Here is a 72,089-nt window from a genome sequence, read left to right as displayed (position 1 = left end):
ATCCGGGAGTTGCATAATCTCATAGTCGAAGGAATAAGTACTTGACATGAAGAAAGCAATAGCAACAAATTAAACGATCGTTATGCTAAGCTAACGGATGGGTCTTGTCTACCACATCATTCTCCTAATGATGTGATCCCGTTATCAAATGACAACTCATGTCTATGGTTAGCAAACCTTAACCATCTTTGATCAACGAGCTAGTCTAGTAGAGGCTCACTAGGGACACAATATTTGTTTATGTACCCACACATGTATTTAAGTTTCCGGTCAATACAATTCTAGCATGAATAATAAACCTTTATCATGAATAAGGAAATATAAAATAACAACTTTATTATTGCCTATAGGGCATATTTCCTTCACCCTTGATTGATGTGAAGCACCTGACACTAAATCTCGCAATCGTGCACGCATTATGAAAAATCCTAACATCGCTGCGCTATGAAGACGGTAGGAATCTACACTGGAGCTTCATCCAAACAGATAAAATACTAGGAGGATTAGAACCTTGAAGACGGACTTGAAGAAGAAGTGCCACCATCCACCCAAGTTCAAAATGATTGTTAGAGCATCTGTAACCCTTCCCTCAAACTTCTTGAACTCCTCCAAATATTCTCTTTTAGTGATTTATACCCTAGCTAACTTTTTCTCTATGCATAGCTATAAATCCTTAAAAATCCTCAAAAGTTTCCCTTCGAGAGCAAATTTGAACAGCCCACCCATTTCTCCCTAAACCTCCTCTTTCCTCACTCACTCCAAATAAATGGACAGCCGATGCACAGCCCGATTCACCCTGCAGCCGCTATAAATCCATCAACACCAACCTCGGACACTAACCATAACCATCTGCCATGCATTTCCCAAAAATCACCGTGTGTCGATGATGTCTACTACACAACCTTCTTCTTGTAGACGTTGTTGGGCCTCCAAGTGCAGAGGTTTGTAGGACAGTAGCAAATTTCCCTCAAGTGGATGACCTAAGGTTTATCAATCCGTGGGAGGCGTAGGATGAAGATGGTCTCTCTCAAGCAACCCTGCAACCAAATAACAAAGAGTCTCTTGTGTCCCGAACAAACCCAATACAATGGTAAATTGTATAGGTGCACTAGTTCGGCGAAGAGATGGTGATACAAGTGCAATATGGATGGTAGATATAGGTTTTTGTAATCTTAAAATATAAAAACAGCAAGGTAGCAAGTGGTAAAAGTGAGCGTAAATGGTATTGCAATGCTAGGAAACAAGGCCTAGGGTTCATACTTTCACTAGTGCAAGTTCTCTCAACAAGGATAACATAATTGGATCATATAACTATCCCTCAACATGCAACAAAGAGTCACTCCAAAGTCACTAATAGCGGAGAACAAACGAAGAGATTATTGTAGGGTACGAAACCACCTCAAAGTTATTATTTCCGATCAATCCATTGGGCTATTCCTATAAGTGTCACAAACAGCCCTAGAGTTCGTAGTAAAATAACACCTTAAGACACATATCAACCAAAACCCTAATGTCACCTAGATACTGCAATGTCACCTCAAGTATCCGTGAGTATGATTATACGATATGCATCACACAATCTCAGATTCATCTATTCAACCAACACAAAGAACTTCAAAGAGTGCCCCAAAGTTTCTACCAGAGAGTCAAGACGAAAACGTGTGACAACCCCTATGCATAAATTCCCAAGGTCACGGAACCCGCAAGTTGATCACCAAAACATACATCAAGTGAATCAATAGAATACCCCATTGTCACCACGATATCCCACGCAAGACATACATCAAGTGTTCTCAAATCCTTAAAGACTCAATCCGATAGGATAACTTCGAAGGAAAAACTCAATCCATTACAAGAGAGTAGAGGGGGAGAAACATCATAAGATCCAACTATAATAGCAAAGCTCGTGGTACATCAAGATCGTGCCATATCAAGAACACGAGAGAGAGAGATCAAACACATAGCTACTGGTACATACCCTCAGCCCCGAGGGTGAACTACTCCCTCCTCGTCATGGAGAGCATTGGGATGATGAAGATGGCCACCGGTGAAGGATCCCCCCTCCGGCAGGGTGCCAGAACAGGGTCCCGATTGGTTTTTGGTGGCTACAGAGGCTTGCAGCGGCGAAACTCCCGACCTAGGTTTCTTTCTGGGGGTTTCTGTATTTATAGGAATTTTTGGCGTCGGTCCCACGTTAAGGGGGTCTTCGAGTCATCCACGAGGCAGGGGGCGCTCCCAGGGGGTAGGGCGCGCCCTCCACCCTCGTGGATGGCTCGGGACTCTTCTGGCCCAACTCTTTTACTCCGGGGGCTTCTTTTGGTCCATAAAAAATCATCAAAAATTGGCACGTCAATTGGACTCCGTTTGGTATTCCTTTTCTGTAAAACTCAAAAACAAGGAAAAAACATAAACTCGCACTGGGCTCTAGGTTAATAGGTTAGTCCTAAAAATCATATAAAACAGCATATAAATGCATATAAAACATCCAAGTTGGATAATATAATAGCATGGAACAATCAAAAATTATAGATACGTTGGAGACGTATCAGTCGATGCCCTAAATCTTCATTACCACCACTCGATTCATCCATGGCTCGCAATCTACTCGTGGCTGAGGTGGGTGTGGCCGCAAACGACATCGTGTCGTCGACTCCTTGTCGTCTGATGGCAGCAACGAGATCGAGGAGGCATAGCTCGCGTCGGTCATTGAGGAGTCATGGGAGGAGGCTGGCACGAGGGAAGACGAGAAGCAGGAGCCCGACAACACGGGAGCGATAGGAAATGAATGAGGCGGCGATGTTGGTGAAATCCGCATCTTCTGGTGGGAGGAGGCGCGGAGAGAGTACGACGGCACTCGCTGAGGAGGAGGAGCACCGAGCGGCGGAGGGGCGGCTCGTGGTGGAGTGGACCGACACCGAGCGATGTGGGAGCACCTCTCGCGTTTGAGAGGTCCATCGACGATCAAAGCGAGGTGGCTGAGAACTTCTATGCTTTGGCCATTGAGGAGCAATAACGGGGGAGGGGCGCTCTTCGCCAAGCTTGCCGCGATAACTCCAGTGATGCACTACTGCCATGGCAGGGTACCCACAACGCTGAGGCGTCGGGCTTCTGCAAAGCGTTGGTGATCTACCTCTCCTCCGACGAGGACTAGCAAGTTTTTATCTCATTTTAGCTCTTTATCTGTGTTACTTATGTTGTAGTTAGTTTAATTGAAGTATCTCGATATTTAATGTAGCAATGTTATAATTAAGCACAAAATGGTGTTAATGCGGCATTGTTATACATAATTAAGCACTAAAGTATATTAATGTGGCATTGTTTAGTCTAAATTGAGTGGATAGTTGCATTTGAATTTACTAGTTTGGGCACCTTTTGTTTTTTTGTGGTGTGGGGTGATGTCTACTACGCAACTTTATTCTTGTAGACACGTGTTGGGCCTCCAAGCGCAGAGTTTTGTAGGACAGTAGCAATTTTCCCTCAAGTGGATGACCTAAGGTTTATTGATCTGTGAGAGGTGTAGGATGAAGATGGTCTCTCTCAAACGACCCTGCAGCCGAATACAAGAAATCCCTTGTGTCCCCAACACACCCAATACAATGGAAAATTGTATAGGTGCACTAGTTCGCCGAATAGATGGTGATAAAAGTGTAATATGGATGGTAGAAATATATTTTTATAATCTGATAAATAAAAACAGCAAGGTAACAAATAGTAAACGGACACAAAAACGGTATTGCAATCCTTGAAAATGAGGCCTAGGGTCTGTACTTTCGCTAGTGCAATCTCTCAACAGTGCTAATATAACTGGATCATATAACCATCCCTCATAGTGCAATGAAGAATCACTCCAAAGTTCCTATCTAGCGGAGAACATAAGAATAAATTATTTGTAGGGTACGAAACCACCCCAAAGCTATTCTTTTCGTTCGATCTATTCAAGAGTTCGTAATAAAATAACATAAAGCTATTATTTCCGTTCAATCTATCCTAGAGTTCATACTGAAATAACACCAAAGCAAATTCATATTCATCAATCCACCACAAAGAACTTCAAAGAGTGCCCCAAGATTTCTACCGGAGAAACAAAGACAAGAACGTGCATCAACCCCTATGCATAGATTACCCCAATGTCACCTCGGGAATCCGCGAGTTGGGTGCCAAAACATGTATCAAGTGAATCAATATGATACCCCATTGTCACCACGAGTATTCAATTGCAAGACATATATCAAGTGTTCTCAAATCCATAAAAGTATTCAATCTGATAACAACGAAATCTGAAAGGGAAAAACTCAATTCATCACAACAAAATAGACAGGGAAAAACACCATATGATCCGACTATATTAACAAAGCCCGCGATACATCAAGATCGTGGCATCTCAAGAACACGAGACAGAGAGAGATTAAACACATAGCTACTGTACAAACCCTCAGCCCCGAGGGTGGACTACTCCCTCCTCATCCTGGTGGCCGCCGGGATGACGAAGATGGCCGCCGGGATGATTCCCCCCTCCGGCAGGGTGCCGAAACGGGGTCTAGATTGGTTTTCGGTGGCTACAGAGGCCTGCGGCGGCGGAACTTCTGATCTAGGTTAACCCCGAAGGTTTTCCGAATATTTGGGAATTTATAGTGCAAAGAAGGGGTCCGGGAGGCCACCGAGGTGGGCACAACCCACCTGGGCGCGCCAGGGGGCTGGCGCGCCCTGGTGGGTTGTGCCCCCCTCGAGGCATCCCCCAGGTGCTGCTTTGGCCCATCGGGAGTCTTCTGGTCCATAAAAAAATCTCCATGGAGTTTCGTGGTGTTTGGACTCCGTTTGATATTGATTTCCTGCGATGTAAAAAACAAGCAAAAAACAGCAACTGGCACTGGGCACTGGGTCAATAGGTTTGTCCCAAAAAATGATATAAAGTTGCTATAAAATGATTGTAAAACATCCAAGAATGATAAAATAACAGCATGAATACTTCATAAATTATAGATACGTTGGAGACGTATCATGGGGGGTAATTTTTGAGAAAGGGCCTAGGTCCACACTTTTTTTAACTCTTCATATTTTATGAGTTAAAGTTTGGGAAGATACTTAGGGTCTCTTTTATTCACATGATTCTGAGAATGCATGAATAAAGTGGCATGCCCTCTTCTATCCTACAGGATTGCCAAACTGCGGGAAGCTGGATGAAAGAGTGTTTGATAGCACATAAAAAAGCAAAAGGAATTCTACCAAATGAGTTGAGTGGATGGAGATCTTCTTTATGAAAGATGTAGTGCAAATGAATATTGCGAAGAAAAAAACTAAGGATTTCACTCGTGGAAATCAATCGGCAATCGTAGATTTTTTTTTTCCAAATGATCTAAATCCTTCAAAATCCTAAGAAATTTCCTTGAATCAAATGAGCCTTAAAGGTTTTATAAAACAAGCAAAATGTTGAGATGCCATTGGTGGTTTCGTTTGCACAACTCAAAAATTTAGGATGGGAATGGACCGGCCCTCTTCGACGCGGTCCTCGTCCCTGCCAACCCCTCTGTTTTGTTCACGGACTTAGAGCGGGCCTGGTGGTCCAATACCAAGTGGCCTCATGTACCAGTGGGCAACATGGTCCAATCAATTTTAATATTAGATTGCACAAGAACAAGGAGCATTTACACCATTCAGCATGATTGGCGAGCTATCTAAAACAAGCATTTACATGAGAACGTTATTTTTTTCTACTAGCTTCATTTAGAAATAGGGATTTTTAGTAAGTGAAGATATTTAGAATTTATTTTATTGAAAGAAAAAAGGACATATGCAAGTCCATTTCAGTTGTACCATGAATCGTTTACATCATAAGATATGCAACTCCGAAACAAAAGCAGTCTTGGGTCAATATTATGAGAGCTTCATATAAGCACACTTGGATAATCGCCTTTCAAACACATGTGCAAACTTCATATAATCTACTAATTTTGGGTTGACCCGCTTGTCCAGTTGGGTCGACGGTGACCGGCTCCGATGACACAATTTTCTTGTTAAGCTAACCCGAAAGATCATTAACCTTGAAATTATTGGCCAGACCAATGTCCTAATCACTTAGCAATAAAGATTGTTAGCAAGTGAATATATTTAGAATTTATTTTATTGGAAGAAAAAAGGATATGCAAGTCCATTTCAATTGTACCATGAATCGTTTACATCATAAGATATGCAACTATAGTAAAGAACCGCTCGTCCCGAAAAGAGGGGATCGCCTGCACAGGCGGAAAGGACGTGAGCAGGGCTGCCCTTTGCGTGCCGCCGGCGGTGCCGCAGGTTCCCTCACTATCCGCCGGCCGCTCCAGCGGCGGGAGGGAGAGGGAACCTTGGATCTGTGCATGGGGTGGGTTCGCAGTAGGGTTAGGGTTGAGGGAGATGCTGCCGAGACTGTTGCGGCGGCGTTGCATCTGAATAAGTTTCCCCGGGCTCCGTTCACGGTCAGGTGAAGCTCTTGTCTTCGTCTAGGGGCCAGCGGGGTGGAGGGTCCCCGGATCTCGTCGAGGTCGCGGGTTATGGGTGTCTAGAGGTCGACCGGCACTGGCTGGTTGGGTCCTCGGATGGGAGGTGGTTGTGTGCAAATGGAGATTCTTCTTCCTCCTCATCGGTACGATTTCGCTGTTGTTCCTCCTCTTACTTTGTGCTGCTGCTGGAGGGATGTCCTGCTTTGCCAGGACGATTGGCCCGGCCGCGGCGCCAGAACCGGATCTTAGTTCTCTTCCATCTGGAAGGGACACATATAGCAATACTCAAGGCCACATATGGCAAAGGCTGGTGCAGGCGTGCTGGATGCACATCTGTGTCCTTGTCATTTCGGTGCCGTGTAAAGGAAGGGGGAGCAACGCGGCGGTGATTTTGCCATGGTTGAAGATGATCACCTGCTTGGGTCTGTTTGCAGATTTTTGTATTGCAAGCATCTTCTCGCAAGGTTTAGGAATGATGACACTGAGCTCCGGAGATCTCATTCTTTACTGGTTGTTTTAGGGCGCTTTCAGTTTTTCTGGTTCTTTGTGCGTGTGTTAGGGTGGTTTGTCTTTGTATTATTTCGTGATTTGAATGCAAGCATACTTTCTCAAAAAGATATGCAACTCCGAAACAAAAGCAGCCTTGGGTCAATATTATGAAAACCTCATATAAGCACACTAGGATAACCACCTTGCAAACACAGGTGCAAACTTCATATAATCTACTAATTTTGGGTCGACCGGCTTGTCCCATTGGGCCGACGGTGACCGGCTCCGCTGACACAATTTTCTTGTTAAGCTAACTCAAAAGATCATTAACCTTGAAATTTTGGCCAGACCAATGTCCCAATTAGTAACGTCAGCTCATTGCCATCGTGATCGAATTTTTCTTTTTTTTAGAAAAGAAGGATGACCCCCGGCCTCTGCATCGTGATCGAAAATAATAGACCTGGAGTTGTATTAAGGACGTTTTTCGTTGAAAATAACTTTTTTTAGCTCCACAGTTGTACTGGTGGATGATCCCAGTCGGTTGTTGGGGCGACGCGAGCACGGCCGACACGGGCATTAATTCCCGTTCGTCCATATAAAGACCGAAGGGACGGACGCAAGAAATGACTAAACACGAGCGCATCGTTCGGCTTTGGCTCACCTGACCTGGGACTTGACGAACAAGCGCGGAATCACATGATTCTTCCCAGGAAACAAGCATCGGAGACCAGGAGAGACGATGGTCTAGACAACTTCATTTCATGTCAAAATCCATCATAATAAGACCCAGAGAAGCGTCGCCACAATCGATGGAGGGTCCAAGGAGATTGTACTTGTACACAACCACAAACCACAAACCACCACAAACCACAAACCACCACAAACCAGGGGCGGAAGGATGGAAGGATACCGTCGTACCATACCACACCAGTACCACTATACTTGACGTAGATCCTGCGCGGAGATCGCCGTCTCGCGAAAAGGGCAAACAGCTGCTCGAGCCATCGAGGACGACGACATGATCCTGCGCGGTGGCGGTGCAGCCGTGCAGGCCATGGGAAAGCAACGCCGCCGGTGGATGAATGTCTCGTCCCGTCAATAGTTACTCCCGTCTGGCTCCACACGTACGTACTCATCCGAGTGCAGTACCTTGCTGTTGCTGCTAAGATACATAGATCCATCAGGATCCAGCGCCCCCCTGTATCCAACTGGATCCGTCGCATCCGTGCCGACCGCGACGGCCGAAAGCTCCCGCCGGCGCCGCGCAAGTGGTCCGTCGTCTCTCGGGAAGAAAAATCGACCGATCGGTACGTGGAGTCCGTGGACGCGCAGCGGCACCGGTGCATGCGGCTCGTGTGGGCGCATGGGGCGGCACTGTCGACGAAAGGGCGGCAGGTCGTGGATGGATGGATCACACTAGCTAGCAGTGTTCATCAGTTGCGCCATTGACATTGTTAGCCTGACGGGCGCTGGCTAGCTGCCGCACGTACGGGTCTCTCTGCACACCTTTGAGTTGTTAGCAGTATCGCTCCTCTCTGCGGTCCGAGTCACTCGCGGTCTGGGAACATGAGACGTCGGCGTCGCCCTACGATCCGAGATTTCCGTGCAGTGCATCTGCCGTCGGGTACCGGTCCCTCCGGCCAGTGTTCGTTTGGCATGGCAACAGGTCCACGTATACCTCAGTACACCCGGGTACTGCAGGCCTGCCCGTGTGGTCGACGTACTCCACACTGTGGTGGCGAGTAACACATACAAATGGATCATGGATGGATCATGGATGATCATAGATACTACGTGCAAACATACTACGTGCAAACACATACAAATGGGATGGGATATTTGTTCTTTTTGAGAAAAAAAATGAGATGGGACATGCCATATATCGGATGCTATGTCGAAGAGTTCAGCTTGGGGCGCGTGGGACAAAAAGATGGGGACATTTTCCTATTGCGCGATACGGCGAAAGATCTCAACTGTACCCTTTTTGGGTTTTTTTCAGAGAGAGACTCTCTGCCGTACTGTACACCAATGAGGACAGTATATTATTCATTGTCCCAAGATACTCCTATACATGCCACAGTGAAGGGTGCTAATTAGATAGGACTGCACTGTTACGCACAAAATATATGCAAAAATATTCTTATGAAAAGTGCAGCAACAAGTACGCTACGTGTATGAATACTGCACGCAAAAATACACTCCTATACAGCAGATACAAAGGTTAAGGCATGCAGGGAGAACACTGTGTTGACACTTAGATCAGTATTACGGCTCAATCGACGTGCAAAGACAAAAACATCATGATATCTGCTTCTCCCTCTGTTCGAGAATACTTGTCATCATAATGGATAAAAATGAATGTATCTAGAACTAAAATACATTTAGATACATGCCCTCTTATTTATTTTGATGACAAGTATTTCCAGATGGGGAGCACGTACCATCCCATCCCTTCAATCACAAGATACTACGTAGGGTGTGGCTAATTAGTATGGGACAAGAGAGGAACAACAGTAGCGACGGACGACGTGTCATTTGCTACACGGTCCATCCACCCGCGTGCAATTGCTTTTTTAACGGCCTATGCAAATCATGTACTCCCTTCGTATCACAATCAAGTGATCTTCTATACGTTGAAGTTTGAAAACCATACGCATAGATCTATCTAAAAATATATTTGAGAATCTTATTGTTTTCCTGGTTCTTATAGTTGTATAAAGAAATTAGTGGTCAAAGTTTCATATTTTTAGATACATCTATGCGTATGGTTTTCAAACTTCCGAACAAAACAAGTTTTTCAACAAAGAGTAAAATATAAATACCAAGATGATACCAATTGCGTCTGGCCTCTGTGCTGACAAAATATCAACACCAAATCGAGACATCAAATATGCACGCATCCAAAAAGATTAAAGAGAATAAGAAGGAAAAATAAAGAGAGCCGACGTCGGTCAACCATCGGTGGATCCAACCAGTGAGAGTCAGATATTGGGTTTTCATCACAAAAGGCATGGATGGGCATACTTCAAAGCAATGTCTTCAGCAAGGATACAAGGTGTAAATGTCGTCATTGCTTGATGCAACCATCAAAGGTCAGACCTAGGGTTTTAACCTGGTGTGGACAGAACCATGCGCCACCAAGCCAACCTTTCTTCGAAAAGACAATGCCGCATGGAGGGCACACGCTCACCATGATCAGTAATTTTTGAAATCTGAAACGTTCGATGTCATACATGCCCAGAGTATAAGCTAAACGGGGGGGGGGGGCAGAAGTTACAAGAGCTCAAGATATACTCGTATAATCTGATAGGGGCGCACTGTTACGCACAAAATATATGCAATGAAACGTGCAGCAAAACGTACGCTGCGTGTATGAATACTGCACGCAAAAATACACTCCGATACAGCAGATACAAAGGTTAAGGCGTGCAGGGAGAACACTGTGTTGACACTTAAATCAGTACTGGATCTGGCGACTCGCTGGATCTGGCGCGGGCGGATCGCGGTAGTTGTTGGCGGCGTGCTGGAGGCGGGGCGCGCCGGCGCGGGCTTGGGGGCGACGGCAGGGCTCACGCTTGTGGTTTCCCCTGGTGTGCGTGGGAGTCCACTCGGGGTGCGCGGCGGCGGCCCTCGGCAAGCGGTGGCGGGCGCTGGGCTCTCGGCGGCGCTCCGGCGTGTGCAGGCGGCGGTGGTCCCTGTGCGTGGTCGGCGGCCCCGTCTCTGACCCGGACGCCGCGGGGATGGCGGCGGCCCGGCGTGGCCGGCGATCTAGATGTAGTGGTGCCGGCGGCTCGCTAATCTGCTGGTACTCCAGGGTTCTGCCTGGTGGTGCTGGTGGTGACGGCGGCCCGTGCACGAGAGTTGGATCCCTTCGAACTGATCTGGGTGAAACTTGCCTTCGGCATCTGCTAAGGCCGGCGGTGGCGGCGCTATCCACGCCATTCCCTTCTAGGCATCGCCGTGGAGAAATTTAAGGCCACTCTCTGCTACCTCCGGGGGAAACCCTAGATCGGATGATCGGATGACAGCGGCTGTCGTGGAATTGTCACGACAGATGTCCTCGAGCTAGGACTTAGTCGTGGAGCCATCGCAGCTAGGAAGCTTGAAGGGGTTAAGTGGGACAAGGAACACGAGGGTTTATACTGGTTCGGCCCCTTACTGTGAAGGTAAAAGCCTACGTCTAGTTTGAGGTGGTATTGATTAGGGTTTCGATCACCAGGGAGCTTAACTGCTATGCTTGGCTCTCGATGAAATCTTTCTTGTCCCTAAACCGCTGCCGGGTCGTCCCTTTATATAGGGAGGCTGACGCCCAGCAGCTCTCAGAGTCCCGGCCGGCTCATAAGAGTGTCCGGCTCGGACTCTCAGCTATTCTTACCTTGCACTACAAGTTCTACCATGATAATGATTGTAACTACGGGCTTTAAGCCATATCCGGGACTTAAGCCCATCTCTGGCCCACCGTCTTCAAGCTTGGCGCCGGGCTTCTGGCGATGACCATTATGAGTAACCCGGCCCCTTCTGGCGGGTGACTCTAAGGTCTATATCCTCAACATTAGGCCCCAGATTGATTTGAGCCGGCTCATGTCAATCTTCAATCTTTTCGACAGAAAATCTCCGGCTTACAATTATGTGAAGGCCATAACCCGGCGTGACGTCATCCTCTGGACTCCGGGTAATCCGCCGTGACGTCATCTTCCATTAAGCCCGTTTTTACTCCACCAGATCCGCAACGGATCTTATCTTTACTGCCATCCCGAAAATCGAGGCGTTTCATGGGGAGATAACCACGTCGTGGTCTCCTCGTTTCTCGCGCCCACTTATGAGCTCGCCCTTATAAATAGCCCGGCCCAACGGGCCTTCAGCCACTTCTCTCTTCTTCGTCTTCTTCCTCGCGCCACTGCTCCCCTGCTCGAGCTCTGCTGCTGCCGCCGCCGCGGGTCTTCTCGTCGTCACCAACTCAGGCCGCTGCATCACCCTGATTTGACCAGAGAAACGCGACGACCTCCGCGACTCACCAGCCTCTTGTAAGTTTCTTCTGCCCTGTAGAACAGATCTGCAGTAGGGTTCGTCCTGTTCGTCCGTGTTCTTCGCCGTCGCCCACGAGCTCCGGTAGTTTTCATTTTCACTGCCCGTTTTTGATCTTAGCCTTGTATAGAACCACTGCGATAACCGTTTAGCACCCATTTCACATACAAGTAGCCCTCTTTTTACTGCATAAGAGCCTTGTTCGAGCTCAAGAACTCCCTCGCTTCTGTTTCTAGGTCTAGAAACTTTTCTTTTGCCCGACCATTTTGATCCAACATATTTACCGCAATGTGTGAAACATGTTTTCACCATACTTAGTAAAAAACTGCCCTCATTGAGTCATGGCGGTTTACATTTCCGGCTTAAAGAAAACACGCGCCGTAGAACCTTCCGACTTAAAGGAGACCACGCACCATAGAATTTTCCGGCTCATCTGTGATAAGACCGTAGATAATCGAATTACTCTCAATACCTTGGGCGGCTTAAATAACCTGGTGCACTTAGATATATGTCATTAGTCCCCTCCGTAAGCCGCCACTTTAACATCGAACTATAACTTTCCTCCGGCTTATACTTAAACCGGACGTTTCCTTTTATCATAGGCTGCCGACTTTCACCATGCCTCCCAAAGCTCCTAAAGCCTCCATCACTTGCAATTGGATGAGGTCCAATGTCACCAACGAAACATTAGCAGATTTTGTCAAGTCAGGCTACCTGCCTAAGAAGGACGTCATGTCCTACCGTGCCCCCGACCCATCAGAGGAGAGACCACAGCCAAGGGACGGGGAGGTGGTCATTTTTGCGGATCACATGAGCCGGGGCTTCGCACCGCCCGGCTCAAAGTTTTTTAGAGACGTGCTGAACTTCTTTGACCTGCGGCCACAAGATATTGGACCCAACTCAGTGTCCAACATCTGCAATTTCCAAGTGTTCTGCGAGGTTTACCTTGGAGAAGAGCCCAGTCTGCTGCTCTTCAGAGAGATTTTCTATTTAAACCGCCAGAACGAGTGCGCCAACGGGCCAAGTTTGGAGCTAGGCGGCATCTCCATTCAGCGGTGGAGGGACTGCCTTTTCCCTTACGCAGAGCCGCCGAGCCACCCCAAAGTCTGGAATCTGACGTGGTTTTACTGCCAAGACACGTCGCCGGCTGATGAGAGTCCGTTGCCCGGCTTTCGCCCCTCGCGTCTGGAGCCGACTCACCCACTGTCAGACAAGCTGACTCAAGCGGAGCGCCAACCTTTGCTTCCCACCATCAACAAGATCAAGGCCCTCCTGGGCAATGGTCTCAACGGAATCGATCTGGTCCAGGTCTGGATCTCCTGGCGGGTGATCCCATTGAGCCGCCGCCCCGGCTTAATGTGCGAGTACACAGGCCGAAAGGATGACCCTCAGAGACACAGCCGCAACGATCTTCCTGAAGATGTTGCAGAGGATATGACCAAGGCTCTTTTGAACGAGAGCCTGGCAGACTGCGGGAGGACTGGGTTAGCCCCCTTATGCAAGACCAACCCAGCCCCAGCGGTAAGCCGCTGATCTGAACATTTTATCTTCTTCTGTATATAACTTTCATCTGAATCATTTTAAGAAATCATCATGGTATTTTTCAGGCTGATGACAAGTTCTGGCGGGTCAAATATGACCATGAGGCGGCCAAGAAGGCCAGAAAGGCGAAGAAAGCCGCCAAGAAAGCCGCTCCCCGTAAGAAGGGAAGTAGGCCAACTGCTTCAGAGCTGATGCAATTAAGCGACAGCTCCGAGTCAGAGGTAACCCCTGAGCCTGTAAGTCCTTGTTGTATCTGTTGTTTATTTCTGTCCGCCTTACCAATAGTTGTTCATCAATAGGACGACACCGGAGCAAGTAACCCGGTGGTTGAAGAGGTAACAATACTTTCCTCCGACTCGGAGCCCTTACCAAGGCTGAAAATCCGAAGGGTAACCCGGAAAGTAAGCTTTTCACATCCTTTACCTTATCAAGACCCTCAATTTATTTTGAAGCGACAGGTTCATGAGAGCCGGCGGCACACCCGGACCGACAAAAACACTGACCTCTCCTCCGGGTTACCTGACGCATCAAGGAAACGCCGGACCGAGGTGATCTCAAAATTGTACCCTTTTCATCCTTTGGCAGGTGTTATACGTCAACCGCTCAACTCTTCTGACTCAAATTATCAGGAAACTTCCCCCTCTTCTGGCGACTCTATGCAGTCAAGCCTGCCGGCTTTCAAGACCGTGCCCGGGTAATGATAACCATCTCATGTTGTACTTTGTCTTTACTTACACTATTGTGCTTAACCTTTCTGTCTTTCCAGTGCCCAGGCCAAGCTCACCAAGAGGGCGAAGAAGTCCAAGCCGGTCGATGAGCCGGACTTGCCTGAGCCAGAGGCAGCCGCTCCAGAACCGCCAGCTGCCTCTGCTCCTGAGGCCGCTGCTCCAACCAATAAGCCCGCAACAGAAGCTTCTGTTAACCCGGAGGCCTCTAGCTCGGCTCCACCAGCAGATGACCCAGACGTGGTAATCACCCGGACGGAGTTTGTTGAGCCGGGGAGACCTACCGCGCTGGCCAAGTGCTCCGCCAAAGGGGAGCTGCTAGAGTCCCGCCGGGTTAACCTGGACCTCACCGACTACTCCAATTTGAACATTGGAGAGATCGTCTCCGGCTTCGTCAGCCAAGTGCACAAGAGCCGGGATGCAGAGATTGCCATGGTGAACCAGATCCAGCAGAAATCTGAGGTATTATTCTTCTGTCCTCTTACTTACTGCATAGTTACCTTTACCATGCTAGCCCCCAAGTCGACGACTTATGATTGAGTATGTTGTAGACTTAGGTTCCGGCTTATTTCCATGAGCCGGTAGTTTGTAGATAGGAACGTTCGATATGCATTAGCCCCCAAGTGCCAAGTGTCTTTGCTTGGAAAACGCTTGGGACTTTAAATTTGTATAGTAACTGTTCATGCCATAACCCGGAAATTTATGCAGGCTGCTGGCAAGAAGTTTGAGGCTGACCTCTCTGATCTCAAGAACCGGCTGAAGATGCAAGAGATGGAGACCTGGAAGGCAAATGCCAAATTTGTGTCCAGCATCGCCGCGCAAGAAAAGCTGAAGACGGAGTTTGACGCTGAACGGAAGGCTTGGGCCGAAGAAAAGGTCGCGCTGGTGAACCGGGCTGAACAGGCGGAGAAGGCTCTCTCCAAGAAGACCGCCGAACTCTCCGGTTTAAAGCGCCAAGTGTCCCAGATGGTCGCCGCAATCTTCGGTAAGTCATTTCGCCGGCTTTCATCAAGTTTAAAAATTTTATATCTCATAACTCATCCTTGTCGGCGGCTTACCTTATTCTGTTAAACAGGTCCCAGAAGTGCCAACCTGAACCAGAGTGTGGTGACCAAGCTGAAGGCCGTATACACCCTGGTGGAGCAACTCTACACTGGGTCACAGCGTGCCTTGGTTGTGGTGTCCCTATCCAACGAGGTGCCGACTCACCTGGCGGAAGTCCTTCGCCGGCTCGCCGTTCTGCCTCAACGTATCCAAGAGCTGCGACGGGCCTCTGCAAGAGCCGGAGCGATCGCCGCGCTGAGCCAGGCCAAGGCGTTCCTTCCAGAGTTAGACCCGGCGGACATCGCCCTCGGCTATCCAAGTCTGAAGGAAGATGGCACCGCCTTCGATCAGAAGGACTTCGCAGCTTGCGTGAAGGCCGTACGCTCGGTGGCCACTCTAATTGGCAATGATACAGATCTGACTAAGTATCAGCCGGGTTACGATGCAGAAAATCAGAGGATCCCTACTCCGCGCTATGAAGCCCTCAACTTAATCCCGCCGGCTCGTCAGCACACCTTCGCCCCGGAGATTGACCCGGCCGGGTTAATTGACGAGGAAGCTCAATTCGAAGCTCTCAGCGGCATCGACTGGAAGTCATCAACTTTCCAGGTCTTGGGAACAGCCGGAGGAGAAGAGAGGGACGAGCCGGAGACTTCAACCCAGCAAGCGGCTTAACTCTGCGGACGGCTTATAAAACAATGCTCCACCCTTTTGGACTCAATGAGTCTTGTAATAGAGTAGGACCAACACTTTAACTCTGTCGTGCCATCGTGCACGCGTTGAATGCCGAAGTCCATTGAAGTTGTCTCCTTTATATTTCTCCGGGTCATGATTGATCATTCATTTTCCTTAATATTTAAAATAGCTGCCTTTAACTATCCTGCATAAAAGGACAAATCACAAGTCTCTAGGCGGCTTACCGCACTGAGAATCATATTCTTTAGACATATAACCCGGAATATGAATCAAAAAAGACTGGTCCTCAATTATGTCCTTAATACAGCCGTAATAACACTCTTTAGCGGCCTGCAAGTATACCTCCAGTTTAGATAACCCGGGCAATAAGGTTGGTACCTTAATTCCGGTTTACCTGTCTTAACACTGTAAATCAACGTTAAGCCAGCAAAGTGAGACCCGGCTTGTACACACTTTGAAATAATCAAAAGAAACTTGCTATAAAGCAGAAGAACTTAGGGGCTTCCGGTTCGAATACGACCAGAGACCCGGCCCAAAGGGGTTATGCTAGGATTCGAATACGATCATATAGCCCCCAGTGGGTGTGGCGATGCCAATCAAGAGGGTACCGACAGCTATGTTCTCTTTGGTTCGAATACGACCCATGTTTGAACAGGAAGCCCCCAAGTGATTTTAAGAATTGTTTAACGACGCTGATTCGAATACGATCCACGTCGGTTCTCAAAGGGGTTAAACTAAGATTCAAATATGATCAAAGAAAACTCCCCAATGAGCTCGGCACTTTGCCAATCAAATGGGTTTCGACAGCTATGTTCTCTTTGGTTCGAATACGACCCATGTTTGAACAGGAAGCCCCCAAGTGACCTTATTGCTTACGGCTAGATTCGAATACGATCATAAGCCGGATCCTCCTTCAAGTTATCATGTAATCTTGCAATGAAAACAACACGTGCATATTTGGAGGAGAAAAAAGGACAGAGGTCCTGCTTTATTTCTTATCATGATATATACATGGCTGAGAGAAATATGTACATTATGAGAGCCGGTGGCTCAAGTGTAGTAAGGCCGAAGCTGAGCTATGTTCCACGGCCGACGAGTCTCTCCCTCCGACTTACGTGAATCTTTATGCTCCCGAATGTCAATGAGGTAATATGACCCGTTGTGCAAATTCTTACTGACCACAAAGGGCCCTTCCCAAGGCGGGGATAGCTTGTGCGCATCTGTTTGATCTTGGATGAGCCGGAGCACGAGATCACCTTCCTGGAAGACCCGGGATTTAACCTGGCGGCTATGATAACGGCGCAGGTCTTGTTGGTAAATCGCTGAGCGAGCTGCTGCCACATCACGCTGTTCGTCCAACAAGTCAAGAGCATCTTGGCGCGCCTGTTCATTGTCCGTCTCAACATAAGTCGCCACTCGAGGTGAGTCATGACGGATATCACTGGGGAGGACTGCTTCTGCCCCATAAACCATGAAGAAGGGCGTAAAACCCGTAGACCTGTTAGGAGTAGTATTGATGCTCCATAACACGGACGGCAACTCCTCCACCCAACAACCCGGCGTCCGTTGCAAAGGGACCAAAAGCCGGGGCTTGATGCCCTTCAGAATCTCCTGATTAGCTCTCTCAGCTTGACCATTGGATTGAGGATGAGCCACTGAGGAAACATCAAGTCGGATGTGCCCTCGTTGACAAAACTCTTCCATGACGCCTTTGGATAGATTGGTGCCATTGTCAGTTATAATGCTGTGCGGAAAGCCAAAGCGAAAAATCACCTTTTTCATAAATTGAACCGTCGTGGCTGCATCACACTTGCTAACTGGCTCCGCTTCCACCCACTTGGTAAATTTGTCAACTGCCACCAAGAGGTGAGTCTTCTTATCCTTGGACCTTTTAAAAGGCCCAACCATATCAAGCCCCCAGACCGCAAAGGGCCAAGTAATTGGGATCATCCTCAGCTCCTGAGCCGGCACATGAGCCCGTCGTGAGAACCTCTGGCAACCATCACATTTACTGACCAAGTCCTCCGTATCAGCATGAGCCGTCAGCCAATAAAAACCATGGCGAAAAGCCTTGGCCACAAGAGACTTTGAGCCGGCGTGATGGCCACAATCCCCTTCATGAATCTCACGCAAGATCTCTTGACCTTCCTCAGGGGAGACACAACGCTGAAACGCTCCTGTAACACTGCGGTGATGCAACTCGCCATTGATAACAATCATTGACTTAGCCCGCCGGGTTATTTGTCTAGCCAAAGTTTCATCCTCAGGCAACTCACCCCGGGTCATGTAAGCCAAATAGGGCATTGTCCAGTCCGGTATGATGTGGAGAGCCGCCACCAGCCGTGCCTCCGGGTCCGGGACAGCCAAGTCTTCCTCTGAAGGCAGCTTAACAGAAGGGTTATACAGGACATCCAGGAAAGTATTAGGCGGCACCAGTTTCGCTGAGAACCCAGCCGGCTTAAAGCATCAGCCGCCTCGTTTTTCCTGCGATCGATGTGTTCCACTTGGTAACCCTGAAAGTGCCCAGCAATGGCATCAACCTCGCGGCGATAAGCCGCCATGAGAGGGTCCTTGGAATCCCACTTTCCTGATACTTGTTGAGCCACCAAGTCTGAGTCGCCGAAGCACCTTACCCGGCTCAAGCTCATCTCTTTAGCCATCCGAAGACCATGGAGCAAGGCCTCGTACTCAGACGCGTTGTTAGTGCAAGGAAACATCAACTGTAGCACATAATGGAACTTGTCACCTTTAGGGGAAGCCAACACGACTCCAGCCCCCGAGCCCTCCAACTGCCTGGACCCATCAAAGTGTATAGTCCAGTATGTGTTATCCGGCTTTTGCTCGGGCACTTGTGACTCTGTCCAATCGTTGATGAAATCCACCAAGGCCTGAGACTTAACAGCAGTGCGTGGCACGTATTTCAGACCATGAGGTCCAAGCTCTATAGCCCACTTAGCCACTCTCCCTGTGGCCTCCCTGTTTTGAATGATATCACCAAGAGGGGCAGAACTGACCACAGTGATGGGATGACCCTGGAAATAATGCTTAAGTTTCCGGCTCGCCATGAACACACCATAAACAAGCTTCTGCCAATGCGGATACCGCTGTTTGGACTCAATGAGCACTTCGCTGACATAATAAACCGGCCGCTGAACCGGATGCTCCTTACCCTCTTCCTTGCGCTCCACCACCATAGCCACACTGACGGCTCGTGTGTTCGCCGCCACATATAATAATAAGGGCTCCTTATCAACCGGAGCAGCAAGGACTGGGGGCTCTGCCAGCTGCTTCTTCAAATCCTCAAAGGCAGTATTAGCTGCATCATTCTAGACAAAGTTATCAGTTTTCTTCATCAACTGATATAACGGCATGGTCTTCTCACCCAAACGGCTTATAAACCGGCTTAAAGCAGCGATGCGACCCGCCAAGCGCTGAACGTCATTTATACACGCCGGCTTAGCCAGGGAGGTGATGGCCTTGATCTTCTCCGGGTTAGCTTCAATGCCTCTGTCAGAAACCAAAAAACCCAAGAGTTTGCCTGCAGGAACACCAAAAACACACTTGGCCGGGTTAAGCATTATCTTGTAGACCCGGAGATTATCAAAGGTTTCCCTTAAATCATCTATCAGGGTTTCCTCCTTTATAGATTTAACCACAATATCGTCCACATAAGCATGAACATTGCGCCCAATCTGGTTATGAAGACAGTTCTGCACACAACGTTGATAAGTCGCCTGTGCACACTTGAGTCCAAAGGGCATAGACACATAGCAGAAGGCTCCAAAGGGAGTGATGAATGCCGTCTTCTCCTGGTCCTTAACTGCCATTTTAATCTGATGATATCCGGAATAAGCATCCAAGAAACTTAAGCGCACACAACCTGCCGTAGCATCAATAATTTGATCAATACGGGGAAGGGCAAAAGGATCAGCCGGACACGCCTTGTTTAAGTCCGTATAGTCCACACACATCCGCCAAGTGTCGTTCTTCTTGAGTACGAGCACCGGGTTAGCTAACCATTCTGGGTGAAAAACTTCAACAATGAACCCGGCCGCCAAGAGCCGGGCCACCTCTTCACCAATAGCTTTCCGCCTCTCTTCATTAAACCGCCGAAGGAACTGCCTGACCGGCTTAAATTTCGGATCAACATTGAGAGTGTGCTCAGCGAGTTCTCTAGGTACACCTGGCATGTCAGAAGGTTTCCATGCGAAGATGTCCCTATTCTCACGGATGAACTCGATGAGCGCGCTTTCCTATTTTGGATCCAGATTGGCACTGATGCTAAACTGCTGAGATGAATCTCCTGGAACAAAATCAACAAGCTTAGTTTCATCAGCCGACTTAAATTTCATCGCCGGCTCATTTTCCGTAGTCGGCTTTTTCAGAGAGGTCATATCTGTTGGGTCAACATTGTCTTTGTAAAACTTCAACTCCTCTGTTGCACAAACAGATTCTGCATAAGCTGCATCGCCTTCCTCACACTCCAGAGCCACTTTCCAGCTGCCGTGAACCGTAATGGTCCCATTGTGACCCGGCATCTTGAGCTGTAAGTACACATAACACGGCCGTGCCATGAACTTGGCGTAAGCCGGCCGCCCAAATATGGCATGATACGGACTTCTTATCTTAACCACCTCAAAGGTCAATTTTTCCACCATGTAGTTGTTCTCGTCTCCAAAGGCCACTTCCAACTCGATCTTGCCGACTGGGTAAGCCGACTTACCAGGTACCACACCATGGAAAATAGTGTTTGATTGGCTGAGATTCTTATCAATCAACCCCATACGACGAAATGTCTCATAATAGAGGATGTTAATGCTGCTGCCGCCATCCATGAGCACCTTATTGAACTTATATCCTCACACCTGAGGAGCCACTACCAGGGCCAAGTGACCCGGATTATCCACTCGGGGAGGGTGATCCTCCCTACTCCACACTATAGGCTGCTCAGACCACCGCAAGTAGCGTGGAACCGCCGGCTCAACAGCATTCACAGCCCTCTTATGAAGCTTCTGATCTCGCTTGCACAGACTGGTGGTAAACACATGATATTGTCCACCGCTAAGCTGCTTTGGATTGGTCTGATAACCCCCCTGCTGCTGTTGATGACCCTGGCCAGACTGCTGGTTAAAGCCCCCTTGACCGTTCTGAGGATTAGAATTTGAGCCGCCGCCCGGGCCATGAAAGCCGCCGGTGCCTGAGCCACCGCCCGGGCCGTTGTAATTTTTAAAGGCCTTCATGATTGCACAATTCTTCCATAGATGGGTAGCTGGCTTCTCTCTAGAGCCATGCCTTGGACAAGGCTCATTCAACAGCTGCTCCAGCGTCGGGCCTGACCCGCTGGCTCGGGGAGGGGGCCTCCCCTTGCGTCGCTGGTTATTACCTTGTGAGCTGGCGTTGGCTACAAACTCTAGGCTGCCATCGGCCTTGCGCTTGCCTCCTCCTTGGGTTCCCGGGTTATGCTGAGGACCCTTGCCATTGCCATTCTTCTTTCCCTTCCCTGCCCTTTCATCATCTGAAGGGGGATCCTTGGTACCATCAGAATCGGCGTACTTGACAAGAGCCGCCATTAGTGTACCCATATCATTGCAGCCGCGCTTAAGCCGCCCGAGTTTCATCTTCAGGGGCACGAAACGAAAATTATGTTCCAACATTAAGACTGCAGAGCCGGCATCCATCTTATCTGATGAATGTATGATCTCCTTGACCCGGCGAACCCAATGCGTCGTGGATTCACCCTCCTGCTGCTTACAGTTAGTCAAATTCACAATTGATATAGACTGCCTACAGGTATCCTTGAAGTTTTGGATGAACCGGGCTTTCAGCTCAGCCCAAGACCCGATGGAATTTGGTGGTAGCCCTTTCAACCAAGTGCAGGCAGTCCCATCCAACATCATGGTGAAGTACTTGGCCATTGCCGCCTCACTGACTTCCAGTAGTTCCATGGCCATCTCGTAACTCCCGATCCAGGCTGCGGGTTGTAAGTCAGCCGTGTAATTGGGCACCTTCCTAGGGCCTTTGAAGTCCTTGGGTAGACGTTCATTGCGGATAGCTGGCACTAAGCAAGGGACACCCCCAGTCCTGGTAGGGATACCCACGTCGACGAAAGTCGTCGGATAAGCCGGGGGAGTTTGGTAAGCCGTCAACTGAGGCACCTGCTCCGCCTCTTGTCGTGCTCTGTCTTGGTCTGCTGCGTGAAAGGCTCCGTTATGAGCCGGGCCATGGCCAGGGGGCGGGTCATGGCGTTGGACATTACTTGAGTCGGTCGCTGAGACCATGTGTCTGCTATAACTCGGGCTCCGGCCTGGACGAGGGGTCGAGTGGATCCTGTCCCGGCTGTAGGAGTACGCCTCTTGCTGTGCCAGTGCTGTCTGAAGGAGTTCCCTGACCCGGCGGGTTTCAATAGCCGTCGGAGAGTCGCCGTCAACTGGGAGAGCCGCCAGCCGTGCTGCCGCGGCGACCATGTTCTCCAGCGGGTTATTATAATGACCCGGTGGTATTGGCACGTACTGAGGCGGGGCAGGGGGCACTTGGGGAGGCCCCATCACTTGTGGCTGAATAGGGGCCCCAGACCCGGGCACTATGACCCCTGGCGGGTTACTAGACCCTGCACCCGGCGTGTTTAAGAGGTTGCGTGGATCGTAAACCGGAGGAAGTCGAGATTGGGCCTTTTGATGCCTCCTTCTCATGACCTCATTGGACGCGTTTTGATCCATCGTGAGCCGGAAGGACTGCGTCTGGATCAACTGAGTTTGGGCATCGAGAGCCGCCCTCTCCGCAGCCATCCTGATTCCTTCCGCTGCCAGATCTTCCTTAGCTTTCACTAGATCCAACTTTAACTATGCCACCTCCGCATCATGCTGAGCTTGATCCGCCGGGTCAACCGCGGCGGTTAACAGGGCTGTCATCTTGTCCGTGAGATCCATTAGCACCTGAGCCGGCGAGGGCACCGGGTTTCCCGCTCCAGCAGCAGGGTTCTGAACAGGCTGTGCACCGGCCATAAAGACCCCAACCTGACTTGGCGGCTCAAACGGGTCCGGAATACTGTCACCATCGGAACAACCCATGAGCCTGCCATCTTGAAGTTGATACAACGAGTTTGACTCATCGGTGGACGACTCGCCGTCAGAGCCGGCGGCCGTCTCATCACCAGATCCAGATCGATCAGAGGGCCCTCCATGGATACATCCCACAAAAGCATGCCTTAAGGCAGGCCGGGCCCGGGCAGGTCGTGCACGCTGAGCCGTCTCGATGAGATCGGCGCAGAGATCCGACTCAGGGCCCGGCTCACCAATCTTGCCAATGAAAACATGAATTCCGCCGAAGGGGACCCGGTACCCGTACTCAATTGAGCCGGCGTCGGGGCCCCAGTTTGCATCGTCGATGTAGAGCTTGCCGCGACGACTCTTGGTCATCCGGCCCACAGCGTATCCCTTGAGCCCTTCAAAGCTGCCCTTAAGAACTCAAATCCACCGTGCGCTGGCCCCACGGTGGGCGCCATCTGTCGTGGAATTGTCACGGCAGATGTCCTCGAGCTAGGACTTAGTCGTGGAGCCATCGCAGCTAGGAAGCTTGAAGGGGTTAAGTGGGACAAGGAACACGAGGGTTTATACTGGTTCGGCCCCTTACTGTGAAGGTAAAAGCCTACGTCCAGTTTGAGGTGGTATTGATTAGGGTTTCGATCACCAGAGAGCTTAACTGCTATGCCTGGCTCTCGATGAAATCTTTCTTGTCCCTAAACCGCTGCCGGGTCGTCCCTTTATATAGGGAGGCTGACGCCCAGCAGCTCTCAGAGTCCCGGCCGGCTCATAAGAGTGTCCGGCTCGGACTCTCAGCTATTCTTACCTTGCACTACAAGTTCTATCATGATAATGATTGTAACTACGGGCTTTAAGCCATATCCGGGTCTTAAGCCCATCTCTGGCCCCACCGTCTTCAAGCTTGGCGCCGGGCTTCTGGCGATGACCATTATGAGTAACCCGGCCCCTTCTGGCGGGTGACTCTAAGGTCTATATCCTCAACAGCGGCGCTCTGGTGTCGTTCCTTCCTTGGGGGCGTCATTCTTGAAGGTACACACGTGATGCGAACGTCGACAGAAACTCAATGGCGCGAATGCTTTCCCAATCTTTCACGGTATGATATCACCAAAACGATGTGGCGCTCGCGATCTTGTAGATGCAATTACCACAGAAACAACACGCACACCCAAAAGAGGAAGTACGTGGACGATCCTCCACGGATCAGCAGCAAACTAGAGACGGCGTCTCTAATGCCTCGCCAAAAACACAAAGCAATAATTTAAGCTCCTTGACAGAACACACGAATTAGCTCGCTACGAGGAGATACCCCGGCTTGCCAGCCTTTGTTCGACAACCAAAAAAACTCCAAAAAACTCCCCTACACGGCCGAAGCCAGCCTCTTATATAGGCATCGCACGTCCCCACCCAAACCGACTCAAACAAGAAAATCTACACGGACTCTCTCTCTCTCTTATCTTAACTAATCGGAAAACGCTTGAAATCAGTCGGTTGATTTCTCGCCTCTTCAGCCGCTTCTGGTGCCGTGCGATCACGCGCGATCGTGGGGCGCGGAGCGTGTCTCTATCCCCACGTGAAGTTAGCTTACGTATCATTGCACCGGAAGCTGAAGTAGTCCTCGTGACTGTTTACCTGTTTCTTTTTACTTCCAATTCACACGTAGTACTTAGCCATGTACCTACACATGTACTTGATGCTACAAATAATCTCAAGAGCAAGCACCTAGCAATACCAAATGAGGATTCCGTAACAATCATATTCTTGACGTCGATTGTGGGTGTTTGTTGGATTTAGTACTAGCAAGCTCATGGAGTCATGAGCAGCGTCCTTTGACGCCTCCGCTGCCACCGTGTCCGTCGAACTGTCGAAGCATATATACCATCGTAGCATCATCGGTGCAGCCAGTCTACCATCGTCGCATCGTTGAAATTGTCATGTCATATGTCACAACACTGCCACGGCCACGGCCAGGAAGCACGCCGTCGCATCATCATCAAAGCAATCGGGCCTTCATTGGAGCATCGCCATGATCATTCGAAGCACGCCGTCTCATCGTGGTTCATCGCAACATTATCGCGGTTATCGAAGCACAACGTCGCAACATGAAGCAATCGGGTTGCCGTTGTGGCATCGCCGTGACTATTGAAGCATCCGCCGAGACCGTCGCAACATCATTGAAGCAGACACCTTGTCGCCGTAGCATCGCCGCACCCCGTCAAAGCACACTACGGTCGTGAAAGCATGTCGTCACAACATCGTCGAAGCAGATGGGCTGCCGTCACAACATCGCCACGGTCGCCGAAGCACGCCGTCGTGCCATCGCCATGGCCATCGAAGCAATGCCGTGGCAACATCGTTGAAGCGGTCGGGCTGCTGTCACAACATCGCCGCGGTCGCCGAAGCATGCCATCGTTCCATCGCCATGGCCATCAAAGCATGTCATCGCAACATCACCGCGGTCGCCGAAGCACGCCATCGTGCCATCACCATGGCTGTCGAAGCATGTCATCGCAACATCGTTGAAGTGGTTGAGCTGCCGTCGTAACATCGCCATGGTCGCCAAAGCACGCCGGCGTGCCATCACCATGGCTATCGAAGCATGTCGTCACAACATCGTTGAAGCAGTCGGGCTTTCGTTGCAGCATGCCTCATAGCATTGCCACCGCCGTCGAAGCAGTCATGCTGCTATCGTAGAGATCGCCCTCCAGCATCGCAGCACCGTTCGCGCCCTCACACTAAGCCCACAACAGCCGGACCACCCCTCGCGACATCGTCGTCTCGGCTTGCACCGCGTCTACCCTCATACGCAGCAGCCACTCCGCCACTGGTTTTTGAAGCAGCTCGTCTCGTTGCATGAGCATGGATGGCTTGTTATTTTTTATTTATTGATATTGAGGCAATGGATGACAATGACTTGCTACTTAACTGACACTAGAACAGCATAGGTGACTTTGGTACTTACCTGAAGTAGAAGCACCTCGCCGTGTCATCTCTGTGTGCTAGGTTCTGTGGAGTTGATGCGCATGGCACTAGTTTAAACCAGTCGCGTGCGGAGCAGTGCTTGTGGCAAGCACCCACGAAAAAAAATGAATTGAACAAGGTTGACTGGGATGGATCGAACGGCTTATATATATGGGCTGGTCGGGCCATCGAGTGGCTGGCGACCCGGCTGATCCCACGGGTGGATCAGCCGGATGACGCCTAGTGTCCACCTAACTAATCACAACTTAACTAATTTAAATGTCCGGCAAGCTGATCACAAGATGCCAAAACAAACTACTAGTACTAATTTAAATACTTGGCTAGACGTGTAGCTAGTACACGCATGTACTACTGAACGCAATACGTTGAACCTGAGTTTAATTTAACCTCAGTTGAATTTTGCCCACTGTCAAAAATTTGCATGGAGTCCTGAACATCGGCTTCACTTCCTTCGCTGGTAGGATCTGAACTTCGTCGGTCGCACAGGTGTCGTCTTGAATAATTGCATATATACCTTTCGTCTGACGCCTAGTTGGTACGACATATATCTTCTTCTGTGCTTGGCCTACCTTCAAAATGTCCGTTGCCAATGTAGCAGATACGGTCGCATCATCCTCCCTCCCTTGAAGGGAAACCGTCCTCGGTTTTAACCTATACCTTGTAGATTTTCTTTTGAATACCTCACCAGTACACTTTATATTCTTTGCATCCTTGGGAAGAATAGTACAAAACTCACCCTTATGCATAAAAGTATACTTGTTTGTTCGTCCATGATAAAGAGCATTAACGTCATGCTGCCACGGACGTCCCAAAATAAGATGACAGACATGCAGTGGCATGACGTCGCATTCCACTTTGTCAACATAGCCATCAACAGAAAAAGGCATCTTCACCCTGTGAGTAACCTTCACTTTGCCCACATCATTGATCCACTTCATATAGTATGGTTTTGGGTGCTCCCAAACTGGCAAAGAAAGAGACTCCACCACATCCTTGCTAATCCTGTTGCTAGCACTGCCGCCATCAATTATCAGTTTGCACACTTCTCCCTTGATGGTACATGCAGTTGGAAAAATACTCCGTTGTTGTCCTTGTTCAATAATGGTCTTGTCATCTTTATGTGCTAGCAAACTCTCCATATCAGGATCATCTTGAGGGTAACATAGTATGGTTTCACCATGACCTCTTTCGATTACATCCTCTAACTTAGGTGTCTCATCTTCAGATTCTGAAATATATTCTGCATCCACAAGTAGAACCCTTCTTTGATTGGAACATTCATGCTTCATGTGTCCACGTCCTCCACACTTGTGGCAAATAATATTACGGTGATGAGAAGACGTTGCACTAGATGAAACTTGAGAAACCTCCTTTGGCGCAGCCGCCACTTTGCTCTGTTCAATGTTTCCCGACTTATAAGAAAGAGTCGGTTTAGCACTAAACCCACAATCAATAGGAGAAGAACCACGTCGCCCACTGTTGTAAGTAGGACGAGTCTTTGAAGCTTGCTTCTCTAATACCCAACGTTCAGCACGCTCCGCTTGATGAAGCAACTCATAAATATCATTATATTGCATTAAATCAACACGATCACGAATCTTTTCTTCTAACCCCTCAAAGAAACGTACCATGGTCGCTTCCGCAGACTCACGCACAGCTGTACGGATCATCAAAACTTGCATCTCTTTGTAGTACTCATCAACTGATTTTGTACCTTGCACTAGACGACGCAGTCTACTATGAAGCTGGCGAGTGTAATAAGCAAGCACAAAACGTTCCCTCATGATTCGCTTCATGTCAGCCCAGGTCGCTGGTCGCTCGTGAGTACGGTTCTTATTATCCCACCATACAAGAGCATACTCTGTAAATTCCATAGATGCAACACGAACCTTCTTCTCTTCGGAGTAGTTGTGACCGTCAAAAATCTGATTTACGCGCATCTCCCACTCCAAATATTTCTCCGGATCAGCACAACGTCCCGAGAATTCAGGTATGGTTATCTTGATTCGACCCAAACCATCATCCTCATTGGCACCATTGCCGCCATAGTCACGGTGCCGCCCAGCATGGCGGTGAGCCCCAGCATCATGCCGTGGTCGGTGAGGTAAGCCTCCACGGGCATCAGAATCCTCAGAAAAATCACCATCATCGTCGTTGTCGCGGCCACGACATTGTCGTGGTGAGCGGGACTATCGGGGTGCCACATCTCTCACCTGAAGGCGCTGAACTGCCGCGGTGAGCCGATTAAGACTCTCAGTCACCACCTGTAGACTATCAGTGCGTTGTCGATTGCTGGCAGTCAAACGCTCGTTCAACCTGTCCTCGACGCCTACAATATTTGCAGACAATTCCTCAACCCTTGTCCCAAGCTTCTTGTTGGCTCCCTTGATCGCCATCAGATGAATACGCAAATCATCACTTATCTCCAGACCCTCCGGAAGCTCATCGACCTCCTCATGATCAGATTTGTCATGCTGCGAGTTCACCATCTTGAAACAGTTGAATCAAATAGCAGGAAAAAAATTGTACCGTGATCAACCTTGCTCTGAATATCACTTGATGCGAACGTCGACAGAAACTCGATGGCGCGAATGCTTTCCCAATCTTTCACGGTACGATATCACCAAAAACGATGTGGCGCTCACGATCTTGTAGATGCAATCACCACAGAAACAACACGCACACCCAAAAGAGGAAGTACGTGGACGATCCTCTACGGATCAGCAGCAAACTAGAGACGGCGTCTCTAATCCCTTGCCAAAAACACAACGCAATAATTTAAGCTCCTCGACATAACACATGAATTAGCTCGCTACGAGGAGATACCCTGGCTTGCCAGCCTTTGTTCGACAACCAAAAAAACTCCAAACTCCCCGTACACGGTCGAAGCCAGCCTCTTATATAGGCATCGCACGTCCCCACCCAAACCGACTCAAACAAGAAAATCTACACAGACTCTCTCTCTTATCTTAACTAATCACAACTTAACTAATTTAAATATCCGGCAAGCTGATCACAAGATGCCAAAACAAACTACTAGTACTAATTTAAATACTTGACTAGACGTGTAGCTAGTACACGCATGTACTACTGAACGCAATACGTTGAACCTGAGTTTAATTTAATTTCAGTTGAATTTTGCCCACTGTCAAAAATTTGCATGGAGTCCTGAACATCGGCTTCACTTCCTTCGCTGGTAGGATCTGAACTTTGTCGGTCGCATAGGTGTCGTCTTGAATAATTGCATATATACCTTTCGTCTGACGCCTAGCTGGTACGACATATATCTTCTTCTGTGCTTGGCCTACCTTCAAAATGTCTGTTGCCAATGTAGCAGATACGGTCACATCAACACGTGATCGAAGGACTAGAGGACGGATTCTTTGGTGGAGCGGTGATTCATCCTACACACTGATGGCGACGGATCTTGACAGCGTGGCGCAGTGTAGATTCGGAGTTCGCTGTGGGAGGATGAACTCGCGCAGGAGGACGACGCTGTCGGGCGTCGTGGTGGCGTCGATGGCAGAGAGACCTGGCATGGTACATGCAACAGTATAGCTCTGAAGATGGATTGGTGGCAGGTGGCGGCGTCGGCCTCATACCCGGCAGGCGTCTTGGTTGAGGAGTGCGCCGGACTGGTAGGTGCCCCATACCCGGCAGGCGTCCTAGTTGGGACCTCAGGTCTTAGATGTTTAGGTTTGGCTGCGATGTCTGTTTGGTATTAGGCCCAGACTATCTGCGCCCCTTTATCAATTGGATAGGTGTAGCAATAGTTGTTGCTTAGACGATGGCTTTAGTCTTGCTGTTGTTTGGCTTTGTAAGTTCTTTTGAGAATAATTAATAAAGTGGTCGTATGCATCGCCCAGATGCAGAGACGGGGACATCCTCCTTTTTTTTTAAAAACTTAGATCAGTACTGCTCAGTCGGCGTGCAAAGCCGAAAACCTCATGATATCTGCTACGTACCATCCCATTCCTTCAATCACAAGATACTATGTTCATACTGTAGCGTAACGTGTGGCTAATTAGTATGGGACATGAGACGAACAACAGTAGCGACGGACGACGTGTCATTTGCTACACGGTCCACCCACCCGCGTGCAATTGCTTTTTTAACAGCATGTGCAAATCAAATACTCCCTTCGTATCACGACCAAGTGATGTTTTGTATGTTGAAGTTTGAAAACCATACGCATAGATGTATCTAAAAATAAATTTGTAGAATCTTATAGTTTTCCTAGTTCTTATAGATGTATAATAGAAATTAATGGTCAAAGTTACATATTTTTAGGTACATCTATGCGTACGGTTTTCAAACTTCCAAACAAAACAAGTTTTTTCAACAAAGAGTAATATATAAATACCAAGATGACACCAATTGCATCTGGCCTCGGTGCTGACAATATCAAGACCAAATCGACACATCGAATATGCACACATCCAAAAGATTAAAGAGAATAAGAAGGAAAAATAAAGAGAGCCGACGTCGGGATCCAACCACTGAGAGTTAGATATTGGGCTTTCATCGCAAAAAGCATGGTTGGGCATACTTTAAAGCTATGTCTTCAACAAGGACACAACACGTAAACGTCGTGATTGCTTGGTGCAACCTTCGAAGGTCAGACCTAGGTTTTTAACCTAGTGTGGACAGAACCATGCGCCACCAAGTTAAAGTCGTTGTGTGTTGCCGGCTTGTCGCCACCTTTCTTATCAGGCAATTTTGAAATCTAAAACGTTCGATGCCATACATGCCCGGAGGCAGACGCTCGCGTGCATATACCTAGTGTGGACAGAACCATGCGAATAAATCCATGAACACAAAACTGCTGCAGAACACAACGAGCCGACGAGTTGCGTTTGCCCGAGCCGCTCGCCCCGAGAGCGAAGCAGGCGTTCTACCGCTCCCGGTATCCTCTCAGTAATTTGCCATGTACACTACTTGTGCTATGGGCTGGCGTCCAAAATGTTTTTGCTTTTCGATCCCGTGAAGATCAACGCGTGACCTACGTGCATCAATGTTGCACGCAGAGCAGATGTAGAGCAAACACCACAAGGTGTGCCAAGAAAACACATAACCTACATTGTACTTCCTTCGTCCGAAAAAGTTTATCTCAAGCTTATCTCGTAAATGAATGTATTCAGCACTAATTTGATGCTAGATATGTCCATTTGAGAGACAAGCTTTTTCGAATTGTAGGAGTACGATCGCAATAATACGTATGACGCCGGCAATTACTGTTACCTGAGGACTAATTACCATGGGACAAGACGAAGTACTGTGGCTGGCGAGGAACGGTGCGTGATCACTTGTCATTAGGCAGCGTGTACCAGATGATCGATGGTCCACCCCGCACGCGTGCACTTGATTCTCTTCATACTATTATTATGGGCGTGTGCAAATAAAGTACAGTAAAATAGCGCTAGAGTCAACTGCTCTAACTCTCATGTTGGTCCCAGTATACAAGTTGATGTTGGCGCTTATTTTTGTGTGTTGTATGATTACACGTATCTTGCGAGAAGTATGATTGCATGTACCAACAGATCAAAGCGCGCGTAGGAATCAGTCTCTACAAAGTAGGCCCTAAGAGCATCTACAGTCAGACTTAATAAATTCGGCCTAACAAACGTCCGTGGATGCGTCCGATCGTGTTCGTGGACACTGGACAGCGATCGGTCATATCTCAAATTAGATACTCTGCATCCGAGTGTCTCATGTTTTGACCCCTAATTAATACAAAGTATGCAAAAGAAATCCTACGTACTACCCTAACTTCGTCGTCGGAGATGTCCACGACGTCGGTGCCGGGTGCCGGGCGGACGGACGCGTAGGAGGGCTCCAGCTCCTCCTCCTGCTGCTCGACCTCATCCATGTAGGCGAACATCTCCTCGTCCTCCGCGGCGTGCTGCGCGTTCATCTCGTGCCGGCGACGGCATCTCACCTGCGCATCCGACTCCAAGCAGAGGGAATCAAGGATGGCCTGCTGCTCTGGCTGCAGATCCGCATCCCCGGCATCCCCCACATCCTCCTCCGGCTCCTCTTCCGCGGGTGCTGCGTGTTCATCTCCCACCGGCTACGGCGTCTCGCATGCGCATCCGACTCCGAGCGGAGGGAATCGAGGATGGCATGCTGCTCCGGCTATAGATCCGCGTCCCCGGCGTCCCCCACATCCTCCTCCGGCTCCTCCTCCTCTTCCTCCTCAACCTCCTCCTCCTCCTCCGGATCCACTGCATCCGGGGGTAGCTCCGCGGCAATCCGGGGTTCGTGCTTTGCCAGGATCTGCTCAAGGAGCTGCAGCCTGCAGCCGACGCTCCGGCGCTAGAAAGGGATGGCCCCTTATCCGGTGGCGTGGGGTGCATGGTTGCTAGTGGTGGCGGACGAGGAGTGGAAAGTGGCGGCGGCGGCAGACGGGTTGAGGAAAATGTGGAGGGGTAGGGTTTCGGTGCCGGCAGTTGGCTTAAATAGCTGGGCTAGGCACTACGTGGCCCGCCGGAGCGGCGTCACACAGCGACATTAGTCCGACGGAGGAGACGAGCTTCGGACTGACGGGTTTCTGGACGATTTCGTGTCGGACCATGACTCGTTTCTGGACGAGTTTGAGATGTCCGGTTGTAAATGCTCTAAAGGGCTTTGATCATAACAAAGTGTCGACGCGGAAAAATGCTTTTGTTTGCTAGCTACTGTGTGTCGATTCGCAAACAGTGGGCAGTGGCACACGGTCAGCCAGGTCCAGGTGTACGGGCCACCGGGCACGCACGCACCGCGTTAACAAGGGCTCAAACACACGCGTACGCCACAGTAACTGGGCTACGCACCACTGTAGGTACGTGTACGCACGCGCTCCACGGGCTGTCCGCCCTGTTCTGTACCCACGCACGCGCACGCCCGTCCACGCGCACGAGCGGAGCGGGCGACCTGCGGCGAACGCTACGCCTACGTACGTACGCTGGCACGGGGGCCCGGCCGGTCGTTTGCGGGTACGCCTCCGTGCACAGGGAAACGAGATCGTCGACGCGATCATATCCCGGTGAGAGCGCCGTACGTCGCGTCCCACCCGTGGGGTGGGCGCCCCCGCGCACAGTTCGCCGGACCGCGCGCCGCCACCAACCATTGGCGTGTGCACGCGCGCGCACGACGGTCTGCAAGCAGAAACGGCCGGCCTTTCTCGCGCGGGTGAGCCGGGAGGAGCCCGACGTGCCAGCGGCCGCGCGCGTACGTGGAGCTAAGCTACGTAGTACATAGTTTGGTTGGCACGCAAAGTTGATGTACTGCTAGTCAATGTGATTATGTCGTCGGTATAGTCGTGTGACACTGCGTGGTAGGTGCTGTCGGCTCTCGCTTCACGTGCGGCGGTCCGCGTGCATTTCTTGTAGGAAAAAACATTCTCCGAAAATAGAACCAGATCACACTGTGCGTGTTCCACGACAAGTTTGTGTGTTTCAGTGTCCTTGTAACAGAATTCCACCCCATTTTATAGGTAAAGCAAATGGTCAAACGATACATAGTGCCGACCAAGTTCTCAGCATCACGTCGGTAAACCCCACTACCTTTGTTGGTAGATGCAAAAAAGCCTCTTGTATTACTGATTTGCTGTTTGATCGGCTAATGGAAATGTTCTAGGGGGCTTTTCGTCCCTGCTGACCTTTTAAAAAAGAAAGCCCTCCGAAGCTGGGAGAAAAAACGGACAAGACACAATGAGGACGTGAAAAAACGCACACGAGTGCAGCAACAAATGCCACCAACGTGCCGCTAAGGAGAAGCGGATGAGATATAGCGCTACAACCAATATCCACCCACACTCAACGACGAAGACCCCAAAAAGATAACGACGCCAAGCGCCGCCAACGGCACGCCGGCCGAAGCGGACGAAGGTTTCACCGTGAGTGCCGAGGTGGAGGGAGAGCACCAGGCGGCTCCCGAGAGGAGCGCGACACCCATGGCCCTCGCCACCGACAATGCTAAAGAGCAAAGCTTTGGCTCCCTCCCCGAGGCGAGATAAGTTTGTGCGGAGCTCCTATTGGTCGCTACAGGCGCCCGTTGGAGAAGTGGCGCCAACAACGACCAGCAGCGGGACGCGGCCCATTAAAAAAATTGCTCCCTCGCTTCCATCGGGTTCACTTTCCGCTCACCTCGCTGGCTTTTTTTTTGTGTGGCTGTGCGGTGCTGCTGGTTCAGGAAAAAGACCGGCTTCTGGTTTTTTAATATTTTGAATATGTTTGTGAAATATTAAAAATATTATCTAAAAATTAAAAAAAATGTTCATCGATTTTGAAAAAATGTTCACAAATATGAAAAAAGTTCATCGGATTTTAAAAAATTCATCAATTTTGAAAAAATAAGTTCATCGGATTTGAAAAAAAACGTTCATCAAATTGAAAAAAACATCGGTTTTAAAAAAAAGTGAATTGATTTTTAAAATAAGATCATTGATTTCAGAAAAAAGTTAACCGAACTTGAAAAAGTTCATCTATTTAAAAAATGTTCACAAATTTAAAAAAACACGCATTAAAGAAAAAGAAAAAGGAAGAGAAAAAATATTACAAAAGAAAAAGTTAAAGAATACAACAAGGTTTGTCCGGCTCCGGCGATGGAGGGGCAATGACAGCGGCGCACCTTCGGCTCGCTTCAGTGTTTGTAGTCGTCGCTAGGTGGTTTAAGGATCTGGATGTAATTTTTATTATTTCTAGTATTCGTTGTACTACCATAATTGAAAATGAATAGATAGGAAGTTTTTCTCGCAAAAAAAAAAGAATAAACCAAACTGAAGAATAGACTAAAAGAAAAAAATGAAGTACATGTACACCAGCGGGGTAATGGCCTGGTGGTTGGGAGTTGACCGCCCGTAACGCTTCATGCCCGCACATGTTTGCTGTTTCTAATAACGAGAAAAAAATAGAATAGGTTGGCCTAATTGTGACGTCTTCATACGCCCGTTTGCGAAATGCACTGTAACGGGCGCCTTAAGCGCCGAATAGGATTCACCAAGTTTGTGTCTCGCTATAAGCAAGCGAAATTCTTATTTGTCGCGCGGCAAACTGTAGCTGCCTCGCACAAGGGAAGTGCAGCAGCTAAGCATGTGGGTCTGCCCATTATACATGTTCGTTCATTTTGGTTTTGGGAACCTTCTAGCAGGTTCCCATCCAGGTTTGGAGAATCTTCGAGAAGGTCTCTGAAACGGGTTTTTTCCTGTTTTCTGTTTCTTTTTCGTTTTTATTAATTTAACCTATTTATTTTATTTACTTTTTCTAAAAATGTTTTGGGAATTACAAATATTGTTTGAAATTTGAAAAATTATTTTCTATTTTCAAATTTTATTCCTAAATTAAAAAATGATACATTTTTTCAAAACTGTTTGAGAATTTAAAATTTTCTGTCTACGTTTCTCAAAAAGGATTCAGAATTTTAAATTTTGCTCACTTTTAAAACATATTTTCAAGAAATTTACGAAAAGGTTTAAAAAATCGATTTTTCACCACTGTTAGTTCTTAATCTTTTCGCGTACGAATTGTCATGAAGGGTCTTCAGCTCTTGTGCCCAGCAACAGGTAGTCAACGGCTAGATGTCGCGAGTTCAATCCCATGATGGCACATTGCATTCTTTGTGGATTTTTTTACGCTGCACTGTTGAGCTACCATGCGGGTCGCTTGTGTGACTGCCAACGTGTCGGCCCAGTCGAGGATTCCTATGTGTCGCACGGCTATTTGACGCAGCACACGTCACATAGGTCGAAATCACTAGTTAAGGGTTACCCCTTGTAAAGGTCGGTCCCCAACTTCTTAGGTACTGACAGCTGGGCACACCTCATGTCCGCGACTTGTCGCAACCCGGGAGGTTTATCTTTTTTCGTAGATTCGTCATTAAAAAAAAATCTCTTAACAGTGCATCTAAATACCAAACAATTTTCCCTATTAAATTTCTCACGTCAAGATCTTCGAAACTAGATCCTAAATAGGTTCACTGAAAATTGACACGCTCTCAGGCTAAAAATGTGGCCCGAGAGAAGGATAACCATTGGTTAGTGTCTCCATGGCCTGCTCCATATGTGAGACCTCCCGAATAAGCCAGCCTGTTTCCAATATATTGGGCAGAAAGGCCGGCAAAATAGATGGCCGAAGTGGCCTAGGAAAGAAAAAGCACCTTCCTCTAAAAATCTCTCTAAAAAACCTTCCTCTAAAAATCTCTCTAAAAACAACCTTCCTCGTATAAAAGGAGGACGGCGGCGGCGAGGGCCTCGATCGGCGCCGTTTGAACGCCGATCAACATCGTCACGCAGCAGGCCTCGCTGCTCCCCTGATGAGCCTCGATCTCGCGCCTCGCCATGCTCCGTTGAATCAGACGGCTCCGCCAACACGGACGCCGCACGTGTCATTGCCCAGTGGCGCCCGCCCTCTGGCGGCGAAGAGGGAGATGGGTGTGGCGAGCTCCGGGCGTTCCACGACGAGCTCAGGTTAGGAAGGGATGCCAGCCGAACGAATCAATTCGAGACACAACACAAGGTTGCATCACACATCAAACGGGAGAAAACAGCGAGAAAAACGAGAGTTGCATCATGCATTTCATCACGGAGAAGATACAGATCAAGATCGGATCACAAGGTTTGCAGTTCAAGCACAAAGAAAAGAGACCAGTAACACACGGTCGCCCTAGTATCTACACCCACTAGACCAGACCACCACCACCCACAAAAATCAAGCCTCCATCCATCCAAGGCAAAGCTGTCAAATGGCATCGATCATGTTCCCCCATCAGTTGCGGTGGTTCTGCAGCTGCAGCAGCCGGGAGTAGGCCCCCTCGGGCCGGGCCACGAGCTCCGAGTGCCCGCCGTGCTCGATGATGCGCCCGTCCTGCACCACGGCGATGCGGTCCACGCCGCGGATCGTCGACAGCCGGTGCGCCACCAGCACCGTCGTCCGCCCCTTCATCAGCCGCTCCAGCGCCTCCTGCAGCACGCTCTCCGACTCGGCGTCCAGCGCGCTCGTCGCCTCGTCCAGGAGCAGGATGGCCGGGTCCTTGAGCACCGCGCGCGCGATGGCGATGCGCTGCTTCTGCCCGCCCGACAGCTGCACGCCCCGCTCGCCCACCGCCGTCCGGTACCCGTCGGGGAGCTGGCTCACGAACGCGTGCACGTTGGCCGTCTTGGCCGCCTCGACCACCTCCTCCTCCGTTGCGCCTTCCTTGCCGTACGCGATGTTCTCCAGGATGCTGGAGGCGAAGAGGGCCGGCTCCTGCTGCACCAGGGCGATCTTGCGCCGCAGGGACTTGAGGTTCAGCCTCCGGATGTCCTTGCCGTCGATCATCACCTTGCCGCCGGTCGGGTCGTAGAACCGCTCGATGAGGGCGATGACGGTGCTCTTGCCGGAACCGCTGGCGCCGACCAGAGCCTGGCTGCGCCCGGCCTGGATCTTCAGGTTGAAGTCCTTGAAGATCTCAATGTCAGGGCGTGAAGGATACGAGAAGTCCACATGCCGCAGCTCAATGTCGCCGCGGACAGTGGTGACACGCTCTGCCTCCGGATCATCAGGCTCGATCCTCGTCGCCCTGTTGAGGATGCCAAAGATGGAGCGGATAGATTCACCACCACGGATGATCTCCGGCGCGAGGCTGACCGTCTCGGCCACGGAGTTGGCGGTCACGACAAGGACGACAAAGACCTTGATGACCTTGGAGAAGGTCGACCCATGTGACCGCACCAGATGAGAACCATACCAGAGAATGAGCGCTTCCGAGCAGTAGAGGCAGAGCTGCGAGAGGCCGTACAGAAGGCCCGCGGTCTGGCTGCGGCGCAGGATCTGCTCCTCTGGAATGCGCAGCTCATGGCTGAACAGAGACATGACCTTGTTTTGAGCGTTGAAGGCCGCCACGGTGCGGATGTTGCTCACGCCTTCACCGGCAACCATGCTGCTCTTGGCGTGTGCCTTTGCTGTGTCACCAGCAAAGCCCTTCATCGAAAGTTGCTGGAAGCATCAAAGGAAACACACAAATTTTAGAACATATTCAGTTACATTTGGGTATATTTTCCATACAATGTACACTGCTGAAAAGACAAAAGCATCGTTCTGATATCAATTCTGATTCAGACAACTGCACTAAACTGGCAAAATGTCTCTTGTATCTTCTACATCATCTAGAGTAAGGTACTGTTCAGTACTGAAAAAATTGGTTGACTGAAAAGGTAGGCCAGGAAATTACCTGAGCAAAGTTGGCAAGCACAAGAAGAGGGAATGTGGCCAGAATAAGGATCGCCACTCTCCACTCAATGATAAAACCAACGATGAAAGATGTCATAAGCGACGTAATGTTCTGCAGTATCACGGATATCCTCTCAGCTATCGCTGACTTTACATCAGCTGCATCAACTGCTACACGAGCAGCCACAAGACTAGAGTTGTTTTCTTCTTCGTCAAACCAACCAACTTCGTTCCTAAGTATCGCTGCAGGAAATGACAAAGATTTACTGTAAGTTATCTGACACTGCAAAAGTAGATTAATTATGATCTTATGGTACGACAAGAAATGCATACCTGACAGCATCATCCTTCTAACTCTGGTTGTAAGATTTTCTCCCATTATGCTGAAGAAGTAATGCTGCACAAGATAAGCAACCACGGCGTATATGCCTGTGCCAATATAGATGAACACATAAAGCTTAGTTTTCTTCTCCATTTCAACAGGGTCCTTGTAGTAGAACACATCAAGCATTTCACCCATAACAATGGCAAATGTTGGGCCGATGAATCCAGATAGAACAGAACCAATGGCACCCAACACCGCATACGGCCATTCAGGGCCATTCAGTTTTAGGAGCTTGAAAAAGTAACCACGTGGTGCTGGGTATTTGAGGCTATTATCTGCACTTGAGATCATCTCAATGCGCCCATCTGCTCCAGTGCTGTACTGATAGCTCAGGTTCCGTAAGCTTCCGGACCTGAGGCTCAGAGATTTGGTGGAGAGAGAGCTTGTCAAGTGCATCGAGCGCGACCTACGGGTAGATGCAGCACCAAGATCTCTGTTACGTGCCGTTTCCTGAAAACGGATCAGGGAGGCATATGCTCCAGAGGTTCCTTTTGCTAAAAGTTCGTCATGTGTCCCAGTCTCAATAACTTGGCCTTGCTGTAACACCGCGATCATGTTTACATTTCTGATGGTGCACAGACGGTGCGCAACAATTACTGTAGTCCTCCCAACCATCAGGCGGTCTAGAGCTTCTTGCACAATGTTCTCTGAGTCTGCGTCTAAAGCACTGGTAGCTTCATCAAGGAGCAGTATCTTGGGGTCCTTCAGCATAGCACGAGCAATTGCAATGCGCTGTTTCTGACCACCAGATAGCTGAATTCCTCTCTCCCCAACCTATGAAAGAAATAAAAACAAATAAATAATCAATTGATTCAACCTGACTTGATGTTATGAAACATATAAAAGTAGACTAACCATTGTGTTGTATCCATTGGGCAGGAGAGAGATGAAACTATGAGCATTGGATGCAGTTGCTGCAGCCTCAACTTCTGCCATTGTGGCATCAGGTTTTCCATAAAGTATATTCTCAATGATAGTAGTTGCAAAAAGGGCAGGTTCTTGGTTTACTAGTCCAATTTGATCCCTCAGCCACCTCAATTGAAGTGTCTTGATATCAACATTGTCCAGCAAAACCTGGCCTACAATTCAAGGGAATTTAAGGGGATAAGATCCAACTGGAGATATATATAAAGAAATAATAACACATGAGGCCTCGGTGATAAGTCATGTATTACCTTCATTAGGATCATAGAACCTTTCTATCAGAGCCACAACAGTGCTCTTTCCAGACCCACTGCCTCCAACAACTGCAACAGTTTTCCCAGCAGGGAAGAACAGAGAGAAATCCCGAAAGATCATAGCATCAGGCCTAGATGGATAACTGAAGGTAACATCCTTGAACTCAATATTTCCATGGACCTCCGCCAACAACTTGCCATCCTTATGGTCATGAACTATGGAGGGCTTCTGACGAATGACCTCCAACAGTTTGTATCCGGCAATCTTCCCTTTGCTGAAGGCTCCAAGGTTCGAGAATGCCTGGCCAAGACTCCTGTAGCAACAAAGATCAGGAAAATACACGGGAGACGTCAGAGCAAATAAAAACAAGCAAGGGAAAATAGATGAAACGGAAGGATGCATATTCACTTACATGCCACCAACGATTGCAGAAAAGATGGCGGTAAAGGCCTTGCCACCATCGCTCTGCCCATTCCGGATGAAGACACCGGCATACCAGAATACTAGTGCCCATGACATGCACGCTATCCCGTAAGTGCACCCAATACCAAGACCTTTGGCCATCCCAGCTTTGTAACCAAGCTTCAGTGTATTCTGGATTGCTTCAGAGTACGAATTGAGTGCTTTGCTCTCTCCAACAAATGAGTAGACTGTTCTAACTTGCGCAATTGCCTGTGACAGAATGTTTTACCCCAATTCGCAGTCAGCACTAACCATGAGGTTCCAAGTAACTTGATTCCACAAGTTACATCACAGTGACAATACTAGAGTATTTCTTTTACAGTTATTCAAATAAAGTGTGGTAATAATTCTAGGCAGCACTAGAGCATCAGGATATCTAGGTCAAGTAACAAAGCATAAGGATAACTAGCTTAACCTTTTTTCAGAAAACAAATGGCTAAAGCACCTTTAAACTCCGACGAAAAGAAAATGGCACGCGTGTCAAAGCATTTTAGCGCTTTATGTGCACATGACCGATAAATAAACAATTCCAGTAGCATATGGGTGGATTTTCTTTTGGAATACCAGAAGAGCATATACACCAACTCCCTGCTATCCACGGTTGACTGTCTACATCCTATGCCCAAAAATGGTCATACCCAACCTCCTATATTCCACTGTCATCACACATCATCCTTAGTTTTCCTTTTTGAATACCACATGTTGTCTTCTTCAGTTATTCTGTATGCTCCCCACCAAAATAATTAAGATAGATTATTATACTCAAACCACAAAAAACTTTATATATATTTTTTCTGCTCAAAGATAGAGTTAACTTTGCTGGACCTAGTTGATTATGAAAATAAAATGAGAGATGATATTTGTAGGCACTCTGAAAACCAAATCTAAATGTAGGCTCAGTGGGCCACTATGGCTAGAAGGATAGCATGTCATGTAAGTCTGCTTAAAGCACAAACAAACGACAATTCCGGCGCAATGCGCTGCCCCCACCCTAGTTATGGAATTGCTCATAGGATTCCCAAGGAACAAAGGTTCAAAGGCATTAAAGCGATGTTGGTCAGTTCTCAGTTGTCATGCTGCATAAGAATACAAAGATTTCTCATGTTTGGTTCCTGATCAGCAGGCACCACCAGAAAATTACCACCCCACCTACCCACCACCCTGAATTCAGGCAGGGAAGTCCATGGACGCACTACCCATGATGCTTAGATTAATCCGACACAAATCCTCGGCGGATCCGCGACAAATATCCTATGACAGGGAGTAAGAATCAATTATTGTTACCTGCTCCGCGACGACGCCGGCATTGGCGTAGGACTCGCGGCTCTTGGAGGTGAGGCCGGTGAGCGTGTAGGCGTAGAGGCCGCCGGCGAAGGCGATGGCCGGGATGACGGCGACGCTGAGCAGCGCGAGCCGCCACGCGGAGACGAAGCCGACGACGAGCCCCGCGAAGAAGGTGGCGAGGTAGTGCATGAAGTTGCCTACCTTCTCGCCGATGGCGTCCTGCACGAGCAGCGTGTCGGTGGACACGCCGAAGACGATGTCCCCCGTGCGCGCGTCCGTGTCGAAGAACCCGACGTCCTGCCGGAGGACGGCGTCCAGGTACGCCTTCCGGAGCGCGATCACCTGCCGCTCCCCGGTGTACATCCAGCACGCGATCTCTGCCAAGAACCCAAGAAAATAGTGTCACAGCTTCGGTCACATTGATTCCAAGATAGTACTGCTACGACTTCCACCGGCGCCGGCGCGAACTCCGGCGAGGTCGAACACGCCGGAGAAGGCGACAAACATAATTATTGTTAATTTGTTCCTGTTTGTGGTGGGATGGCGACGGGACGGGACTTGTGTTAGTGAGTGGGGTGGTCTCCGAGAGATGCCCCACAGGCCATGACCAGATCTAGTTTTGCGCATAGGACCCTGTACTTCTTGCTATTCTTGTACCCAGCCTTAGTGCGCCGGAGGAAGCGAGAGGAGAGGGGCGTGCTGGGTATTTTGCGGAGGTGTAGGGGGCGCCGGACGGAGACGAGGAGCTCACCTGCGTAGGAGGCGACGCAGACCACCAGTCCGAGGTAGACGAAGTAGAGCGCATACTGCAATGGAGGAGCGAGGAAAACCAATCAGTGGTGAATGAACACTAGTAGTGATCTTTGCGACATGAATGATCCGAAAACAAATCGGGGAGAACATCGAGCAGTGGGAGTTGAGTGGGCGAGGCGGTACTAGTACGGACCTTGGCGACCTCGTCGGTCATGGCGCGGAGGTCGGTCTGGTTCTTGCCGAAGCCGTTGATGAGGTCCCCGAAGAGGAGGAAGAAGCAGGGCATGGCGGCGCCGTGCGCCAGCGCGCCGAGGGTGCCCAGGGACATGAGCGCCAGGTCCCACCGGTCGGCGAACGAGAAGAGCTCGTGGAACGCCACCGCCTGGTCCGCCCGCTTCTTGCCCTGCCCCGCCCCCGCCGCCGCCGCGTCGCACCCCGCCGACCCGTTCGCCGCCTTCTCCATCTTCTCCGCCTTGCCGTCCGCCGCCGTGTCCGCCATCGCAGTGCGCAGCCCGTGCACCCACCCTCGCTCGCTCGCACTCTCAGGCCGCCATTGACGCCGCCGCGGCCGGGAGCATTGGACGGCGAGGCAGGGGTCTCCCTCCGGGCACTGCTTGGCCTTGCTTTCTTGGACTGGGGCTCTGGCTCTGGCCTCGGGTTTCGTGACGTGCAGGAGAGGTCTTTGGGAGGGGAGGGGGGAGGTGGTGGTGCCTTTGTGCTCCGCGCCGCGGTGGTGGTCAGAAGTAGGCAGGGCCTTGGGGCGAGAGATAAAGAGGAGAGTGCCGAGGCGCGGCGGGGTCAGAAGATCGGGCCAACTGGTAGAGTGGAGTGGAGTGTGGTGGCCTCACCCGCGGTGACCTTTGCAGCTCGCTCACTCTGTTTTCCTTTTCCCAGCCAATCATGCATGCGATCCAAAATTTGCAGCCCCTCAATCTTCCATAGACAGTTCATATCAATTACGATTTACGCCATGATCATGAAGGGAATTACATACACAATCTACTTGTCTGTGTTGCAACCATGCATACGTATTTTAGTAGTGATCTTCCGTACATGATACTTTTCATAATTAGCTTGATCATGTCCAAAGTTTGATGATATTTTTCGTAATTATAATGTGATTCTTCCGCCAAAGGAAGGTACTTTTCATAAGTAACATATAATCCTCTCGTCCGATGGTCAAAGATATTTTAAAAATTAATGTGATTGTCCCGTCCAAAGATTGATACTCTTCACAATTAACGCGATCCTTCCGCCAAAAAACGATACTCTCCGTATTCAACGTAGTCCTCCTGTCGCAATGATGCTTTTCATACATTAATGCACGGCTAATGAATTGCATGTGTTTGTGGGACGATTTTAGGGCATTATAGATATGGCTGCCTGCGAAATGAACGACACGACTACAGACTCCCCTTTGATTGTACGGGTGGCTTCACCCCGCATCAAAATAGTTAGGCTCGTTTGGAACAAATGAATTTATATATTTTTCGTATGAATGGAATCATATAGGACATTTTCCTATCTGACTTTTTTTTAGGATCAACCTTGCTTTATTATTTAACCGTAGCCAGGAATCTCATCTGAGATAATCTAGAGGATAGACTCCGGTGGTACAGCCCACCACACATTACAAAATTCATCTCCTAAACTAACTTTAGCTAGCTTATCAGCAGCTCCATTTGCTTTTCTCTTCGCCCAAGAAACCCTCACCTGCATAAACTGGGTTAGCATATGCTTGATCTCCTCAATGCTCGGTCCCAAGTTCAAGAGATCTTGGTCATTTTTGTTGATCGCCGCCACCACTCCCAGGTTGTCCAGCTCGACATGTAGCTTTTGTACATTTGCTTCGCTAGCTAGTTGGATAGCTCGCCTGCATGCCAACACCTCCACTTGCTCTACACTTGACGCATGGTCGATGAAGAGACAGGCAGCACCCATAAAACCTCCATCATGGTCTCTCAAGACCACCCCTGCTCCTCCCTGTCCGCGGCTTTTGGAAAAAGCTCCATCAGCGTTTACTTTTATCCAGCCTTCCTCCGGCGCTTCCCACCTCGCTCTCACTGTTGGTTGGCGCTCGGTAGTGGGTTTCTCATGAACTTTTTGCCATTCCTCAACCAGCCTCATCACTCGCAGCATTATTTCATGTGGTTTCTCAATCCGCTTGCCTCCTGGGCCTCGTTCCGAGCTAGCCACAGAGCGTAGACTGATTGGACCATTTCTGGTCACTCTTCCTCCCCTGCATGCTCGAACCACTCAAGAAGCCATCTCGCAACTGCACTCTGGGAATCAAGTTGACACGGTGAGATCGCCACCGCAATTCCCTTTTCCGACTGCAGTTTTTTCCAATAAAGAGCTGAGTGAGGACAGCCCCAGAATCTATGGTAGATTGTCTCGTCACGTCCACATGTCGTGCAAAAAACTCCCGCCTTGATTCTTCGTCGCTGTAGTTCATGACCAACAGCCAAACCATTGCGGAGCAAACGCCACATGTGAATCTTTGCCTTCCCCGGAGCCGACGTGTCCCACACAGCCATCCAGCTCTTATGTTGGTTCACTGTTGAGGAGGATCCCTGCCCGCGTGATCTAGCCCGGTTTTGAGAAATCCGCAGGTGGTACGCCGAGCGAACTGTGAAGTGTCCATCCTTGGTGAAGTTCCACGCTAAATAATCTTCCACGTTCTGTCCACCAATATTGATCTGCTTTATATCTGTTGCGTCTTCAAGTGAGAACATCGAATCCAACAGCTGTTCATTCCATCGTAGACCCGATTGATCAAATAGGTGACAAACCTTGGAAACTCCCGGGACATACTCAACACCCAGTGGTGTTAAGCTGCCGTTCCTCGGTATCCATTGTTCATGGTGAATATTTAGCCTAGAGCCGTCTCCCACACGCCAAACCAAGCCCGCTCTAAGCAGGTCCCTTCCATGAAGAATACTCCTAAAAGTGTAGGAGCCGCCATCAGGACAAGTTGCATTCATGATCCCTCCCTCGCTGAAATATCTAGCTTTCAATACCCTCGCACAAAGCGAGGAGGGAGTTCTCAGAATCCGCCAAGCTTGCTTCGCAAGTAAAGCTTGGTTAAAAGCCTCGGCGTCTCTAAACCCCATGCCACCCTCTTTCTTCGCTGCACACATTTTATCCCAGGCAATCCAGTGTACTGTACGCCCACCATTAACTGCCCCACCAGAATTTTGAAGAGATAGAAGTCAGGTTCCGGCACATCTTCTTTGAGAGGAGAAAACAGCTCATAGTAAACGCTGGAGTAGATTGAAGTCCCGATTTGACTAGAACTTCTCGTGCTTTCTTCGAGAGCCCCTGCCCCTTCCAACATGTAACCTTTTTCTTTGAGCTCTCAACAACATATTGAAACGATCCATCCTTTGCCCTCCCAACTATTGTTGGGAGGCCCAAATATCTCTCACTCAACGCCTCAGACTCGATCCCAATAGCCTCCTTGAGGGAGTCCTTTAGCTGCCGACATCCTTTGCCAAAGAAACTGATGATTTTTGGAGATTCACTTTCTGGCCTGAAGCCTCCTCATATGTACCCAAGATATCCTTCAGCGCTTCAAAATTGTCAACCGAGCCCTGAAGAAAGACAATGCTATCATCTGCAAAGAGAAGGTGCGTTACCTGGGGGCCAATGCACTCGAATGACACTCCTTTGATTAGATGATCTTCTTGGGCTTTCTTCAGTAACGCAGAGAAACCTTCGACACAAAATAGGAATAAATAAGGAGACAAAGGATCCCCTTGCCGTAGACCCCGTGATGGGGTGAACATCCTGGACAAACCACCATTCAATTTTACCACAAAGTTGGCTGATGTCACACACCTCATTATCATGGAGATCCATGCGTTGTCAAATCCAAACTGTGCTAGCATTTGTTCAAGGAAAACCCACTCAATCCTATCGTATGCCTTCATCATATCCAATTTTACTGCACATAGGGGTTTCTTCCTCTTCCTCGTCCTCGTCCTGATAGCGTGCACACACTCATAAGCCACAAACACATTATCCATGATTAGCCTGCCCGGCACAAACGCACTTTGTTCCTCAGAGATCAGAATAGGAAGAATAGCTTTTAACCTGTTTGCTAACACCTTAGATGCAATCTTATATAAGACATTGCAAAGACTAATTAGGCGAAATTGCGAGAGTAACTCCGGTGAGTTAACTTTCGGTATCATTACAATTACAGTCGCATTAAACGCATCTGGTGCTGCCATTCCCGCAAGAAAATCACGGACAACTCTACACACCTCTTCCTTCACCAACGACCAGTGTCGTTGATAGAATAGTGCAGGTAGCCCATCCGGACCCGGAGCCTTTGTTGGGCCCATCTAGAACAAAGCAGTCTCAATCTCCTCTTCTGTGATGGGTGCCACTAGTTTTTGGTTCATGCTCTCCGTAACTATACTTGGCATATTATTCAACAAAGCTTGAGCACCCACCGATCCTTCAGACGTGAATAAATTCTCATAGAACTTCGCTGCCATCTCTCGCATATCCTCATCTATCATGCACTTCGATCCATCCTCCTGGATTAGCGCTCGGACTGTGTTTTTTCTCTTTCTGTGAGAAGCCCTTGCCTGAAAATACTTTGTGTTCATGTCTCCTGCCGCTAGCCAGTCCACACGCGAACTTTGTCGTTGCATCACCTCCTCCCGCGCATAAACCTCACGGAGTTGTTCTTCAATGTCCCTAATTTTCGTTGAGTATCCCGTCCGCAATGATCTGAATTTTGCATCATTAAGTTGCACTTTCAGTTGCTTTATCTGGTTTCCTATCTGACCTTTGTATTGTAGGATTGGTTCTCAAAGTTCCTATGCGACCCTTTTCTTTTCTACATATTTGGAGAATTTTAAACAATTGTCCAAACCAAATGTTTTCACTTAATCTGAGAATGCAATGCAACATGTATCTAAATTACTGTAAAACATCCAAACAACTACATTGTACAATTATTGGGTTTTACAATCATGTAGAAATCTATACAAGACATGACTTGCAATTCCTGCACTTTTTCTATGTGTATGTTTCTCATATCATGTGTTCTGAATCGGGCCTTAGGGCGTTTTGCTTCACAAGATTCACAGACCACATGAATAAAAAAAGTGCAAGATTAGAGTGTCATGTCTTTTTGAATCCTATGGGATTGGCAAAATACGTGAATTTGCATCAACAAGTGTCTGGCATCACATGGGAAGAAAAAACAACGAATTGAAACGAGAGAATTGAAAGGATGAAATTTTCCTCAAGAACATAGTTTAATGCAATCCTTAGAAGAAGAAAAACATAACAATTTCAATATTCAACTCAGATAAATGTGCATATAAAAAGTTTCCGAGGATCGAATCCGCAAGCAATCCTATGAGTTCCTTTGAATCAAACGAGCCCTTATGATTTGTTCAGATAGCCCACTGGTTTGAATCAGAGCACAACCCCTCCCTATCCTCATGGGTCAACCACGATTAGTGTTTGACAACAGTCCAGATTATGTGTGCATTACGTTAAACCACACAGTTCAATCCGGACATATTCCCTCCCAACCCCTTTTCAATCAGGGTTGAAAATATCATCCTCCTCCTAGAACCAGGGCCGACCCGTAGGCCAAATAAATAGGGCGATTGTCCCATCCCCGATGAGCGAGAAGCCACTACCAAGTGTGTAGTGATCCCTATATTATTTGTTTCTATTTATTACGCTCAAAATTCCAGTGAATATGCAGGGTAAACCCCAATTTTGTGAACTAAGTATGCACTAGTAAACATCACATAGAAATAAATCAATGGTCGTCGGCAACTATTTTTCGATAGGCTGATAGTCGCTCTCCGATGAACTCCCTATAAGTTGTACTGAATACTATATTGGCTACGGCAATGCAATTTCAATGAAGAACAGCCCAAACACACGTCATCAATAAGTTATTAAACCCACTGTTATATGCAAGACACATTTGACCCCCAAAAAATAAAACAATATGCTAATGATGGGACGATAATATCCTTTTATACACCATCTATACTCTAGATTTTTTAATTTGGTAATCCTAAACTAGAAACACCTATCAACGTATACTTATTCCATACAGTTTATAGAACTCTACCAAGATACTTAAGGATACACAAAAGACATATACACCATATTCATGCCCGTGACACAAAATTATCTTATGAGATAAGTGAATTTTTCTTATGTTTTTTCTCACATTTTAAGTGTATTCTTAAAGATCTTTTTAAAGCGTGATGTAGTCAAATTAAAAATAATATGTAACTTTTTGTCACAAAACATACTTAAATTTAGAACAACATATTAGTTCTATTATACATTGATAAAAATACATTAGGACAACTAGAACATATATGATTTTTTAGTATAAATAATTATATTTATTTCGAGTGCCAACAATTTGTATGGAACAACCCAGAAATAGTGCACAAATAAACAAAATGGTTCGTTGTTCGTGAGAGTGAGAGGCAAAAGTGATATTGTGTAGGTACAATGAAAGGGATGACAAATGTGCAACCAATCAAAGAAGTCGACAGACACGCAACCATCGTGTTTTTCTGCCAACTAACTCTTCCTCCGCATCCCTATACTATCATCAAATTCGGACTAGCGTTCTTGCAATATTTTCGACGGCATCGTCAGAAAAAACTAGGGCACGATCTGGACGCACGTAGCGGACGCTAACTCCACAACTAATAGTGTTGTTTTTATGGTTACATTGTCATGTTGGAGGCAGAATAACTCTTCACACCCTATTATATAGCATTGGTTAAGGGAGAATTATTTTGGCGAGGTTACCTAGTGGGCTTCGAGTTCCACGATTCGATTTTGTTGTAACGAGCAGCTCTGACCAAAATTTGTTGCTGCTTTTGATATAGTTTAGTCTTTTTTTCTTCATCAATGTTGTGTGCTGAGATTTAGATTGGGATGAAAAGCCACTTGAAACAATCCAATATTTCTATCTTCGGTGTTTTCAACATAAATATAGTTATATATTGAATGGTTCATTGCCCTTGTTATCATATGTAGGGTCCTCTTTATCAATTTTTGTCTTGCACAGTGTCGTAAACGTATATTTAAATAAGTTATTTTCAACATATATGATGAACAACTAATAATTTAATTGATCTATACAATAGCTATTTTCAACATGCATGCGCAGGGGAGGGCAAAAGCGCTGATTTTTCATGCCATTATACAAAGTCATAAGGGGGTTTTCTTTCATTAAACATAACTGTGATATGTCATCGTTGCAAGTATCTACGACAACTAGAAGAGGCTGATATAACCTAGTATGACTTGTTGTTAAAGTTCACATGACAATATATGTATTGAACCTTTCTCCTTTTTAGCTTTCTTAGGATTACAACAAAGTTAGAGGGCTTCATTAGTCTACATGTTCGGTAATATTTGGTCATACGTTAGGACCCACCCCTCTGTGCTCTCAAGTGTTACTCATGATCATTGATGTAATTCTTTGACCCTATGGTTGTATAACATTTACCTTGCCCTTAATGTGTATTTCTAATGTTAATGATACTTTATGCTTAGTTGCAAAGAAAATAGAGAACAAATAATTTAAGAATTGTTTTCAACAAACATTTTTTTGTTTGTAGGGATTTTGATGATTGAAATATGATCTAAAGGCAATAATAAAGTATTAATGTATTTCCATGTTCATAATTAATGTTTATTTTTGTGCTATAATTGAATGGTTGTGAAATATGAGATTCAGAGCAATAGGTTGCATGTGTGGGAACATAAACACCAAGTAGATCTTCTGTCTCGCCTCTAAGACTAACTCATGTATTGAATGATGATTTTGTTTTTGTGACCATATGACAATGATACAATAGCAAGGTGGCTGGCAATAATTAGGAGAACAATGGTATTGGACAAACCCAACTTATGCTATACTGCGAGATCCCATTTTCACTTTTGTTATATTAATTATCGTGTCGTGTGTTAACATATAGTCACATTCTTGGAACATGAGAATGTCGTGTACCTTCATACCGGATGGTCAGTTTGGGGTTGCCAAACTTTACCCCTAAATGGATGATCATAATGATAATTTTCCGGTACATCAGAAAAGTATCCCAAGGGACTCTATAGTTCAAGACTGACTTTTGATCCTCCAACGATGGAGAGATGCTCTCCAGGCCCACTCGGTACTAAGATATTCATCATCGTCTGGCCCGACACTGTGTGATATGATCACAGGGATACCAGAATACGAAAACGAGAAAAGAGAACGAAACTTGTAACAAGGATAACTTGGTATCGTGATCAAGTAGTTGCTTCATGAGGATACCGATAAAGTCTTACCTCGGGTTTTGTTATGTATCGTGAAGCAAAGGGAATTGTGTATTCAAACAAAATGTATGCTCGATAAACATCTTTGTGTGTATGTGGGAATTAATATGGGTGTCCAGACCCAGTTGCTGATTCTTGACATGTCCACATATTCTCGAACCTACAAGGTCACATGCTTATTGGTTTACATTTTTATAGAGTACTAACAGGTATTAGGAGTATGAGAAAAATGTATTGAAATTGTTTCAGATAATACCGGAAATGTTCTGGCGGTATTGGGAGTGTCCCAGAGGTACCCTTGAAGGCCCGAGAAGGTTCAAGTGCCCCGAGTAGGTTGCCTCCTTGACTGGCCCAATGCATGACAGAAAACGTGACCTACTGTGATAAACACACCCATCTCAAAGTTGTGTTTTCAATCAATCTATTAACCACCCACAAAATGTCATGAATAGTTCTAGAGATCGTACTACAACCACACCATATGATATGTATCGTTCAAGTTTTAAACATTATCGTTTTACCTATGTAATCAAACGTTATTCCAACATTCAATCCTATGAATTAATAAGTATATTACGCTGTTCAAGTCTAATATGTATGTGGATGCTCGAGGTTGGAGCGGCCTCAACACGCCATGCTTGCGGCCATTGTGTGCTCCTCTTGCGATTGTGGCCGGTGCAAGATCAGGGTTGAGGCGTCATGCAAGCGCTTGCATCGCGTGCAGTGCCACGATGTAGTTACGTACACATTAGTAATGCAAACCGCCATGCGGATATTCCCGACTGGCTAGTCCCATTTATTCGTGCCATTAACTGTGTCAATTCAACCTTTCGATCTCCCCACAACCCCAACAACCACACCCACTAAAACACTCCGCATAGAGGAGCTAGTCTTCTACAATGTCGATCCCAGGGACGAACGCTTATGACCAATTCATAGAGGAGTTCACCATGCCATACCACGGCAGGCCCAGCCTCACGGTGGTGTACACCAATGAGCCGCACTGGGTGGACCGTTCATCACCAAGTTCGAGCGGTTCCTGAGGGAGGACAAGTACAAGGTCGTCGGTTTCGACCCTCGAGTACACATGCGGGCATGTTGTGCATGATTAGTAGGTCGTCGTCGCCCAGTTGTGTGTGCATCAGAATGGTCTCACGAGGCCTGGTGATGCTGTCATCAGGTTTGTCAATAGCCCTGATTACGAATTCGCTGCGGTGGACATCTCCTACCCGAATCTCGTCAACATCCAGAAGAAATACAAGATCATCGACAACGAAAAGAAGCAGGACTCCCTGGCTGACCTCGCCGCGGTCATCATCGACCCTTCTACGCCAACATGAAAGATGACATCAAGAATAGGAATGTCTCGCACTCTGTTTGGGAGGACAGACTGAACACATATCACGTCACCTACGCGGACATGGACTCCTATGCATACCGGGTTTTTTTTTGCGGTGTATGTACATGCATACCGTTGACATGAGGATGTGCCTCCTTCCCCTTCTTGGCGAGGGGGCACGCAACAACAGCCGCAACGGAGTAATTCTGCAACGAGATGTGCAATGTGATGCTTAGTTTACTCGTGTAATGGATATTCAGTTCATCTGTGCAGTTATGTTTTATAAGTATATATTTCAGTTCTGTAAATAGAGCATGTTGTCATTGTGCAGACAGAGCAAGTCACATTGCACACGATTCACCTAAAGAACACGCGTGCGATGTTTACCACCATCGCACACGGTTCCTTCAATTAAATCGTCTGTGATACTTCACACGCACGATGGACAGATTATGCAACATCTGTGATGCTCCAAGTCGTCCCAGACAAAATAGATAAAAGATAAGATAGGATATGGAATTAAGATACCGGGAAATGAGACAGAGATGACCTAAAATCGAAACTGAAGATGAGAGGGTAGCCACAAGAGCGCTGTTGCCGTGTCAAGGAACAAGCGACCAAACCCTCGTCCGTCCGTTTCTTTCACCGAGTTGACCAGCGAGCCTCACGCCCCCGAGCAAGGGAGGCCCTGTGCCCGCAGCCGGTATCCTCACCAGCGGTGACGGCACCCCACACCAGCATCACTGCCCGGGGAGCAGTAAAATAAAAGAGCAACAGGCCAGTGAGGAGACGCATGGCCCAGCGCGCAGAGAGAGAGAGAGAGAGAGAGAGACGGGTGCAAAGTGGGGGAGTCGTGTGGCACGGCACGCAGCGACCTCTGTCCGTGCGCGTGACGGATTCCTCTGGGCTCTGGCTGCAGGGGCCCCGTGGTGGCCATGTCATGTGCCCCGCCCCCGCCACATCCACCGCCACGTCTCCCGTCGCCTTTCGCCCCCTGATCGACGCCGCCTGCCACCGCCTGCACGGCTCCTCGTGGCCTCCTGTCCTGACCTCATCCTCCAACCGGACGCTCTGCGCCCTATGACGGCACGGCAGGCGCTAGCCTTTGACCGTCCCACCGCCGGGAAAAAGTCACAGTGCTCGCCCGCCGTCCAATGACCTGTACCCGCATGGACGGACGCGGGACGTGCATTGGCCGATGGCCCATAGCCGGCGTGCCCGCGGTACATGCAAGTACGTACGAGGCCAGCACCCACGTTTCGTTCCCCTGCGCGGCGCGGTTCAGACCCCGTGAACAATGGCACGTACCGGCCGGTTTGCATGGTCTTTCTTGGCCGCTCATGCACGATCAAATCATGCGGTTACCGACCGAAACCGCGGACGCGACCGCAGTTTGCTACTACACACGGTACGTGACGCTCCTCTTGAACATGTTTACAGCCAATCTCGTAAGAGACTCGCCCGCAAAAAAATAAATAAAAATCTCGTAGTAGTCTCACAGAAAAGGCAATCTCTTCAAAATGATCCTGCCACCCGACTACAGGGGCCTAAACTTTGGCCGCAAAGGCGGAAGATCAATCAGATGCAGGACTATAGTGATGTTGTGAGCTTCCTGTTACTTTACTGGTGATCAGCTAGGGCTAATGATGCTGTGAGCGATGCAATTAAGTGTCACAGCCGTGCTTGCTGCTGCCAGGGAAAGATAATGATGGCGGCTGACGATGACGAAAGAAGAAAGTTACGCTCCCCTACCGCCAGTACACATGCACGCTTGCTAAAATAATGCTGTCACCACGTGGGCAGAAGTGCCTTTTACACTAGATTAATCGGCGCCTTTCGTAAAATCAAGTGTGAACCTGGACTTTGACAGTCATGGACAGCAAACTAACTCTGTATATGCTGGCAATAGAAAACATCACATGTCTCTGATCGCCCGAATATACTACTACAAATTACTCCTCCTACCTAGATTACCACTGATGAACAACCTGAGCACTCGTCCGTTCTACCGCTGGCTGTTGGGACAAAATAAGGCAGCGGCCGCTTTCGTGATAATGGGGATCTTTGAAACATCTGCGAAAGCAAAAGCTTGACACAACACCAGGCCTACTGCTTGATGGCGATCTTCTTTGACCGCCCACCCATGCATATCTTCATGGACGCACGTCCATGGAGTCGCGCCTATGATTTGGTTGCCGTCGACCCAGATGTTGACGTGCATCCTCTGCTGCCGCCCTCCAGATACCACTCCCAACGAACCAATCTGTAACGAACGGCTGGTGTGTATGTCCAAAATGTTGTCTAGGATAACGTATTTTCTTTACTGTCAGGTGCTATCAAGCAAAAAAGTGTACTGGAAATTAAGAGTGTGGCCTGTTACCAAGAGTCTGGACCTGTAATCCAAGTTTCTAGTCTACACATCCAATCGATCGAAGGCAAAAGGAAAGGTAGTACGTTCTTTCAAGGAAAAGAAAAAGGAAATGTACTACTACTCCACTGTAGCACTACTAGATTAAACAATAGCCACCTGTGACGAAGGTACTTGGAGGATCGCTTTGGTAGCATGGGCAGATTGCGGACATGATTGGCCCCGTCAGAGCGATGCCAGTTTTCACTCCCACAAAATTTCCAACTCACCAAGTGTCCAGGTGAATACAATACGTTCTGCACACTTTGACTAGTGCTCCTCGACGCACTAAACAGACAAGTAGCAGCGTATAATCGCCAGTCAGTCAGTCAGTGCCTCGCATGTTTACGAGCGGAGCTACTGATACGCTTTACAGGGGAAGACACATGCGCCTGAGAAAAGCCGGGGAGTTTTGGGCTCTTTTCAGCTCACCAAAGTGCGGAGCCGGGACTAAAGAAAAGGCTGCGCCACTGGCACACGACGGTCGTGCTCCGTGGGCGTGCGCCCTGCCCGGCACACGACGCCCTGTCTCCCCGCCGTCGGATGGCGCCGACGCATGCGACAGCGGCCGTGCCGTGCACCGGCGGGATCCAGTCGAACGCCCGTGCATGCGCCGCGCTCACCGCCACGACGGCGACGGCGACGGTGACCGTGCCGTGCCGCATTTTCTCTCGGCGGAATCATATCGGGCGCCCGTGCGCTCGGTTTCCGCATGCTCCAAAGCCGTGCGCATCGACCGGGAGGCAGGCTCAGATAAACTCACATGCCGCGAGCTTCCAGCTCGTCCCCGCTGTTGGGGATTACGGCGAAAAGGATGCGCGTTTTGGCGCGCTGTAATGTAATGCCCTGCGCTGCTCCTTTTAGAACATACACATGGGCTGATCACTGGTGTCCACATGGGCTGATCACTGGTGTGTGGACGCACGCCTTGGACGGTTTCTGAGCAAGTTGAGGAATGTTGAGACATTTTTTGTTTAAAATTCACGTGTACAGCGGGCTATGTACATGGACGTACGATCGATCTCCTTAACAAAGCAGGTTACTAATGGCGTGCTTTTGTTATTGTATCCTAGCTTTAAAGCAATTCTATCCATGATTAGAGCCTGTGGGACGCATGATCCCTCCCTCGCCGGGCCTGAATGCTAAACTATGATGCTTTCGAAGCTGGTCCCTGCGATTCATGTCCATGATTAAGGTTGGCTACTGTAGCTAATAGCTAAGCTAGGGAGGCGAATCTGCTTAGGAAGCTGCCCGGCCCTGCGACAGTGTGTTGCATGCAACGCTCCAACCACTGGCCGCCTCTCAGCATATGCTTAGCGGACGGAAAAGGTTAGGGGAAAGCAAACAAGGCTCCGAGCTGTGTGACACCGGCGCTAAACCTGAGCGCACACACTTCCCACCACTAGCTAACTCTAGCATCTGCGCTGGTCCGCTAGACCCAACCACTCCTGCAAAAATTACCGCCTCTGCAGTTTACGCGGCAGGCCGGTCGAGGTCGTCTGCACTGCCATGAACGAAGAAGGAAAAATCCGAAGGAAAAAAGTCCCGTCGAACGGATTCATGCATGTGTTCCGATCCAAGCAGATACGATGCCTCACAGATCACATCATCACGTAACCACGAAGCATAGCAATGCTTTCCTCGCTAGCCCAGCGGATAGCGCCGTGTGCCGGTCGGTGTGGGGTTTTCACTGTGCGTGCGTGCACGGGACGGTTCGGGCCAGGCACGTCGTGCGCGTCCGATCTGCCGGGGCGGTTCCGTGCTGGGCACAACGGTGAGGGGGGCGGGGCACCACCCCGAATGATTGTGCCTTTCCGCCCTCTCTCTCCGTCTTTCCATCGACAGCAGACAGAGCGACGAGACTGAGAGGTGGAGAAAGTGGCGTAGAGTAGAGTAGACAGTGGAGTGGAGAGTAGAGCGAACCATGAGCGAATGATTGACGGCGCTGTTGGACGCGACGCGTCCCTGTCCCTGCGCCTCCTGTCCGTGCGTCCGTCAGTCCGTCCTCGGATTCAGGTCAGGATCCACAGCTCGCTCTCCAGTCTTTCTCCTGTGCCGTTTCTGCACGTAAGGTGGCGCCACTGTTGGATCGGCGCCCCCAGAGATTCTCATTTCGTGGCCGGCCGGCAGCCATGGCGAGCTTCATTATCTGCTGATTAAGCTCGCTAACCCCTGTCGGTGAGCGAGACCGTGCAACGGCAGCAGCTGTTCTGCTCACTGTTCTCTGTCTCGGTCCGCGGACTGTTGCCTGCGGATCACTCGGAATGGATCCACTGCTCGTGCATGCTCGCTGTCAAGCGTGCGTGACATGCCCTACAGGAAATCAGGAACAGCGTCTCCTCTGTAGGTCTGTGCGTGTGCGTGGGAAGATGCTGGATGCAGAGTCGATGCATGTAGCATTTCTGAATCTCTGAATGGCCGGAGGAAGAACGAGATTATTGTGGAGTATCAGTGGCACTGCATTTCTGAATCTCTGAACGGCGTAAGAAGAACATTATTATTCAAGATTATCGGTGGCAAACTGGCAACTAGCTGAAAGAGCCATGATCGCCGATAAGTATTAAGTACATACGCGTTGTGTTAAGGACAGAACCGGGGGTTCAGTTCAGATCGATGAGAAAAAACTACGGAAACCAGCAGGCAGGGATGGATCGCAGAAGAAAAACATGTGCATGCATTCATCTCCGCGACGACAAGCGTGGCGCCTGTACTGCACCTCTGCGGGATCTTGTCACTCTGCGGTCTGCGCATCTTTATCGTGCATGGCACGTACCGCCATTAAAACACGGCTGTGGGTCCGTACCGCGGAGACTGTTGCGGAGCAGCGGCGGCGGCAGAGGCCAAAACAGGCGACGAGACGATACAACTGCGAGTCTCAAGGACAAGTTATGAATGCAAATGCAGGTACGCAGTGCAGTGCAATTGCAACTGCAACTGCCTCGGCGCCTCGCTGTTCAACGATCGCTCCACCCGAGCGTCATTAATAACTTGGACGCATCGGGCCAATATCAGGCCTTGGATGGCTGCATGGATGCGTGCGAGGCAGGCACGGGTACTTGCGTTGTGTTTATCGCTTGTTCACATGAGCACCCAGTTTAGAATCAGATAAAAATGGCCCTGTTTGGATACTCTAACTCGGTTAGAGGTTAGAGTTAGATTCTAACCCTGAACTAACTCTAACTAAAAAGGTGTTTGGATGAAAGGGTTAAATTAACAGTAAATGCTCTTTCTCAATCATTTGGCTACTTTGGACACTATTTCCTGCCGGATTTGGCAGAGCGGAGCAAGCCCTGGCCGAGGCAGACGGGGACGCGCCCGGCAAGGAGCCGCACTGGCCTCTCGCGCAGCCCGCCGACCGAATCCGCCGTCCCTGCGCAAGGAGTCGCGCTGACCGAGGCCGACGGGGACGGGCCACGCATGGAGCCGCGACTACTTATCGGCGGGCGGACGGGCGACGAGGGGGTTGGAACGGGGGGATAGGGCGAGGCTGGTTACCGGCAGTGGACGGGAGCGCGTATACGGCAAGGCGCCTTCACGGGCTATGCGAGAGGGGGGAGGGAGAGGGCGAGAAGTTTCGAGGAAGTGGGGAGGGATCTGCTGCGGGGAGATCAAGAGAAAAATGTGTTTTTTAGTGGTCCCAGGAAAAACTAACCCAAATAAGCACCTTTTGGATGGGTTAAATTTTTTGGGTGCGTTAGATCCATCTAACCCAAACTAACCCTCCCGTTTGGATATTTTTGAATTAGTTGAGTCCAAACTAACCCAAACTAACTCTAACTCATTGAACCAAACAGGGCCAATGTTGGAGCAGTAAAATACAGTCCACAATACTGTATTCATCTAGTTCACTTAACAGTCTACGCGGGGCAAAATGAAAAGGGTTTGCCCACTTCTCGTTGCAGTCTACGCACGATACAATCTACACGTAACATTATGCGTAACAGTCCAGGGCATCTTCAACGCCGACTCTTAAAATGGACACTGTATTTCGCAGACACTTGTGCAGAAGCTGACAATCCAACCCTATCCCTTAAATGTCCGCTCCAGTATTTTTTAATCCACAACACTCAAAATAATTATGAAAAACAGTAACCAAATATCCATAGTACAACATAATTCAAATATAAATATTACGTGTGAGATTATTCGATGTCCAACAAGTCTATAGAATTCATCGATCCCAAATTCAAAGATCCTCCAGTCGGAATGGACATAGGTTGTGCCACATATACTGCCCCTCGAGCTTCGTCCAACAATGTGTGTGCGTGAATGACCTGCGCGCGATCCTGTAGACTGTAGTACCGCACTACAACATGTAGAACAACGTTGGGTGAATGAATGAATTAACCAATATGTAGAGCAACATGAAGCAAAACTTACGATTTCCAAGATTAACGAGTCCAATGACCACATTGTCTTCACTCAGTGAATCACACCTCAAACCTCCATAACGGAGTTGCAGATGATGTACAATCAATGCATTAGCGACTTCATATTGGGCTCATGGATGACGTGCATGTCTTAGGGTGTGACATGCTTTTGCTCATGAAATGAAGCATTCACGCGGTGCCAAAAAGGTCGAGCCTGTTTGCCCCATGCCTACAAAGTCCACCGATACGACCAACCACGCATCACAAACCAACTCATTATTGATCACCGAGTAACCCACCATTGAATTGCTCTAGAAACATCAAAAAGTTCAACAAAATAGCGCAATGTATTTGACCGAACACCTGCAGGGTGTGGTCACTGACATGGGCGGCGTCGACAGGGGTGACGGAGGGTACCTGGTTGTAGAGGGATCCTGTGGACGGTGCCGTAGTCCAAGACAAGAAGGCGTGTGGGTGGGGACTAAGGATGTCCGAGGATGCCTGGGCGGCGGCCGGAGAGGTACAACGGCGACGTCGGACGAGGGTGGTGCGGATGCAAGGCAAGTGGTGAGCAGGGGTGGAGTGGAAGAAAAGTGGACCGCGGGAGGGATTTGAGTGGGTAGGGGGTGTTGGAATCTCAGCTGTCCGGACTCCTGCACCCTCCCCCCAATTTATCTCCGCTTAGCGGGAAAGCGACAATCGGACCGGTCTGCGGACCGAAGGGGTACCGTGTCGGATGGCAAATTGCGTCCGGACCACTCGGTCCAAATGGTTGCAGGTGGTTTGAGGACCGGTGTTAGAGATGCCCTTATAGACTTTGCATTTCGATGGCCAAGCGTTGCCCACATCTCGTTTGTGCCAAGGGTGCACAGGGGATGTTGTTTCAGGGTAGGGCTGCTCGCGTCACCGGCGATGGAGGCAACAAACAAATATGTTAGGGGGCTCTTAGATTTCAGGACTTAGAAAGACAGGAGTGTAAAATACGTAGGATTACAATGTCATGTCCATTTGAATCCTACAAGAAATATCATCTGTTTAGTTGAACATACAAAATATACTGTTCTTTCCAAGAGGTTTCATTGGATGCTAAAAAACTATGAAATGTCCTACAGAGGATTTCTTATGGAAAAATCTCATATACTTCAATTCTACAAATGAAATGACCAACTAGGAAAATTTCCCAAGGATTGTAATGTAATGTTGTTTTTCTGTAAAGGCGTGTTTGTGAAGACCCATGATACTTCTATGCCTTAGGATTATCAGAAAAAGAAACCAAAGTAAATTTTTTTCTAAGGATTTCAATCCAACAAAATTTCTACAAGAATTCAAAGAAAGAAGCCCTTTGTACAAAAAAGAAAAGAAAAGAAAAGAAAAGAAGCCCTGAGGAAAACGTTCGATCGCCGCCACGGCCTCGCGTACTCCACGACGCACAACCCGGCCCAGTCGGTCGGTACTCCGTTCACCACGGTCCATGCCCACTCCAACGCGGGCCCCCAGATATAACGACGCTCGACATCCCGGCCCACCGGCATCAATACAAGCCGCTTGAGAATTGACCCGCATTCACGCCCGCAAGATGCGAGCCCCACGAGCCAGCCTCACAGAGCCCGTCGGCCTTGGCCCCGAGCACACCCAGACCTGATCCCACTCACCACGGACCCACCTGTCGGCGCGCATCGATGCGGGCGCCGGGGCAGACGGACGGGAGCCAGTAAAGGCGGCCGGGCCCCAGGCCGCCATTTGGAGATGTTTTTTCTGGATCCCATCACCGCTCACGGCCCAGCCCTGGCGTTACCCTCCACGCCGTTTCAAATTAAGCACGCGATAAATATGTCACCGGGCCGGCGGTGACGCTACGGGCGGTGACCGGACGCCTGGCTAGCATAGCTTAGCGTAGCTGTGCGTGTGCGTGCCGTTTTGTTTTTGTTTTTGCTGCGCTCGCCGTTCCGCGTGGAGGCGTTTCGAAAAGTTGTTTCGTCACGGGCTTTTCTCCCCAGCCCAGTCAGTCCTGCAGCGCCGCGAGGGAGAGGAGAGATCGCCGGAGGGGCGGAGGGGATGGCGGCGGGGGCGGCGGCGAGCTTCGGGCTGATGGACAAGGCCTACTTCGTGGGGCGGGGCGAGATCCTCAGCTGGGTCAATGCCACGCTGCAGCTTTCCCTCAACAAGGTCGAGGAGGTCAGTCAGTCGGCCACGCTTGCTTCCGATCCCCCATTCCGGTCCCCCGTTCCCCGCGTTCCCCGCGTGCTAGACTGGCCTCGCTGTGTTGGACGGGGGAGTTCGTGGGTGGTGCGGCGTGGCTCGGCTCGGCTTTTGCAGGTGCTGATTTGGGGGCTTTGTTGGTCTGTTTCGATGCAGGCGGCGTCGGGGGCGGTGCAGTGCCAGCTGCTGGACATGGTTCACCCTGGGTTGGTGCCGATGCACAAGGTTAGGATGCGTTCTGCCCCGATTGATCTGTTCTCGAGCGCTGCGCTTAGGCGGCTCGGCTTGGATGGCTGCGATGCGAAGCTCATTTTGGGGGTGTTTTGCAGGTGAATTTCGATGCCAAGACGGAGTACGACATGATCCAGAACTACAAGATTCTCCAGGATGTGTTCAACAAGCTGCGGATAGGCAAGGTACGAGTGATTCTCCCGGCTTGGCTCTTGACCCGTGGATTTATCCGTGATTGTGTCTTGCATTTTGTCATCTGTGAAAGCAAAGGTGATCTGTCTGTACAGTAGTTCGGTTTATATATGCGGTGTGTGGGGATTCAATCTGGAACAGATGTGTGTAATTGATGTCAGCGTGTGGTATAGCCGCAAGATGATTCGATGACGGACTAAATTTGCTGTGCAGTACTCAAGTTATGCTCATTGTTGTGCACAGTGAGGAGGGATGTGGTTGAGATTAAGACCTGTGTTTTTGTGTATTGAAAGCTAATTTTCAAAGTTTGGTTGGGTGAAGTAGGCGTGTGATGACACATTACAAGGCAAAGTTTGGTGTTCTGTGGCTGTCTGTGTTCAGCACTTGACACTTGATATCAGGAAAGGCCTTGATAGTCTGGTGGTGGTTGTTGTTTTAATGAGTTGTGCTTTCTGAATGCTTTGTCGATTTTATGGCCTGTGTTTTAGCAACCTTAGCTAAGGGTGCTTCATCTCTGTACTTCAGCTTCTATTCTTATTACTATACGAGGTAATCTGTAGCATCGAACGTTCTATGTTGTGCTGATTGGTGGATGGATGCTTCTGCAGAATATTGAGGTCAACAAACTTGTTAAAGGACGGCCATTGGACAACTTGGAGTTTCTGCAATGGCTGAAAAGATATTGTGATTCTGTAAATGGTGGAATCATGAATGAGTATGTGCCATGGTTGTGTTAAATGCAAAGATACTGCAATTTGTCAGTAACTATTGAGTTGACAAGACTATTTTCTTGTTTTAGAAACTACAATCCTGTAGAAAGGAGGTCCAGGGGTTGCAAAGAGCGCAGCCACAAGGGTCCCACTAAGTCATCCAAATCACTTCAAGCCAACAGATTATCTAGTGCTAACTCAGCAGATGGAGGTGCCCTGAATTCTAATATTGATCTTGGTACTTGTCACATGTCTTTCTTCTAGTATACGTTTTTCTTTCTTTTTTAGTATGCAAGATCAGTTCCATGCTATTCTTAATAAATTGGTGATGCTCCTTGATAAAACGCAAAGGCATTAATTGAAGCTTGTCATCAGTTATCAGTTTATGGCTTTATGCTCATTTTTATGTGGAATAGTATAGAGGCTTTGTGCGACTTCGTTAAATATTTAAATGACTCTATGCTAACTCAATTACGCAGCTTCTCCAATTGGAAAAGTCTGTAATGCTGTTAACGAAGAGCATTACATGGAGCAGATTCAACAATTATCTGAGAAGGTAAGTAGTGTGTAACGTAAGGTGCTGTTTCATTTTTATAGTATCTTATACTGTGGTCTGTGGAAACACCCATGTATCTATACTGTAGACTGTTATATGAGTATGTCACTCCAGTTTTATTCGAAATTATATTGTTTAAAGTTATTTTTATATATAGCCATAAAACCTCAGTCTAGCTTCTGTTCACTATACCGGTGGAATTTGTAGAGTTCACCTTTGGCAGCTATAAATCTGGGCAAGTTGTATTATTGAGGATGATAAATTCATCTAGTTGGTGATGTTACTATATATACTGGATTGCAGATTGCAGATCTGAAGGTTTCTGTGGACAACACTGAGAAAGAAAGAGATTTCTACTTCTCAAAGCTGCGTGACATCGAGATATTATGTCAAAGACCTGAGTTGGAGCATCTACCGGTAAAACAAATATCTTTTGGAAATCTTAGAGCTCTGCATTTTTTAATTTTATTGTACTCATCTGCATTCAAGGGCATGAGTGTCTGAATTTCAGTTATTTTGACAAAGAAGCTTCTGAGGGACCCCCAAGTCAATGTGGTGTGTTTAATTCCTAATCAATACCACATTGTGTTAACATAGTCCCTTGTATTGCACTATTCATTGGCACTTTGATTACAGTACGAAAGATAGTTCTCTATCACACCGATCTTTAGAATATTTCTCACAGCTTAGGCAACAACAAATAATTTAGAGCAACATTGACATGGTATTGTTGTTTCATGTCCATGTTTGCATGACTATTATCTGGTTTGCTCTTCACACCTAATACTGGTCCGAACCTTTGGGCATGAATAACTTGGTTCATTCCAGTTGTAGCAACTTTGGTATTGGAAGTTTTGTATATTGCTATTACGATTCCTGCTTTGTATTATTTTGGGTTTGACTGTTAAGCATCACATTTTGTCTTGACAGATGACCAAAGGGATAAGGAAGATACTCTATGCGGCTGATGCGAAGGATTCATCATTACCCGAGGCTAATGAAATAATCACCAGGTCACCAGGCATGTTCTCAGTCTCAGATGAAGCAGAGTGACAAGTGCCACGGGACGCACCGTACCCTCCAAAACCTTTAGTGGAGAATTTTGTGGTTCTCCTACTATCAATCTGAGTAGCTCCTAATGTGTAAATTAGTAGAAAATAACACTTGGCATGGGGAACTGCTCATGGCCAGTCACCTGCAACTGTCTTCTGTTGTGGCACGGCTTATCGAAAGACAATTTTTCCTCTATGTAAGAACACGCGGCTAGTTATGATGCATATTCATGGATAACTCCACTCCTGTCCCCAATCCCCAGAGATTTGTTACTACATTGATTTTTGACAGCTCTTTACTTCTTTTCCTGCATTTGTGCTAGTGAGAATCACCAATCTTTTATGGGCGTCAATGCGCCAAAGTTTTCTTCATTTTCTTTATGTGAAGAAATGTATGCTACTTTAAATATTTTTTGATAGCTTCTCATCCTATCCCCAAAACCCAGAGATCTGTTACCATGTTGAACTTGGTCCTTTCGTTCTTTTAATGCTTTGTGTGCTAGTAATTCCTTTTCTACTTTGATGACAACTTGATAGTAAGGCTCAGTATTCAACTAGCTCTCTGTATAGGATTATTAATTTTAGAGTGGTCCAACCTGTTTATATTTCATGTTGTATTCATACTGTGTGTTCCCCCAGGCTACACATTTTCCTCCAGCTTTTAGTTAATAAAAAAACTTATGACTAAAGACCACTTGAAAAAGAGGAACACGACTAAACAGAAGATTGCCAATTTTGTTCTGAGCAAGAGTCTATCCAGCATTATTCTTTGGCTGTGTTGTTCCTACTGATATCTGGTCCGTCAATGCCTGTTTTTTCAAGGTTTCCATAGGCAATTCTTACGAATCTTTTGCCAGGTTCTGTATTACTAATAAGAAACACCCAGTGATTAACCTAGTTACTGCTGCTATGCAGTGGTGTGTTTTGAAATACAGGAATAGTATGATTTTCTGCTAACCTAAGTAACACTTGGCATAGGCAACTGCTCATGACCAGTCGCCTGCAACTGTCTTCTGTTGTGGCACGGTGGATCGAAAGACAATTTTCAGATGCATTCATGGATAACTTCTCATCCTGTCCCCAAAGAGATTGGTAGCATATTTCGCAGAAAATAGGAGATTCATAGCATGTCTTTTTTGACAACTGAGAACCATCGATACCTATTTGGGGGCCAAGGTGTTACAGCTGATATCACCCCTTAAATGCTTCCATGATACAACCATTCAAAAACCAATTTGAATGTTTCAAAAGAAATCTGTTTTTTGTGTCTGTATGTTCACAAGGTATGTGTCTACAACCCCCAAAAAATCAGATCCAAATTAGAAATACACATTGAAAAACAAAAATAACAAATATAGCATGAATAGTGCCTCAAAAAGAAAGAAAAAAAATTGTCACTTCACACCTGGATTTGTCTTTTTTTGTTTCCCAACATGCATACCAAATTGGACTTGAATTTTTTTAGAGGTTGTGGACACATTCCTTGTGAACATTCACATTTATTCCTGATTTTTTAAAAACATTATAAGTTGATTTTTCTTTAAATGAGAGCATGTGAGCATGTGGGAGTTGGCATCACTGAATATTCTCTCGGTGTCATAGCCAGTTTTCTAAAATTCCATATGATTTAATCATGAATAGATGTTTGACTGAAATCGTCGTGTCGATCACTTAAAGTTTCTCACTTCTCTTTTGTAGATTGAATTATGCGGTTGATTTTGCATTGAACGGTTAGAGCATCTCCAACAAGTCGCTTTTCATCTATGAAAAAATGTTTTAGGGAGAGTTCAACCAAAAAAAAACAGCTTGAACAGACCCCATAAATGCAAAAAAATTGAGGGGCCATATAATCAGCCTAACTTCCCCTCTATTTTTCAAAATAGAGTTTGTGAAGCTCTATTTTGTGATCTAGCTATGAGACTCCCTCTGTACCATGCAACTCTTAATCTCCCTAAACAGATTACCAAAAGGCGAGTTATAAGTGAAGCATTCGACATAGATGATAGAGCCGTCACCAAGTTCGATTGTACCAACATAGGGAGGCTATGATGGAAATATGCCCTAGAGGCAATAATAAAATGGTTATTATTATATTTCCTTATTCATGATAAAGGTTTATTATTCATGCTAGAATTGTATTGATCGGAAACTTAAATACATGTGTGGATAAATAGACAAAATACTATGTCCCTAGTGAGCCTCTAGTAGACTAGCTCGTTGATCAAAGATGGTTAAAGTTTCCTAACCATAGACATGAGTTGTCATTTGATAACGGGATCACATCATTAGGAGAATGATGTGATGGACAAGACCCATCCGTTAGCTTAGCATATGACCGTTCAGTTTATTGCTACTGCTTTCTTGAATGTCAAATACATGTTCCTTCGACCATGAGATCATGCAACTCCCGGATACAGGAGGAATGCCTTGTGTTCTATCAAACGTCACAACGTAACTGGGTGATCATAAAGATGCTCTACAGGTATCTCCGAAGGTGTTTGTTGAGTTGGCATGGATCGAGATTGGGATTTGTCACTCTGAGTATCAGAGAGGTATCTCTGGGCCCTCTCGGTAATACACATCATAAGAAGCTTGCAAGCAAAACTAAGGAGTTAGTTACGAGATGATGTATTACGGAACGAGTAAAGAGACTTGCCGGTAACGAGATTGAACTAGGTATTAAGATACGGACGATCGAATTTCGGGCAAGTAACATACCGATGGACAAAGGGAATTACGTATGTTGTCATAACGGTTCGACCGATAAAGATCTTCGTAGAATATGTAGGAACCAATATGGGCATCCAGGGCCCGCTATTGGTTACTGACGGGAGAGGGGTCTCGGTCATGTCTACATAGTTCTCGAACCCATAGGGTCCACACGCTTAACGTTCGTTGACGCTAGAGTAGTATTGGGATATTTGGTGAGTGGTAACGAAATGTTGTTCGGAGTCCCGGATGTCACGAGGAGTCTCGGAATGGTCGAGATGTAAAGATTTATATATGGGAAGTCATATTTTGGGTTCCGGAAAAAGGTGCAGTTTTTTCGGCATTGTACCAAGAAGCTTCCAGAAGGTTCCGGAGGATTCCGGAAGTTCACAAGTGGGTTCACCACGACCCAAGGGCTAGCATGGGCTGCGGGGAGGCACCCTGGCTTTATTGGGCTAGGCGCACCAAGTCCTCAAAAGCCCATGTGGCTAGGGAAGGCAAAAAAGGAAGGAGTTCTAGTAGGAATAGGATTGACTTGGAGTCCAAGTCCTCTCCCCCTTAGCTGTGCCCTAGGGCTTGGAGGGGCTGTTTTCCACGCCCCTCCACCTATATATGAGGGGAGGGGGCGCCCCAAGAGGACACACCAAGCCCTTGGCGCCCCTCTCTCCCGTTACTCCGTAGTTCCACCGCCTCGTCCTGGCAACGCTTAGCGAAGCGCTGTCGGTGCTCCACCACTACCATCACCACCACGCCGTCGTGTTGGTTGTGACCCCATTTACTTCTCCTCTCCCGCTTGCTCAAGAAGGAGGAGACGTCATCGAGCCGCACGTGTGCTAAACTCGAAGGTGCCGTCCGTTCGGCACTATATCGGTTGGATCATGATCGGATCGCGATGAGTACGACTACATCAACCGCGTTGTGAAACGCTTCCGCTTATGGTCTACGAGGGTACGTAGACACACTCTCCCATTGTTGCTATGCATCTCCATGGATAGATCATTGCGTGTGCGTAGATTTTTTTTGTTTTCCATGTAACGATTCCCAACAGGCTAGACCATTGCAGGGCTAGTGACATTATAAAGAGCGTTGGAGGACCTGCCTCTTGGCGCCCTCGAGTGCCCGTCATGTCGTCCATTTCACATGCGCCTCACGCTGATGATTCCCTGGCGCATTCCCGACCGTCTTATCTTCACGGGTGCTCCACACCAAGGCCTATTTCGTCGGGGGTCCATGATGCATGGGTTGCGGGTGTGCGTGAGGCCACCTCTCCGCGGTGTTTTGTGTGGTTCCTGTGTGTGCCGTCTTTGTGGGTGAGGCCGATTCGGCGTGTCAGCGTCATTCGTCTCCTGCCAGGCTATTTCGTCCGTGCGAGAAGGGTACACGTGTGCACTCGGTTCGGCGTGTTGCATGGTCGGCCTTGACATGTGAGATTGTGAGGGGCTTGGTTGACCGACCTTGTTTGCGTATGCCCAGGTCGTTGTGTTGCATGTTAGGGTGATGTGCGGCGCTTTATGTTGGAAGTATGCCCTAAAGGCACCAAAATTTTAGTATTATTTATTTTTCAAGTTTATAATTGATGTTTATATTCTTTGATATAAGTGCTATGGTTTACGAATATGTGGTTCCAAGGAAAACTCATGAGCACGTGTAGAGTTATATACGGTAAAACAAGAATCCTATTCTATCCTCTAGTATTAGTGATGACCCACAAGTACAGGGGATCGTGATAGTCTTCCAGAGAAGTATTACAACCCAAATTTATTGATTCGACACAAGGGGAGACAATGAATATTTATAAGTTTTAGCAGTTGAGTTATCAATTCAACCACACAGATAGAGAGATAATTTTCTAGCAACAATTTATTAGTAGCAACGTAATGTGATAACGTCTAAGTGGGAACGCCTTATTTTGTTTACAGTTATGTCTTTTACGCGTGTCTCTATAAAGGGAGGCTCGGAGTGTAGTATCTCCTCTGGGCGGGAGATTTGCATCCGAAGCTAGAGGGCCTGGGATGGTTTAGGAATTCCGAAAGTATAGTGGTACCATGGGGTGGCAAGGTCCCAGATCCCCTCGACCGAGGAGCCCGCGGGAGGTCAGGAGACACGGTAGAAGGGCCATGATGTAGATAGGGTTCGCCGGACTAAAAGTCTGGAGTATGGGTAAAGTGTACAACCTCTGCAAAGTGTGTGTTAAACCTTTTCGAATAACTGCGTCCACGATCATGGACACAGTTTGGGAGTAGAGCCACTAACATGTCATTCACTAATTATAGAAGCATATCCAAAGTTAGAATGTAAGGGTAACTGTTGGGTTATTAGTTGAGTAACGTATTTGTAGCAGTGTTTTATGTTCAAGTGCTTGACCATCAGGATTTGGTCAACCCTAGTTAAGGCCACATGGTTTATGCTGAGATGTTATGTGACCATTTGGATCATGTCAACTTTAGTTTAGTATGGTTAAGTTTGGAATGAACTGTAATAGTAAACTATTGTGATTGGTCGTATCACCAACATAGTAAGTTTTTTTTGAGAATACCGACACAATAAGTGGACAATAGAGGTTTGTAAAGGCCACAATATTGGTCGGACCTGCTCACGCGAGGTCTCGGTGAGTAAGTGACAGTGATGTGATGGATGGAACAATTCAACTGTTCCACTCGCCACGAGAGGTAACAATGGATTTACTTCTCAGGTCTCGGTGAGTAAGGGACAGTGATGTGATGGATGGAACAATTCAACCGTTCCACTCGCCACGAGAGGTAACAATGCATTTACTTCTCAGGTCTCGGTGAGTAAGGGACAGTGATGTGATGGATGGAACAATTCAACCGTTCCACTCGCCACGAGAGGTAACAATGCGTTTACTTCTCAGTTATGTGGTAAGCTTATTTCCGTAGTGGTGCAGATAATATTGTTGTAGTTAGCATTTGCTTAAGCTTTGTTCTTGCTTTTGTTATATGTTGCTTGATTGCTATGTAATTTCTTGTCTTGCGAGCACATTTAAAATACTCACCTGGCCTTGCACGTGGTCAGATTCTAAAGAAGATGGATAAGCTAGATGGTCGCCCCAGACAGGCCTATGAGTTGTGAAGCCCAGCCAAGATGTCAACCTAGTCTTTCGCCGTCATTTAATTCTTCCGCTGCCGAATAACTCGGCTATGAAGTTATACGGGATAGACCCCATTGTAATCGGGCTATATATCCTGCACTATTAATAAAGCTATGTTTGAAGCAATGTACCATGATACTGGCACGTGCAGGCAACCCGTATGGGCGAGACGGGGGTGCCACACAAACCCCACATGAGGACGAGTATGACGACAACCACTAGCAGACCGCCCATGCCAGGTGCAACGTTGCTGGTGTTGCCCTTCGAGTTGCTGCAAAGGCGATGTCGACCACCAATTTGAGTTCACGCCCTCAGTCGTTGGAGGATCGAAAGTATGTCTAGAGGGGGGGGGGGTGATTATACTACTTGACCAAATAAAAATCTAGCCTTTTCCCAATTTTAAGTCTTGGCAGATTTTAGCCACTTAACACAAGTCAAGCAATCAACCTACACATGCAATTCTAAGAGTATAGTAGCGGAATGTAAATCATTGCATATGAAGGTAAAGGGGAGGAGTTTGGAGGGAGCAAACACGATGTAGACACGGAGATTTTTGGCGTGGTTCCGATAGGTGGTGCTATAGTACATCCACGTTGATGGAGACTTCAACCCATGAAGGGTAACGGTTGCGCGAGTCCACGGAGGGCTCCACCCACGAAGGGTCCACAAAGAAGCAACCTTGTCTATCCCACCATGGCCATCGCCCACGAAGGACTTGCCTCACTTGGGTAGATCTTCACGAAGTAGGCGATCTCCTTGCCCTTACAAACTCCTTGGTTCAACTCCACCATCTTGACGGAGGCTCCCAAGTGACACCTAACCAATCTAGGAGACACCACTCTCCAAGTAATAGATGGTGTGTTGATGATGAACTCCTTGCTCTTGTGCTTCAAATGATAGTCTCCCCAACACTCAACTCTCTCTCACAGATTTGGCTATGGTGGAAAGATGATTTGAGTGGAAAACAACTTGGGAAGGCTAGAGATTAAGATTCTTGTGGTTGGATTGGAATGTCTTGGTCTCAACACATGAGTAGGTGGTTCTCTCTCAGAAAATGAGTAGTGGAAGTGTAGGCACGTTCTGATGGCTCTCTCTCAAATGGAGAAGGGGGTGGAGGGGTATATATATAGCCTCCACACAAAATCTAACCGTTACACATAATTTACCAAACTCGGTGGGACCAAATAGTGAAACTTGGTGAGACCGACTTGGTTCAAAATGTGAATGTTAGGCTTTTTGATGGGACCAACAATATCAACTCGGTGAGACCGATGCGCTAGGGTTAGGGCAAAACCTCATCTCGGTGAGACCGATCCCATAAACTTGGTGAGACCGATTTCAGTAATAAGCAAACAGAGACTTGGTCAGGAAAACTCGGTGGGATCGATCGCTCATTTCGGTGAGACCGAAATGTTACGAAAAGGAAACAGAGAGTTTGCACTACGAACTCGGTGAGACCGATCGCTCATCTCGGTTAGACCGAAACGTTATGAAGGGAAACCGAGAGTTTGCAATCCCACACTACAAAAAAAATACACTTCCGTGATGATACGTGTTCGTCACAGTAGGTCGCGTTTTCTATCATGCATGTACATCCATGACGATTTTATGACAGAATCAAGATAGTCATACCTGTGCTGTCGTAGAAGTGTTCCATGACATTGTTGGGGAACGTAGTAATTTCAAAAAATTTCCTACGCACACACAAGATCATGGTGATGCATAGCAATGAGAGGGGAGAGTGTTGTCCATGTACCCTCGTAGACCGACAGCGGAAGCGTTATCACAACGCGGTTGATGTAGTCGTACGTCTTCACGATCCGACCGATCAAGTACCGAACGCACGGCACCTCCGAGTTCTACACACGTTCAGCTCGATGACGTCCCTCGAACTCCGATCCAGCCGAGTGTTGAGGGAGAGTTTCGTCAGCACGACGGCGTGGTGACGATGATGATGTTCCACCGACGTAGGGCTTCGCCTAAGCCCCGCAACGGTATTATCGAGGTGTAATATGGTGGAGGGGGGCACCGCACACGGCTAAGAGATCTCAAGGATCAATTGTTGTGTCTCTGGGGTGCCCCCCTGCCCCCGTATATAAAGGAGCAAGGGGGAGACAGCCGACCAAGGGGAGAGGTGCGCCAAAGGGGGGAGTCCTACTCCCACCGGGAGTAGGACTCCTCCTTTCCTTGTGGGAGTAGGAGAAGGGAAGGGGGAAGGATAAAGAAGGAAGGGCGCGCCCCCCTTTCCTAGTCCAATTCGGACTAGCCCATGGGGAGGGGTGCGGCCACCTTTGGGGTCTTTCTCTCCTTTCCCGTATGGCCCATTAAGGCCCAATACGAATTCCCGTAACTCTCCGGTACTCCGAAAAATACCCGAATCACTCGGAACCTTTCCGAAGTCCGAATATAGCCGTCCAATATATCGATCTTTACGTCTCGGCCATTTCGAGACTCCTCGTCATGTCCCTGATCTCATCCGGGACTCCAAACTCCTTCGGTACATCAAAACTCAATAAAACTGTCATCGTAACGTTAAGCGTGCGGACCCTTCGAGTTCGAGAACTATGTAGACATGACCGAGACACCTCTCCGGTCAATAACCAATAGCGGGACCTGG

At 48.1% G+C, this 72,089-nt stretch overlaps 2 protein-coding genes across 3 annotated transcripts; one reads left to right on the top strand and one right to left on the bottom strand.

Moving 5' to 3' along the window:
• Nucleotides 1-36,541: 36,541 nt before the first annotated feature.
• On the bottom strand, nucleotides 36,542-43,033 carry LOC123054975 (ABC transporter B family member 19). Its single transcript, XM_044478861.1, has 9 exons — nucleotides 42,458-43,033; nucleotides 42,263-42,317; nucleotides 41,512-41,888; nucleotides 40,178-40,437; nucleotides 39,762-40,078; nucleotides 39,442-39,665; nucleotides 38,535-39,360; nucleotides 38,203-38,444; nucleotides 36,542-37,967 (listed from the first exon to the last, which is right to left on the bottom strand). Exons 1-9 carry the CDS (start codon nucleotides 42,761-42,763, stop codon nucleotides 36,759-36,761), a joined length of 3,816 nt encoding a protein of 1,271 aa, XP_044334796.1. The 5' UTR covers nucleotides 42,764-43,033; the 3' UTR covers nucleotides 36,542-36,758.
• A 17,597-nt stretch (nucleotides 43,034-60,630) lies between these two features.
• Nucleotides 60,631-63,910, top strand: LOC123054974 (microtubule-associated protein RP/EB family member 1A). 2 transcript variants are annotated; one of them, XM_044478860.1, is made up of 8 exons: nucleotides 60,631-60,889; nucleotides 61,070-61,138; nucleotides 61,243-61,329; nucleotides 61,945-62,051; nucleotides 62,136-62,257; nucleotides 62,526-62,602; nucleotides 62,906-63,019; nucleotides 63,533-63,910. In XM_044478860.1, the coding sequence occupies exons 1-8, from the start codon at nucleotides 60,770-60,772 to the stop codon at nucleotides 63,653-63,655; spliced, it is 819 nt and encodes a 272-aa protein (XP_044334795.1). In that variant the 5' UTR covers nucleotides 60,631-60,769; the 3' UTR covers nucleotides 63,656-63,910. The 2 variants fall into 2 exon arrangements, with proteins under 2 accessions (XP_044334795.1, XP_044334794.1); XM_044478859.1 differs by having other exon boundaries at nucleotides 60,632-60,889; nucleotides 62,136-62,284.
• Nucleotides 63,911-72,089: the final 8,179 nt, after the last annotated feature.

The sequence above is a fragment of the Triticum aestivum genome, chromosome 2D (assembly GCF_018294505.1).
Source record: "Triticum aestivum cultivar Chinese Spring chromosome 2D, IWGSC CS RefSeq v2.1, whole genome shotgun sequence".
NCBI classification, from domain to species: Eukaryota; Viridiplantae; Streptophyta; class Magnoliopsida; order Poales; family Poaceae; genus Triticum; species Triticum aestivum.
Note: the sequence above shows the minus strand (reverse complement) of the source record. Positions and strands in the feature narration are given on the sequence as shown.

Bases quoted from the DNA above. Each gene is read 5' to 3' on its own strand.
- LOC123054974 (XM_044478859.1), top strand. From the start codon at position 60,770: ATGGCGGCGGGGGCGGCGGCGAGCTTCGGGCTGATGGACAAGGCCTAC. The intron at 61,139-61,242 runs GTTAGGATGCGT...GGTGTTTTGCAG, and splicing joins GGTTGGTGCCGATGCACAAG to GTGAATTTCGATGCCAAGAC. The intron at 62,052-62,135 runs GTATGTGCCATG...TTCTTGTTTTAG, and splicing joins AATGGTGGAATCATGAATGA to AAACTACAATCCTGTAGAAA.
- LOC123054975 (XM_044478861.1), bottom strand. From the start codon at position 42,763: ATGGCGGACACGGCGGCGGACGGCAAGGCGGAGAAGATGGAGAAGGCG. The intron at 42,318-42,457 runs GTCCGTACTAGT...CCTCCATTGCAG, and splicing joins TGACCGACGAGGTCGCCAAG to TATGCGCTCTACTTCGTCTA. The intron at 39,666-39,761 runs GTAATACATGAC...CTTGAATTGTAG, and splicing joins GTTCTATGATCCTAATGAAG to GCCAGGTTTTGCTGGACAAT.